Source organism: Cryptomeria japonica, chromosome 2, assembly GCF_030272615.1.
Source record: "Cryptomeria japonica chromosome 2, Sugi_1.0, whole genome shotgun sequence".
NCBI classification, from domain to species: domain Eukaryota; kingdom Viridiplantae; phylum Streptophyta; class Pinopsida; order Cupressales; family Cupressaceae; genus Cryptomeria; species Cryptomeria japonica.
Window position 1 is genome coordinate 206,837,745 of NC_081406.1, and position 60,948 is coordinate 206,898,692.

Here is a 60,948-nt window from a genome sequence, read left to right on the forward strand (position 1 = left end):
AAATTCCATAAAATTGGTTTGGATAGTGGTTTGGAGGTATTTTCTAACATATTTTCATGGTTTAGGCCTCTGTTAGTGCAAAATGAGGACTGTCCACTATTTGTGGCATAATTGTAGGGTTTTGGAGGGTTTTGAAAGTGTAACCACTGGGTTTGCATTCTTGTGCACCTCTTCAAGTTCCTAGGTCTTCATAAGACCTCTAACATTTCTTCAACAGATGTCCCCTACCTCTGCCATACAAGCATTGTGCCAAACACTTGGCAAGCAATTGAAAAAAATAGTAAAATTGTCATTGTCACTAACAAACGCTGCCCTTTTACCAGTCATCAATGATTAAACCTTTGGACCTGCATGATGTAGATTTTGATTTGGAAAATACACCTCAGTGAGGTCTGAAAGATACTAAAGAAGTTTCCTATTACATAGCCTTCTCAGCTACAAGGCTTGGATGATGCTTTGAAGCATTCCATGAGCATTTTGACAACACAATTCATAAAAACAGTGAACTCGTTGTTTTGTTTACAAAATGAGAATGATTAAATTGAACAAGATACTCTAACACTTCAAGATAATGTCAAACATCCTTGGCCACATGCCCAGACTTCTGTCTCATTTTTTTGTTCACTCCAAATTACTTTTGGGTGCAAATCTTGAGTTTTTGTTCATGCTACTAGCCAAATAACCAATACTTGCCTAGTATTAACTCAAGTCCTTCTTCCAACCACACTCTTGGAATAAAATAGAGCATATGTATAGTATATACATGAATTCCAACTTGACTAAATCCATTTTGTAGGATCCCAGACTTGGATTAGTCAAGTGGTGACATTTTAGAACTTCAAACCCTTAGCAGGGCAGTGAGCACACAGATTGAAAATAATTTTGTACAATCCAATTTCCAAAAGAAACCAATATAACAATAAACTAGAGAGAATTATATAACTGTTATGCACACTTCCCAAAGGTACAATACAAACTATGGAGCTACAGTACAGAGTATTTTACAAAGGAAGGAAAAACCAGTCATAAAGCCAAAATTTCATGATTTTATTAAAAAAATCTTGCTTATACAAAAAACCAACCCTTCCCAAGGAAAAGGGAGGCCTTTTATAGTTTCTCCAGTTGGTTATCAATCCTTAGTATGGACATGAGGCTTCCATGACTTCATTTTGCAAGAAAAACCCAAAAATGACAACTTTGACAACTTTTCAAACCGAATGACAACATTTCTTTCTCAATGAGCCATTTTTGACAATCTAACCTTGTCAACTTGTCTAAACAACTTTGATATGCCTAAAAACACTTATCAAACATGTTTCAATGCTTTGGAAAGCATTAGAAGACCTTTTGGCAATTTTGCACATTTTTGTCAAAAATTGTCAACTCAAAGCCTGAAAGGCAAAACTTGATCTCTTGAGCCCAAAATGAGATCAAAACCACACAACAAGATACATAACAACCTAAAACAACATTATCAACTTTAAACAGGACATTACAAACATGGAATCATAAAATACTCGAAAAGGAGAGTTTGACTCAACTAGGTGCTCTTGCACCACCAACCCTCCTGATGAGAACTAGATACATTAAGTTGCATCGATCTGGTGGAATTGAGAGCCTTACTCTTTTATCTAGATTGATGAGTTAGTGTTGCTCCTCTGTTGGAGTATTTTGTTGATTAGGTTGTGTATCCCAGTAGGAGAAAGATTCATGTTTTTGTGTTTTAGGGGGAGGGAGTTTGATTTTTTTTTTTGATGATCTTTGCTATTGCTATCAAAGGGGAGTGAGATCATGTGAAAAATTGCTTTATCTACCTTGATCTTAGGGGAGTTTGCTGGTGATATCTTCTTTCTTTGCATTGATAGTTTTTCACATTCATATGTTGTTATCAATGCCAAAGGGGGAGATTGTTGGATTATTTGGGAGATTGTTTAATTTGGTTGTTCATTGTTGCTTCTAGGATATGTTGTTGTCATTGATGTCAATATATTCCTGTGAGTTATTCCGGTGACTTTGGGAAGATTTTTTGATCCGGTTTCAAGTTCTTTGTTTATCAATTTCTGTCAGTATTCCCTCAGGTATATTTCGGTGTGATCAGATCTTGTGCTGAGATTTTGGATTATTGTTTGAGATAATCTTGTGTATCTTCATTTCAGATGGTTCATGATTCCGTGATCTGCAAGTTATCTTTCTTCGTGACAATTGTTGAATGGTTGTGTTCTTGAGCTTTGAGACGTTGATCGATGAAGAATTGAAAAGAGATGATTGTGCAACTATTTTGGATGATTCTAACATGATTGATGGTGTTTCCTAATCATGTCCTATTTGTTTTGGTGATCTGTATTTATCGTTTTGTGAGTTTTTGGTGATTTTTTTGAACCAGTAATAATTTGTGTTATGCAGTATTTATGGTGGTGTAGCTTGTTGCGATTGATCTTAGTGGGATTTTCAGTGGATGTAACCATTTGGGAATTTGAATTAGGTCCATGATATCTAATGTAAATCATAATATTGGTCAGGTGATCGATATTTGTATCGTGTAATGTAATTTTTGTAATTATGAGTTGAGGGTTGAGGATTTAGCTGACCTTTTTATCAAGGTTGATGATTTGTATATATAGGTGATATACTTATGTAATTTAGGTATTGGTACTATGTCTGCATTATCAGAGAGAGAAAAATGTGCGAACAATGATATATTATTCAGTGAAGTGTTGTGGTGAGTTTTGGTGTTGCAAGGCAGACAACTGTGCTTAATCAGAACTGTCATCAAGCATTTGTAGATGCTATTATTGTAGTCCATTCCTTCCAGATTGTAGTCTAAATCATTTTGTAAGTCAGTGAGACTTACCTGAGGGTTGTAGCCTTCCGAGCATATATATTTTGAGCAGTGAGCTCTAGGCAGTGTGCCTGAATGCATGGTCATTCTCCGTTGTAATATTTTGACATACTACTGCAGAGTATCATCTTATTGTGGGTAGATTCCCACCATGGTTTTTCCCTTAACCAATTTTTCCATGTCAAAATCCTTGTGTTGTGTGTTGTGCTGATTATTTTGCTTATCTATTATTGTTATGATTTATCAGTAAATGTTTTGGAAGTTTAATTTATTGTGTATCCAGTGAAGACTAATTCACACCCCCCCCCCCTCTCTCAGTCTTCCTTCTTGATTGCTTCTAACAGCAATTCTTCAATCTTTGACCTTCTGTAGCTAAATATATCCTTAGATAGCTTGAAGTTTTCTTGTGCCTATTGGATCTTGTCTTCAATGATATTCATCTCATTTTTTATGCTTTGAGTAGTATCCAGTCATTGCACACTAAAAGCAAACAATATATCACCATTCTCTAAATAAGACCGATCTTTAGAAATAAGTTGGGAAATATGATGATGGGTTGATTCACATTTGGACTTTATTTCTTGTAAGAGCTTTTCTCTATCATCAACTAAGTCCTTCTCATATTTATTTCAGATTGACTTAGACTAACTATCTAAGGAATTAATCAAAATTTTGCATTTTTCCATACTAGGAGAGTCTGGATCTAGTTGACACTCAAGAATAGCGGCATGAAGTGTTGTCAAAATATCTTCAACAATCTTATTACCTTCATGAAAATCTTGCTTGGCAAAGGAAATGAATGCTTCTTCAATCTCAATTTTTTGTATCGGATCAACATTAGAAAAATCAAAGGATTGCATAGAAGATGTAATTGGTGGGATAATCAAAGGAGCAGAAAATATCTTTTTCTAGACATCTTCGAAAGAACCATGACTAGTACCAATTATGGATACATGTATACTAGAATCCTTTGTTTTGATATTTGCCTTCACTTTTGATGGTACATTACATTCAGTGTTCTTATCGTCCTTGTCAGATGCTTGGTTAATAGTAGAACCTTCAATTTCCTTACCCTTATTGGACCCAGAGTTGACCAGAGGGACTTCAGAAGTTTCAAGAACATCTTTACTACTCATTAATAAATTTTCTACAAGACTTTCAATGGCAGACACATTATTGACTGAACTATTTGAGAGATCATCTTGGTCTTCAGGAACAGTAATATGCACATCCTCAGATATGTCGGTGGTGGTACCAAAATCAGAGGAGAAAAGACCACGGTTCTTTGCAATAGACATAACTGTATCCATAATTTATTTATGAACCTTCTCTTTAGCATTGGGTACACCAAGCATGAGATCATCTAAGTTCCTTTTGGTTCTTAACTCAGTTTTACATACTTCCAACAAGGTGGCCTTATTTTTTGGAGAGAGGGTGGAACCGACAACTTCAAATACATGATCTTTGATAGACTCTTCCTCTTCTCTAGAGATTTGCCTCTCTCATCAATTCCTCATACAATTATTTTGGAACAATGTTTCTATACTCATCAATTGCAGCTTTAAATTTTACACAATACATTATAAAGGCTTTAATTATGGTATTAGTTATAGTGTTGGGCATGTCGGATTCAGTATTGCTTTGTTGGTTCTTCGTTTTCTCAAGATCTACTTTGAGGAGTGTTACTTCTTGCTTCAACTTCTCCCATTCATTAGTTTTGCATTTCACCATTTGGTTCAGGTATTCTTTAGTCTTCTGATTATCTTCATCTTTGATCCTGAGATTTGAAATGGTGTTGTTTTCTTGTTTGATCTCTTCATTGACTTATTTATGTCTACTCTTAATTTTTTGGAGTTGCTCTCTTAGCTTCTTGATGCATTCATTTGCTAGTTGGACATTTTCCTTCAGGTCTTTGTTTTCAAGTTTTGTTGCCTCAAGTTCTTCAAGATATTTTCTCAAGTTGTTTAAATCCATAAATTCAACTTTCCATATCTCCTTTTAGTGGTTAGACTATTCTAAAGGATGTGGCTCTGATACCAATTGTTGAATAACCAAAATTCTGAGAGGGGAGGGGTGAATCAATATTCCCTTGAACTTATTTAAACTTCTAATTAACCAATCACATAACATAATTCAAATGTAGCAAACAAAAAAATGGAGGCATAACACATAACATTAAATTTGTACGTGGAAACCCCAATATGGGAAAAAGCATGGAGAGATGATACTCTCAAGAATAGTGTAATATGCATTCAATTACACAGTACAAAAGAGAGGTGGCTCACTGCTAGTTTGGCTCAGTGTCGGTTTGGACTTACTATCCAATATAAAAAAGAGGGTTTATAGCTAGATTACAGAGTATACAAAATTTAAACTATTATGCGTGCATCTAACATATGCATAGAATATAGTTCCCTTGAAGTACATAAATTGTCACATGAATTCGGTGTACCAAACTTTCTCACAAAACATAACCACAATTCTTTTGCATATAGTATATCAAAATAGTTATCTTTCAACAACCATGCCTCTAGCATATGATATCCTTGATGATATATATTTGCATAATTTTATTGTCAAGTCAGCTCAGCCAGAATGGATGAGACTAGACTTAACCACACACTACAATAATCTAGGTGTCTTCATCTTATGTCGGCTATTAGCTATAAACTGGAGGAATATGCATCTCAACATATCTAGATAGGACCAGATCTAAATACATCTTGAAACGTGTGCAACAATCATGCCTGGATAAGACCAGACCCAAAAGCAGCTTCCGATAACACAAAATATAATACCTCAAATTTGTGCATACATGATAAGATAATGAAGCAAAATTTTCGGACCAGACAACATTCATATATGCATGGAACATTAATAACATCAATGACAACAATGACAAATAGGCCAACACATCTAGATGTCCTCAGACTCTGCATACACATCTTTGATCCACCCAATTTTATTCCCAATATTTTGTAGTATAAGATTGAGTGAGTGAACCGCACAAAGTGTCCAAAAGATATGTTGATATTTCTCTTCAACAAATAAACCATCAGCTCTACAATTCTCTACATTGTTTGTTAATAATAATATTCCAAGAGATTAATTGACCATTAATAATAATATTATTAAAGCAAGAAATACCATTAAGTCTCCAACTCTTGGTAGAGCATCCTTGGATGAGGGCCAAAGACCTACCTCTATGGAAAAGGTTCCACAAGATGGACCTCTCACCGCTTAAAGTATTATTATCACTAAGGATTTTATTATGAGAAATCAAAAGTCTAATGTATTCCCATGCCTTCCATATCACCTTGAAAATAATAGAGCTATTCGAAAGACATAAACTACCGACAATGAGTTCACTAAAGGGGAGTAATTTCCAAGTCTTGGCCTACTTAGGGACAACAAGATTTGGATGCCCAGATATCCAACTTGTTTAGAGGGCCCCCCATTGATAGCTATACTTATTGATCCATGTGGGGGGGTACATCATCCCACCCAAGAAGAGTAGATTTGGCTTCAAATATCTTAGCCCTTGAAGCATCACAATATATTAAGTTTCATATCAAAGAATCCATGTTTGCCTCTTCAAGTTCTAAAAATAGGGTTGTGTCATCACCAAACTAGATACTGATAAGGTCCATCTTATTAGGTAAGGAGATTCCTTTAACCCTTTGATGCAGCCATTATTGGTAAAACCCTCAAAGAGAATCAATCGGCTTATGCAACAAGAGTAACACAATGAAAGCATCAAGAAAACATAACAAGATTGCATAAACGGATCATATTATTACTTTAGAGCTTTTGGCCACCATCCGGTTTTTATCATATAATTATCAAAGAACATTTGGTAGTTAATCGATTATATGCAGGTTATCGGCCAGATACAATCCAACTGAGACTCTAAGAATCAACTAGATCACTAAATGTGAATCTCAATCCTCAATATTAATTCTACTTCCTCTGCCCCTACAAATGATTACATAATATCATATTTATACCCACAAGATCATATCTGGGTTGGCCTCATAAGATTACATTTACCAATGCAGGAAAATGAAACGCGTAACTAGGTCAGCCCTAAGAATTGAAGAATTCTTTCTGGAAAATAATAACCAAGAGGTGTGGTTCAGCAGGAAGGTTGCCCACACGCCAAAGAACATCAGACAAGACCCAAAATAGATCCACATGCCAATAATCGCGTAGATAATGAAGGAAACCCAACCGTTAAGCACAAGAATTATCCCAGAACCTAGAAACAGTCAACCAGAAGCAATAAATGACCAGAAAAGAACCCAAATGAACTGAAAAATCTGGAATTAAGCACATGAACCAGCTTGGAAATAGAAAATAAGATCTGCCATGAAAAGCAAGCAACTACCGGTACCAACTGGTAAGAACACAAAAAACTGCATAAATAACTAAACAAGAACAAAACTGAAAGGAAATATTTTTGGTTGATGCAAGATTGCTCATCGACCGAGGATGCTCCTACATCAGACAACCCAGGTAGAAAATATGTTCCATGAGAGGCAACTCATGAACATCTAAAAGGATTTGGAATAAAAACCCCATGCTCATTTCTAATCCAAACATCCTCTTTATCCGCCAACCTCTACTTTAGCTCCTTCGGTGCCTCAACTAGCTTCTCTAACCCTTGACCCTCTTTGTTTCTCTTCCTTTGCTTTAGATTTGTACATTGTCTATGTTTATTACCTTCTTTCTTCTGGAACTCTATGATAATATGATGAAACTATAAAGATCCAGTCAACCACTGAGAGGGGGGGTGAATCAGCAGTTGGAAAATAAACTAAATTTTCACCAAACTTATTTTCAACTTAGAATCAACTCACAAAGTTTACTGGTTTATAAAGTGTGTTGAATGCTATCATGGAATACATTACTATGGAGGGTCAGTTTACCAAGGTCCACATATACAATTTCATGTTGTTAAATCATTTCAAGCATGATAAAAAGATTTCCTTGCCCTACTACCTCTTCAGGTCGTTGTCGAGGTCTCTTAATAAGCACAGTAAGAACCCTTCAACTCCAGTGCTTCCTTGTGGCCTCATTTTTCTCATTTATGAGCACTACAAAATTCTTGCTATCTAAGAAAATAAGAGATTGTTTGCGTCTCCAGGAAAGGGTAAGAGAAAGATGGAGGAAGGCGGGCCAAGCAAGGAAGAGTCAATTCAAAACAAAAAGAGAAAAAGTGCTACTAGGTTGAAAATTCAAGAGGACAAGGATACTCAAATGGAGATGGAGAACGTTTCAGAGGATATTGGAAAAGGCAATAGTGAGATGGAAATGGAGGAGTCTGGAGGGGAGGAAAGTTGGAAAGAAGGGGATGTGGGGGAAGAGGAAGGAGAAGCTGAGGATGTTTCCGACCAAGATAGTCCTACCCGCATTGTTAGTTTAGTCAATGTCGATAGCCAGCCAAGGGAGAAGGAGGATGATAAAATTAATGAGGAAAAAGATTTGGATTTTGAGCAAGAGAAGAATGAGCTCGAGCAGGAGAAGGACAAGGAGAACCCAAGCAAGGATAAGAAGTTTTCTGGAGAAGGGTTAATTCTGGATAATCTCAAAAATCTCTAGGATGCTAGATTGGGCTTTGACAGGTGGACTTATGAAGGTATCAAGAACCTTGAAAAAAGTGGGAAGCACTGGGAAGAGGAGAGGAAGAAAGATGAAAGGGATCAGAAGCAGAGGATGAAGGATTTGGAGGAAAAAGTTAAGAAGATGGAAGCTCAAATTGAGAAGCTAGAGAAAGGAAAAAATGCAATGAAAAACCTGTTGTTTATGATCCCGGATATCTTGACTGTTGTTACAAAGAACTTAGAGGAAATCTCTAAGGTCCCTGAGGGATCCAACACTCCTAAGCCAGTTGTGGACCTTGACATGGATGAAGATGCCATTGAGATTGGGACTGCGAAAAGTGCTCCTGGTGAAGATGCAAAGAGAACGAGGGCGAGCTTGAAGAAAGTTGTTGTGGCTTCTCCAAAGGAAATCCATAAACTTAGGGATAATATTAAAGAATTGTATGGGATTAGCGGAAATTTGGCTAATGCCCTGAAAAACATCTAGTTGCTCCTTTTCTGGATTTTGTCTATTTTTGTTGGTTGTTGCTAGTTCTGTGGGGTTTTTTGCTGGATTTTGAATGTTTCTCTGCTTTCTTTTTAGCTGTTTGTTCCTTCTTGTTGCTTAATGCTTTTATATCTTAAGGATCTTTTGTAAAGGGTTTTAGGGCCCCTTCAAAACCTATTTTTACCTTAATCAAAAACAAATCTACAGTTGTATTGTTAAACCTTATCAGTTGACCTAATACTTCAGTGATATAATGCAATGGATCTGAAACTTAAATATCCTTTTACCAAAACCTTAAACCACTTCACTAATACCAATAATAACATATTTCAGATCATTTCCAAGCACTTAAATACATCTATGCAAATTTACCAATCATTCATATCAACCATACCAAAAACACATCCACAAAATCATTCACCACTTGACACTGATTTTTCATGTGGAAACCTGAATGGGAAAAACCATGATGGGGATGAATGCTCACAAGTATTCTTTGAACTCTTTTGAAGTTCACCCTATTAGGAGCCAAGCCTGGTTAGAAGCTTATGCAAGAATGTTTTGTTAGGAACAAATCTGGTTAAGGACCACCTGGTTAAGGGATTGACTACAAATACCCTGTTAAAGGTAACTTCAGTGGAGGATTTCAAATCCAACCTAATGGATCACTTGGTTAGAGGATTTCAACAACAATCTTGTTAGAGCTTACCCTATGAGGGGATTTCAAACTGCTATAATGGTTAGAGAACAATAGGTTCTTTGACCGATCTTGAAATAGCACTTCCTTGCTAAATCAGATCCTTTACCACTGCTATATGCCTTCACATCATTCTGTAGACACACCTCCTTGTTCGGCAATAATCACTTTCACACAATCAAATTTTCCAACCACTCTTTCAATCAATCCATCGACCTTATAAACAAATACATTAGGTCGGTAACACAACACAAACCCTAAAATTATCATACAGATTATAAACACATCGGTTCAATCTTGACCGTTAGATTACATTGAAATCAACTTTACATTCTACTAGCCATCTACAACCGCTCCTGGATCATCGCATTTTGAATCTTGTAACACATCACACGTTTGTCACTTCATACTATGAATTTGATCATTCCCAAGATAAACAGTTATCTTTACACACCAAAACCTTCTAGAAAATCATCACGTGCAATATGATTTCATGGCATCTTCATCACCGATCATCATCTGATCATAAATCATCGCAACCGATCTCCAAGCCTCATCGGTTAGGGTTCTACATCTCAACTAGATAGGGTTACCGGTTGATCTTCACTACTTCATTACCGGTTGCTTTACTGCTTCATTACCAGTTGCTATTGACATCAATGACAACACTTCCTAATATACTTCTTCAATGCAATCGTCATGCAATGCCAATATTCTCCCCCTTTGGCATTGATGGCAATACAAATATCATACCAATTAATTATCACGATTGAGAGTAGAACATATACACAGGTATAGGAATCTTGGTTTAAATTTTTCAACATAAACTATCCTTCAACTACATCTTCATATCTTCAGCTAGTAGTTGGTCTGCAATTTGTCTTATCTCCTCAACATATGAGGCTATCAATCATATACTTTTCCTTTTTGTTCCTAAAAAATATGCTTTTCTCCCCCTTTGACAACAATGCCAAAGTGAAGGTAAACCATTATGTTTCTTATCCATGCTTCATCGATCCGCAATTAGTTGCTCCCCCTGTGGAGTAGCTCCATTCTTCACCAATCCTTCTTCAATATTTTCAATAGGCTCTAGGATTGATGTCTTCCATATCTTCTTAATTGACTTCATGAAGGGGTGCAACCCAAAAATTACCTCTAAGATATTCAAATGTATCCTTAGGTAGAGGCTTAGCAAAAATATCTGCTAGTTGTTCTTTAGTGGAAACATGCCCCAGTGATACATCTTTGCTTCAAACTTTCTCTCTTAGGAAATGATACTTCAGCTCTAAATTCTTAGTCCTAGCATGCAACATCAGGTTCTTAGAAATATTTATAGCACTTGTGTTATCATAGAAAATTCTTAGTGGTTTTGATATCTTCAACTTGAAACCTTACAATACGTGTTTCATCCAAATTGCTTGGGTACAATCCATGTAAGTTGCAATATACTCAACTTTTGTTGTTGATTGAGAGATAAAACTTTGTTTCTTGTTGCTCCAAGACACTAATATGCCTCCAAGAAAAAATGCTCCTCTGGTTGTACTTTTCCTCCCATCAACATTGTCTACCCAATCTGCATCAGTATAGATCTTTAAGTCAAATTTTCCTGCATATGGATACCATAATCCATAATCTATTGTGCCTTTTGAGTATCTGAAAATACTTTTGGTTGCAATCATGTGTGACTCCTTCGGATTTTTCTGAAATCAAGCAACCAATCCTACTACATGAGCAATGTTTGGTCTGTTGCGGACAACATAATGTAGCTTACCTATCATGGATCTATATTATCTTTCATCAACTAGTGTAGAATCATGTTCCTTTGACAATTTATAGCTTGCAACCATTGGTGTTCCAAGTGGTTTACAATCTCCCATTCCAAAAGTTCTCAACACTTCCTTCACATACTTGGATTGTGTGATAAAAATTCCTTCCTTCATCTATTGGATTTGCAAACCTATGAATTTTTTATCTCACCTACCAGTGACATCTCAAATTCATTCTTCATTTTATTAGCATAATCATGACACATGTCATCATTACCTCCAAAAATTATGTCATCAACAAATACCTCACTTTCCAGTATTTTATCTCCTCCTGTCTTGAGATATATGTTACTATCATCACTAGTTCTTTGAAAACCTATCTTTACTAAGTGAGAGTGCAATCTTTCATACCATGCTCTTGGTGCTTGTTTCAATCAATATAGTGCCTTATGTGGCTTGCACACCATATCCTTTTCTTCAATTAATGCATAACCATCTGGTTGTTCTATGTAGACTTCTTCTTCCAATATTCCATTTAAGAATGTTGATTTAACATCCATCTAATATACCTTAAATGCTTTGTATGCTGCAAATGCAAGTAGAGTCCTTACTCCTTCCAATCTTGCTACTGGTGCAAATGTCTTACCATAATCTTCACCTTCCTCTTGTGCATATCCTTTGCATACCAGTCTAGCTTTATTCCTGACCACTGCTCCATCTTCATTCAATTTGTTTATGAATACCCACTTTGTGCCTATTACATTCTTATTTTCTGGACTGGGTACCAATGACCATGTATTATTCTTCTCTATCTAATCAAGTTCTTCTTCCATTGCCTTGTTCTAGTCTTCATCTGCAAAGGCTTCTTTTGTTGTTCTAGGCTCAATGGTGGAGATCATACAAGAGTTTTCTCTTAGGCTTCTTCTAGTTAACACACCTGCATTCTTGTCTCCAATAATATGATCGTGGCTATGTGATTGAGTCTAACATACCTTGGAATAGAATGATCTTGGTTTTTAGGTTCTTCTTCTTCACTTTCTTCATCTTCTGCTGGACCTTCTTGTTCCGGTTGAACTGGGGCTTCTATGTTCAGTTCTCCAACTTCTGGCTTTATCGATTTCAGTACCAAAAACAATGTGTTTGGTTCTTCTTCTTCCTTTTTTTTGTTGGTTTCTTCAGTTTTTTCAGGAAATTCATCTACTCGGACATTGACACTTTCAATGATCTTCTTAGTCCAGTTGTTGTAGCACTTGTAAGCTTTTCTCTTGGTGGAGTAACCAAGAAATATGCCTTCATCACTTTTGACATCAAACTTTCTAATATAATCACTTCTTTTAATAAAACATCTGCTACCAAATTTTTTGAAATAACTGACATTCACTTAGGTTTTAATTAATCTTCCTCAACCAGTTTCTTCATACTGTAACTCGTATATCCTTTGAATTTCTCTTTCCCTCTATTCGGTTATCTTCTTCTCATCTTCTCCTCAACCTTCAAAGCATACTAGTAAGCTTCCTCAACTGTGGAAACCCTCAACATACTCATCTCATCTTGAATGTTAAATGCAAGTCCATTTATGTACCTCACCACCTTTTCTCTATCCATCTCTCTATGTCCAGATCTAATCACCACCTTGTAGAATTCCTCAGTATATTCCTTCATAGTCATGTTTCTTTGTTTCAGGTTCTACAACTTCTTGAACAATTCCAACTCATAGTCTACCGGTATGAACTTGGCCTCCAATCTTGCAACCATTTGTTTCCATTGAGTGATCTTCAATTCACCATTCTCTACTCTATCTTTCTGTAATTCTTTCTACCATAAGGCAGCATGTCCTTTCAACTTAGTTTGTGCCAATCAGACTCTGTGTGGGTCCTTGACATCCTCAAACTCAAAGTAATCCTCCAACTCTCTGATCCAATTGATCAAATCCTCTAGGTTCAGTGATCCAGAAAAGTTGGAAACTTTAACTTTATGAACTTTACTCGCTTGTGCCACTGCTCTCAAGAATCTCTTCTCTCTTTAATCTTCGGGTCCTTCAGCCTCTTCAAGCTCTTCACCGACTTCTTCATATTCATCCTCAGATTCAGGGTTTCTCCACAAACCAGCCAACGCGTTTCGGATTTTGTTCCTCACTTCATTCTTGAAGTCTTCCATCATCTTATCTACCCTCCGGGGGTTTTTCCTTCTAGGTGACATCTTCTCTTCCACTCCAATGAACTACCTCAACTCGGCGATCTGACTACTGGTTTCAATTGCCTCCCCTCGGTGATCTATTGAACACATGTGCAGCCTGCCTCCAATCGATGATCTGTCCACCCAAAGGAATGCCTCAATGTTCGCAAACAAATCTTCCACTAGCCAATCCATAACCAGATCTAATACCACTTGATGCAGCCATAACCGGTAAAACCCTCAAACAGAATCAACTGGCTTATGCAGCAAGAGTAACATGACAAAAGCAACAAGAAAACATAACAAGAACATCCAGTAGTTAACCGGTTACATGCAGGCTATCAACCAGATACAATCCAACTAGGACTCTAAGAATCAACCGGATCACTAAATGCGAATCTCAATCCTTAATCTCAATTCTACTTCCTTTGCCCCTACAAATGATTACATAATATCATATTTATACCAACCAGAACATATATGGGTCAGCCTCATAAGATTACATTTACCAATGTAGGAAAATGAAACGTGTAACTAGGTCGGCCCTAAGAATCAAAGAAATATTTTTGAAAACTAACAACCAAGAGGTGCGGCTCAGCGGGAAGGTCGGGCACACACCAAATAACATCGAACAAGACCCAAAATAGATCTGCATGCCAAGAATCATGTCGGTAATGAAGGAAAACCAACCGGTAAGCACAAGAACTATTCCGGAACCCAGAAACAACTGACCGGAAAAGAATCCAAATGAACTGAAAATATGGAATTAAGCACATGAACCAGCCTGGAAACCAAAAATAAGATCTACCACGAAAAACAAGCAACTACTGGTACCAACCAATAAGAACACGGAAAACTGCATAAAGAACTAAACAAGAACAAAACTTAAAGGAAATATTTTGGGTTGATGCAAGATTGCTCATCGACTAGGGATGCTCTTGCATCACCCTTTGGGAGTGGGTAGCTTCTCTAAGAAGATAGAAGATAGCATCAAATGCAATGACAAAAAGGACAATAGCAAGTGGACACCCTTGCCTAATGGACCTCTCTAGCTTAAGGGATTGAGTGTGGGAACCCTTGACCTCGACTTGTGCAAAGTCGTTATTGAGTAAGACATGAACCATTTGACATAATTCCTTCGGAAAACCAAATGCTGCCAACATCATGGTGAGGAAACTCCATTCAATCCTACCATATGCCTTCTTGAAGTCAATTAGGAACATAGCCACTTTTTGGTTTGTGCTTCATCCAATTCATAGCTTCCCAACTGGTGATGAGATTCTCAAGAATGTACCTTGCCTTGATGAAACCAATAAATTTAACAGAGTAATGGGCCTCTAGTTTTTTATGAGGGATTTATCCCCATCTTTGGGGACTAATTTAATCACCCCTTCATTGATTTCAGCACTCAATGAACCTATGTTTAAGGTCTCTGGATATATCTACAATAAATCCATACTTATCCATTCCTTAGCTTCTTTGTAGAACTCAATAGGAAACCCATCTAGGCTAGGGGCCTTGCCATTGTTAAGGGTATTGATGGCCTTGTGGGCTCCTCAATAGAAATAGGATTCTTGAGTGCCTCATCCTCCCCATTTGTAATATACTTCAAGATGAGGGTGTTGGCAAGAGACACTGTCGGTATGTTCAGATGTTGTCATTGATGGCAACTCATATCATTTTTTGTATCCGCACTTCATATTTTCATCATTCTGGTAGATTGAGTGAAGATAGTTTGAGTTCGGTGAGATTCGGTTACCAAAGCGAGATATCTGGTAACGAATAGTTTTGGTTAGTGAATTATTTTGGTTGTGTTTTTTTCTATGCACATTTCAGAGAAGGCTTGTGGTCATGTAAAATGCCTAATTCCTGGATTGTGGTCTCCGGTGATGAGTTTAGTGCAAGTTAGAAGATCCGGTAATCATGTTTTTGGTTAGAACAGTTGTTATCAGTGGTAACGCATGATAATTTAGTTTGCGGATCTTGCGGATTGATTTTGGTGATTGTTTGCATATTCGAGGTTGATAAGATGTCATGTGGGAAGTGTGTGGACATTTGGTTTTGGTCTGCATATTCTTTAAAGGTGGATTTGAGCTGACTCATTTACACGTTTCATCTTTTGTGACGTGTTATTGAAGCCGACATGAAATGGTTCTTAATTTGTGATGCAGATATATAAGATCGATTGTATTACGTATTTTTGTGTGTAGTGATAGTGTGTGAACTATGTATGAGCAATTGTGCGCAGTTCCACGTGCGCAGGTGTTAGAATTGTGCTCTGGATTAAAGCAGAATATTAGAATAGAGCAGTGTTGCAGAATTGAGTAAGAATATGTGTTTTTCTTAAACAAATTTATATCTAGGCATTTGTTGATGCTACTTCATAGTTCAAAACTTAATTGTAATCTCTTACAAGCATTTTGTAAGGCAGTGAGTCTTCCGGGTTGTATCCCTTATTTATAATCTGAGCAATGAGCTCTAGGTAGTGTGCCTGAATGCATGTGTGTTCCCTTTTGTAATATTTTTATACTTCTAACAAAGTATACTAATATTGTGGGTTTGAATCCCACCGTGGTTTCTCCCTTAACCGGGTTTCCACGTAAAACTCTTGGTGTTATGGTGCGGTTGTTCCTTTCTTTGTGTTTCTGCATTTTTTTTTTCTTAATCTACATTAAGTAGTTTATAGATCTGGATAACTAAGTTTAAATTGCAGAACACTGATTCAACCCCCCCCCCCTCTCAGTGTTCTTTGGATCCTTGATTACAATAGAGGGCTTTGCATATTTCTCTTGCAGAGTGGCTAGAAAGGGATTTACCTTTGGAGGAGAAGAGTGTTTGATAGTATTGGAGGAATGCATCCTTGATTTCATTATTCTCCACCAGCTCTCTACCTTCATCCCAAATTCTATCTATCCTTTCTTTGAACTCCTTCTGCCTCAACATATTAAAGAAGAACTTGGATCCCTTATCTCCCTATTGTAACTAGTTGATTTTGGCCCTAACTTTGATTCCTTGAATCTTCTTATGTTGAATGCCTCCTAGTGTATCTCTAGATTGGGACAATGATTGAGATAGATCTAAATTGGTACGATCAACTTGAGTTTGTGCCTTTAAGACCAAAAGGTTATCAACCAAGTCTCATTGAAGTTTTCTATCATCTTTGGCTTTTTCCTTCCCCACCATTTGAAGCAGTACCCTCCAACTATTGACATTTTTGTTCCATTTATCAATGGCACAGGGGATGTGTGTGTTCCATTTATTAATTTGTCTTCTCATGTAGATAGCACACCTAATATCTTGATCCTTCAGGAGTTTGGTGTTGAGGATAAAATTCCCATCCCTCTTAGGAGGAGGGCCTACATTGTTGTTTAATGCAATCCGAGCCTTGATAAGATCATCCTAAAGGGTGTATCGGCATAATCTAATTGTGGTACCATCATCTCCTTTCTTAAAGGAGAAAAAATGTTTATTAACATAGAATTAAAAAATGTTTATTAACATAGAATTTGTCGCGTCTATAGTAGATCATTTTCCTTCCTTGTTGGAAATTGCACCAAGTATACTAGATTGCCCATAATTATTCTTCATTCCTTCAAGAGGATCAAATAGTCTGGTTTTTTCCTTCATTCTAGACCAATAGAGTTTCTCACCATACCTCCAATCAAAATTCAGGCCACCTAGTTTGTCTTCCTGATGTTAAATCATGTTAAAATCTCCTCCAACTATCCAGGGGATATCTAGGAGGGTACATAACCACTTCCATAAGTCTATCATTTCTCTATAGTGATTGGATGCATATAGGGAACATACAAGAATTTTTGTATCTTGAAGGTTAATAATGGCCCATACATCCCCGTTGCATGGGGAGGAGCCATTATCCATTACCCCACTTACCTCCAATCAAAATGACAGCTCCCCCTTTACCTCTGTCATGTTTGGTAGAAAATTGGAGTGCATCTTTCCAAATGAAAACTAATATTCACATCTAGTATGAAATGAGTGTCTTTTACTTCCTTGAGAAGCATGATATCAGTGTGCTTATGTTGGTTCAAGAATCTCTTGGCCGCATATTTCCTGTCTTGGTATTCAAGTCCTCTAACGTTCTAAGAGATGCAGTTCAATTCCATTAGACACCTTAGGCAATGATGTCCTTAATAGCCTTGAAGCTCTCAAAACATTTAGGAAGATCTTTATTATTATCCTTTCTCTTAGGGAGAGGAGAGTGTTTTCCTTTAGGTCTCCTCCTCTTCCTCCTAGCCTTAGTGAATAGACAATTTCTAGTAGGGATCAAAAACAAATAATCTACTTTTTTTAGAATCCATCCTCTAATCCAGACCTAGACATTACTTCTCTTTAGTGACCATTTCGCTAGACATAGACCCGGTTCCTAGGTCTAACTCTAATGGGTGAGCATCAATGATGACAACACTAAAGCTCATTTTGGACTTATCATATGGAACTATGGCTAGGTCATGGTCCTCATTAGAGGCCTTTTTTCTGATAAGAGGATCCACAATGACAATCTCAAAGAATTGATTATCATTGTCATGTCTAGATTTGTGATTATCGTTGACAGGAGTCATGCTAACACAAATTTGGGTAGAGGGGTGTTAGCAGCAACAATGGAGGAAAACTGAGAGGGGGGAGTGAATCATTTTTTGTCGGATCTACAATCTTAACCACAAAAATAGATCTAATAAAATGCAACAATGACAGAGATAAGAAAATTGATAACACAACACCAAGATTTTGACATGGAAAACCCGATTAAGGGAAAAACCACAGTGGGAACCTACCCACAATAAGATGATACTCTACTGTAGTATGTGAAAATATTACAATGGGGAATGCACATGCATTTAGACACACTTCCTAGAGCTCACTGCTCAAAAGATAATGACTCAGAAGGATACAACCCTCAGGGAAGTCTCACTGACTTACAACTAGATTCGGACTACAATCTAGCAGGAATGAACTACAATAATAGCATCTCCAAATGCCTGATGATAGTTCTGGTTAAGCACAATTGTCTGCTCTGTAACACCAATCTCTTCTCAATGCACTACACCAAAAGATGAATCCTTGTTAGCACATACACCACTCTCTAATAATGCAGACACAACCTTGATACCCAAATTACATGACAATATCACCTATTTATACAATTCATCAACCTTGACAACAAGGTCGGCTAAACCCTCAACTCACAATTATAAAATTACATCACATGATACAAAGATCGACCAATGGACTAATATAATGATTTACATGACATAACATGGACCTAATTCAACTCTCCAAACATGCAACACCACTGGAAATTATGCCAAGATCAACCACAACACGCTACACCACCAAAAAACCTGCATAACACAAAGAACATCACCAGTTCAGCAAAATCACGAAAAACTCACACAATGATCAATTTTGATCATCCAAAAAAATATGACACAACTAGGAAACACCAACAAGCATGCTAGAATCATCAGCAGTAGTTGCACCAATACCACTTATCAAATCTTCATCTGTCAATGTCTGGAACTCAAGAACACTCAAACAACAACAACTATCACGAAGAAAGATAACTTGCAGGTCACCAAATCATGAACCATCTGAAATGAAGATACACAAGAGCATCCCAAACAATATCCCAAAATCTCAGATCAAGATTTGATCACACCGGAATATACCAGAGGAAATACTAAACTCTGCAAAGCACTGATCAAATAAACAAATTGTGAAACCGAATCATATGATATGATCAATTAAGCTTCTTGGATGACCAACGCCAGCACATAAGATTGTAATGATACTAAAGATACTCCATGTATCAAACCATAATCACAATGAACTAATTTTGCAATCACTGGAGCAGGAATATGTTGACATCAATGACAACAACATATCTTAGCATCAGCAATGTCCAACAATCTCCCCAATGTACAACAATCTCCCCATTTGATATTGATGGCAACATATAAATGTGAAAAACAATGAATGCAAAGAAAGAAACATCTCCACCAAACTCCCCCTAAGATCAAGTAAATAAAATAGTTTTTCACATGCATCTCTCCCCATTTGACAATAATGTCAAAGATCTTAAAACAGAAAACCAAACTCTCCTTCATAGATAAACAAATCATGAATCTCTCCCTCTTGAACACATAACCAAACTACTCCACTAGAGGAGCAGCACCAAATCATCAATCCAAACAAAGAGATATGACTGTGAAGTCCACCGAATTGATGCAACTCAATGCATCTAGTTCTCATCAGGAGGGGTGGATTCCCCTAACTTACCCCTAACTTGTCTCTCAAATAGACAAATGTATCTATAGTCAAAGGCAGTGAAAATATCAACAATCTGTTCTTTTGTAGACACATACTCCAACTTCACTTCTTATTCACTGACTTTCTCCCTCAAGTAATGATATTTGATTGACACACGTTTAGTCTTTGAATGTACCAGATTTTTTGACATGTTGATAGCACTGGAATTGTCACAGTATATGACAGTAGGCTCATCATAGATAACTCTGATATCCTTCAACATTTTCTTAATCCAAACCACCAGAGTGCAACTACCAGTAGCAACAATGTACTAAGTTTCAACAGTAGATAAAGACACTTAATCTTGTTTCTTACTAGCCCATGAAACCAATTTCTTACCCAAAAAGAAAGCACCATCGGATGTACTCTTCTAGTCATCAACATCACTAGCCCAATCAGCATCAGTGTGAGCACATAACATTATATCATCATTCCTCGGATACCACAAACCATAATCCATAGTCCCCTTCAAGAATCTGAATATTCTTTTAACAATAGTGACATGACTCTCTTTCAGATCAGCTTGACATCTAGCAGCCATGCACACAACATGCATAATGTTCGACCTAGTCTGAGTAAGATATAGCAGTCCACCAACCATAGGCCTGTACAAGCTCTTATTAGCTTTTGGAGATTCATCATTCTTAGATAATTTGCATCCATTCACCATAGGAGTTCCAACTTGTTTGGATTCATCTAACCCAAACTTCTTCAGCAATTCCTTCACATATTTGGTTTGAGATATAAAGATATTTTTTCTAGTCTATGAAATCTGCAAACCTAAGAAAAAATTCATCTCACCTATCATTGACATCTCAAATTCCTTTTGCATATCACCGACAAACTTCATGCTCAAGTCATCATCACCTCCAAAGATAATATCATCAATAGAAACTTCAACAATTAAGATGTTATCATTTTCAATCTTAAAGTACAAATTATTATCACCAGTCCCTTTATTAAATCCCAATTTCAACAAGTACTTATCTAATCTAACATACCAAGCTCTAGGGGATTGTTTCAATCCATAAAGAGCTTTCTTTAGTTTACATATCATGTTTTCATTATCTGATAATGAAAATCCATCAAGTTGCTCGATGTAGAATTCTTCCTCAAGATCACCGTTTAGAAAGGCAGAGTTGACATCCATCTGATATACCTTGAAATATTTATAGGAAGCATATGGAAGCAGCGATCTAATGGCTTCAAGTCTAGCCACTGGAGAAAAAGTCTCCTCATAATCAATTCCTTCTTTCTGTGAATATCCTTTGCATACCAGTCTTGCTTTATTTTTTACTTTACCGATTGCATTCAATTTATTCCTGAATACCCATTTAGTACCAATCACATTCTTATCTTTAGGTCTAGACACAAGCTCTCATGTGTTATTCTTCTCAATCTGATCTAATTCTTCTTTTGTAGCTCTCATCCAATTTTCATCTTTACAAGCTTCAGCAACATCTTTAGTTTCAACTTTAGAAATCAAACATACCTCTTCAGTAGTTAGCCTTCTTCTAGTCATCATTTTTATCTCTAATAATCTGATTTTCTGAATGATTCAGTCTTGCATACCTCAGAGTCTTTTGATTGTTCTGATTTTTAGGTTCTTGCACTTCTCCATCGGCAGCAACAACATATGAATTAATAGTCTCTACTAGATCAGTCTGCTTCAGTTCTTCAGTCTGAATAGTATTTAGAACAACATGTTGACCATCATCATATCCACATGCTTTGATATATTTTTCAAGGTTCTCGTCCACCTTCACATTTGCACTTTCTACTATCTTTCACAGTCTCTTATTGTAGCACTGGTAAGCTTTGCTCTTTGTTGAATATCCCAAGAAAATTCCTTCATCACTTCTTGCATCAAACTTTCCTATGTCGTCTTCTCTCTTGATATAACATTTGCTACCAAATACTCTGAAATATCTCACAGTAGGAACATGACCAAACCATAACTCATAAGGAGTATTACCGATATCACCTTTGATATGAACTCAATTGAATTTGTAAACAATAGTGCTAATAGCTTCTCTCTAATAGATCTTCAAAACGTTCCCTTCGATCAGCATAGTCCTTGCAACATCCAAAACAATCATGTTCTTCCTTTCAACAACTCCATTTTGTTGAGGGATTCTAGGAGCAAACAATTATCTTCTAATCCCATGCTTCTCACAAAATGAATCAAACTCACCGGAACAAAATTCTCCACCTCTGTCAGATTTAGATATTTTACCTTCAATCCTAACTCAATCTCAACCTTTGCTTTGAATATCTTGAATTTGTCTAATGCTTCAAATTTTTCCTTCAAAAAGACAACCCACATCATCCTGAAATAATCATCAATTAGCAACATAAAATATCTATCTCCCTGCACACTTCTAAGATTTGTAGGTCCTCCACGCAGGTCAGTATGCACAAGATCTAGCAATCCATTAGATGTATACTATTTGCTCTTGAAAGTAATTCTTGTTTGCTTACCCAATTGACATTCTTTACACACCGGATTAGTGGGCTTAACAATTTTAGGTAGATCTCTAACAACTTGAATATAACTGATCTTAATCATTGAATCAAAGTTAACATGACACATTCTCCTATGTCACAACCAACTTTCATCAATCTGAGCAATCAAACAGCTTTTCTGACCAGCATTCAAATGAAAAATATTACCTTTAGTATTAGTCTCAGATACAATCTCTATACCGAAGGCATTTAGGATCTTGCATTTACCATTTTTGAATTGTAAATCATGACCTTTGTCAACTATCTATTCAACACTCAAAAGATTATGCTTCAAACCTTCAACATATAGAACATCATCAATATTATGCTTACCATCAAAATATATAAAACCTCTACCATGGATCACAGAGGTTTTGTCATCTCCAAATCTCACTATTCCACCATCATACCTTTCCATACTCACAAATTTGCTTTTATCACCGGTCTTATGATGTGAACAACCACTGTCTATTACCCATTCATCTCTTTCCTCAACTTTAGCAGCTAAAGGTTTCTCCTCAATAGTGCAGCTAGTGGGATCAACAGGTACCGGTCCATCTTCCTTAATGGCAAGGAATACAACTTCATCTCCTTCTGATTCTTCATCTGTAACACCTTCATCAGCAACATAATAGCAGTTCTTCTGATTCATATACTTCCAATTAGACTTGTAAGGCTTATCATACTTCTAATGCTTCTCATATCTATTATTTTTGTCATGCTTATCAAATTTATCATGCCTATTATATTTAGCCATTCTCTCTGGGCACCTAGAAACAAAATGTCCTACCTTATTGCAAGAGAAACATTTCAAAGGCAATTTTCCATCATACTTACCATCTCCCTTTGGCAATATTTTGAATGCTTCAAGCTCATCCAATTCTCTTTCTTGCTCTTCCATCTCTCTCATTTCTCTTTCATATCTGAATATTCTGCATTCTTCGGGTTCATACTTCTGCTTACTGGATACATATGCTCTAAATATTGTTTCGGACTTTCCATGTGATTCTCCAAATTTGCTCAGCTCAAATGCAACAATCTTTCCAACCAACATATCTCTTGTCACAGTAGTCACACTTTGGATCTCATCAACAACAGCTACCTTATGTTTATAAGCAGGAGGCAAAGATCGCAGCACCTTAGCAACAATTTCATCTTCTTCAAGGGTTCCACCAGCACATCTGATACATAGGACAAGGTCATTCACCTTAGCCATAAAGGTATTTATGTTTTCATCTTCTCCCGTCTTCAACATCTCATATTTCCCTTTCAAACTCTACAACTTAGCAACTTTGACTTGTTTATCTCCTTCATACAGGGTCTCAAACTTCTCCCAAATCTCATGTGTGGTCTGAAGTCCCATTACATTTGTCATTTCTGAATCAATCAGGGCACTCAACAATGTTTCCTTTTCTCTAATGTTATGTTCAACTTCTTTGATCTCATCAGCAGTAACCAGTCCATTCAGAGGAGCAGAATAGGCATTCTTTGTAATCTTCCAGTAATCTTCTTCGAGACATCTCAAGTGCACTTCCATCCGGTTCTTCCATATAGCATAGTTACTACCATCAAATCTCAGACTCTCCTTAAAGATAACACCTTGAGATCCAGTTGTCATCTTGGATCTCCTCAAGCAAATAAGCTTCTTCCAAAGGATCTAGCTCTAATACCAATTGTTAGCAGCAACAAAGGAGGAAAACTAAGAGAGGGGGTGAATCAGTTTTCACCGGATCTACAATATTAACCACAAGAATAAATCTGATAAACTGCAGCAATGACAGAGATAAGAAAAGTGATAACACAACACACAACACCAAGATTTTGATGTGGAAAACCCGATTAAGGGAAAAACCATGGTAGGAACCTACCCACAATAAGATGATACTCTGTAGTAGTATGTGAAAATATTACAATGGGGAATGCACATGCATTTAGACACACTGCCTAGAACTCATTGCTCAAAAGATAATGACCTGAAAGGCTACAACCCTCAGGGAAGTCTCGTTGTCTTACAACAAGATTCAGACTACAATCTGGCAGGAATGAACTGTAATAATAACATCTCCAAATGCTTAATGATAGTTTCGGTTAAGCACAATTGTCTACTCTGCAACACCAATCTCTCCTCAATGCACTACACTGAAAGATGAATCCTTGTTCGCACATACACCACTCTCTCATAATGCAGACACAACCTAGATACCCAAATTACATGACAATATCACCTATTTATACAATTCATCAACCTTGACAACAAGGTCGACTAAACCCTCAACTCACAATTATAAAATTACATCACACAATACAAAGATCAACCACCAAACCAATACAATGATTTACATGACATAACATGAACCTTATTCAAGTCTCCAAACACAACACCACCTGAAATCACGCCAAGATCAACCGCAACACGCTACACCACTAGAAAAACCGCATAACACAAAGAACATCACCCGTTCAGCAAAATCACAAAAAACTCACACAACAATCAATGCAGATCATTGGGACAATACCAAAGGAAATACTAAACTCTGCAAAGCATTGATCGGATAAACAAACTGCAAAACCAGATCATATGATATGATCAATTAAGCTTCTTGGATCACCAACACCAACACAAAAGATTATAATGATACTAAAGATACTCCATATACCAAACCATAATCACAATGAACCAATTCTACAATCACCAGAGCAAAAATATGTTGACATCAATGACAACAACATATCCTAGTAGTGGCAATGTCCAACAATCTCCCCAATGTCCAACAAGGGGGTAGTTTGTTCATCACCAAGGAGAGGGGGACATCTACCAATCTCACTATCTTGGGGTATCTTCATCTAAAACTCCACAAGAACAATGAATTTTTTTGAGAGCTTCAAGGGGTTATCCCTCCCCTTGGGGGTAACCAGGTTATCCACAAGAACAATGAAATTTTTTGAGAGCTTCAAGGGGTTAGCCCTCTCCTTTCTTCGATACCCCAAACTATAGATTTAATGAGGGAGCAATTATTCTCCTCAATCACACTATCCACTAGTGGCAGAAGTTGAGAATCATCATCCATGGGAGAAAAGGTAGGGTCGACAAGAGAGGTAGGACCAATAGGAGATTGTGTCACCTACATCATGCAACCTCTGGCCTTTTTAAGCCTCTCTAGAGCAAGTTGTTGGGCATTTTTCTTCTTGGGCTTATGAGCCTTGGGATGAACAAATTGGTCAAACTTATTTTCCTTGGGCTCTCTAATATGAGATAATGAGATAGATGGTCGAATGGGGGAAAGGGAGCAAGAGGAGCGGTCCACATTAAAAAACCCAAATTTAGAAGACTCGTCAAGGGCGAGGAGGTCATCAGGCGAAGTGGTAACCGCATCCCTTACCGCTTCCTTAAGTGAAATTAGGCGCTCCATAATTGGCCCCTATGTATCATCAAATGCACAATTGGGAAAATTTTGAATTGGAATGGTGACTTTGTTGGCATTTTTGATGTTTATGTTGTGATTGTCATTGATGGACACAAACTTGCATTGAGATCCCCTTTATATGTATGAGCTAGAGCTCAACCGGTATCTGTTCCAACCGGTATGTTGTATTCTAGTCTTTAGACTATTGGTGATTTTGCAAAATGTGTTTCCCGGTCTGAAGCGGCATGTCGACCCCAAGCGGTTCATAGATCTCAAGCGGTACGAGGGAGCAAAGCGGCATAACACATTCTTACCAGTCTTCATTTTTGTCAAACCGGCAACCGGTATTTTGTATAAACCGGTAATACTCTGTGATGAGTTACCAACCGACATTTTGTGATGAGTTACCAATCCACCGATTGTCTGACGGTGCTTCTTGTGTCGTGTTACTGAGTATGTCTAGATTCATTGAACCTAGGAAATTGAAATATAATCCTATTGGACTGACATGAAATCAGATTCCTTTAAAAGGAGATCATGTCTAGGGTTTTAGGTTGTTGTTGAAAGTTTTTGTTTGTGCAAGGGTTTAAGGTGGTTGATGAGTTGTTGTAAGAGCGATCTTATCTGAGAAGATCAAGTTGTAACTGAGTGAGAGACATAGAAGACCGAAGTAATGCTGGAATGCATTAGCTGTGAGCTATATTGGATCTAATTGAGCAGTCTATGCTATTAGATAGATCAAACACTTGTTGATTACTCACATCTTTGACAAGTCTGTAGCCCTTAACCAGGTAGGCTCAAAAACCTTTTTGAAATCCTCTAACAAGGTGGTTCACCTCTGTGAATCTAAAATCCTCTAGCAAGGTAGTCCTTGATCGAACTTATCTCCTAACAGAGAATGAGATTCCTAACAGGATCTGTTTTGGTGAAGAACATTGTAAGACCTTAACCAGTCTGGTTTCTATTCTGCAGATAGTGACTTGTGAGTTCCATCTCATCGTGGTTTTTCCCATTTGGGTTTCCACGTCAAATATCTTGTATTATGGTTGTATTGCTTTTGTGGGTGAATGTTTTATTTGCATTTTGGTTTGCATGTGTGATAACCGGTTTGTCTGTTAACCTGTTTTACCGGTTTATCTTTAGACTGTTTAAGTGCAGTGTTTTTCGGTATACTAATTCACCCCCCACTCTTAGTATTCATCAATTGGTATCAGAGCCTACCTTTCTATAAGTTTAACCACTTGGAAAGAGATATGGAGGAATACACCTTGAGGGAACTTACTCAACGGCTCACTCAGTCTGAGCAAGCCTATGATGATCTTATGGTCAAATACAAGGCATCTCAAGCAAAAAGGAGAGAACATGCAGAAAAGCTGATGGAGCTATCTGAAAATAGTTCTGCAGATGAAGCAGATATGGAAGCCATGATAGCATAAGTAAATAAGTTGAATGAATCAAACTCCAACCTGAGAAAGGAGTTGGAAGGACTGTCTATCCGGATGTGTCAAGAGCTTGAGAACCAGAAAAAAACTAAAGACCTAGTGAAAGAAAGAGATTGTGAGATCTCCAAGTTGAAACAAGAGATGAGTGCCCTAAATGCTCAACTCCATGCAAGTAAGATGGAAAAGGAAGACATGCAAGGAGAACTGAACACTGCCATCTCTGAGAATGAAAACCTGTTGGAAACAAATGCTGCTATTTCCAAAGAACTCTCTGAGTCAAAGGAAATACTTGCTAAGTTCAGCAAAAGTAATGTCAAGCTAGAGCAAAAGTTTGAGTTGGCTAGACCGATAAAGAATACCAGTGGATTTGGTTTCTCTGGACATGAGGAAGGAGAATCCTCAGGAACAAATGCTGAAGCATCAAAGAAGCAACCGGCATTCAAAGGAAAAGGTAAGCAAAAATTCAAACCTGTTTGCTTTAACTGTCTTAAAGAAGGACACACTACCAATGTATGTAGGAGCAAAGCCTACAATAATTTTCCTTACTTTATTAACAATACACCTAGATCCAATAAGTTCAATGGTCATTGTTATGTATGCAACAAGTTTGGGCATAGAGCATATGAATGCAGGTCTGTCATGAACAACACCGGAAGATATCCTCAGAGGACCCAAGGAGCTAGTCCGGAATCTTTTGTGAACTGGAACCACAACCGGTTTAATGTCTTCAATCATCAGCCAAGAAGCAATGGCTATCAACCGGCAACCGGATGGAGAGAAAACTGTTGGGTTTGTCATGGTCATGGTCACACTACTGCTACATGCAGAAGGAAGAATGGAAACATGAACAATGGACCTTGGAGAGCACCTGGAATGATTTGCTATCATTGCAACAAACCGGGTCATGCGGCAAGATTTTGCAGAAGCAGAAAGAGTGTATCTGATGATATACTGGTCACTCCAGAAGGAGGAATTGATGTTGAAACAGTTCAAGCGGACATGAACAAAACCTAGAAGAAGAAGCCAGTAATGTTGGAAGAGGAACCAGTTTCTGCACCTAGTGTGGAAATATCGGAACCAGCAAACTAAGCTTCAAAAGGCTTAGGGGGAGCAAACGGTGAAATGTTTTCGAACCCCTGGTTTACACCAGTAAAAGACCTTAACTGGTATGTGATATCTGTCGCTTGGCAGAAGACCGGAAACGGTAAAAAGGCAAATTAGGGTTTACGCCCTAATAGAGGAGCATTAATGGCGGTAGGTGAAAGACATGTATAAAAGCATTTTTCAAATCATTTCTCACTATCTGTTTTCGAGCGAAGAAAAAGCGATTTGAGCTGAGATTTCAAGAAATTGACAAATCACGAAGGAGATTAAAATTCAAATTGCAAATGGTCAAGTGGAGAACACAAAGCGGTGTTTCAGCAACTGACGAAGTGTGGAGTGAAGAAGAATCAGAAAGCCCTAAATTTGCGTTTCAAAGGTATTTCTCGAGTTCTTAAAATATTCTACAATGGCTTCCGTATCTCAAACCAGTTCTAGTGCATCCATTGAGTCTGAAAGTTTCATTCAAAGGAAGTCAAAGTATAATGCCTTATCACAAGTTTCGGCTGGAGTGATAGTAGAGGAGGGAATTTCTGACTATATTAATTGCAAGATTGAAGACCTAGGGTCTCTAGCCATCCACTCCCAACTAGGTATGTTTTGTGGAAAGGATAAAAAAATCAAACCGGAATATAGTATCTTAGAGAAGAAGAAACTCCATAATGTTGTATACTTTCTGGAAGACTTTACAGAGGATCATATTAGGATCATTTTGAGCAGAGTCCATGGTGACAAGATGTACCTGGAGAGGACGCATGATATCACGCCACAGGCAATTCATGCAGTCACCAGTTTCTGCAACACAGGGGAAGTGTCAGCCCTAAGGACAATAAGCAAAACGGAAATGTCAAGGCTCACATGGTGATAGGTGACTCCATCAAGGATGATCTAATTAAGTATGCCTGCATAGTGATAGGTTACCGAACATTCTCTGCCAGCAGAATTAACTCTATATCTGCTGCAGCGGTAAATGTCGCTTACCGGATGATTAAAGAGGATGCATCATTTGACCTGTTCACTGGTATGCAGAGGCAACTCCTGTCTAATCTAAAGTCGATCAAACAGGATAATGCACTGAGATTCAAGTTCGGACAACTATTGGTTGGGTTGTTCTTCTATTTCCAAGGCTACTTTCCTGGAGTAGGAGATGTCTAGTGGTCTCCTGACCAACCGGTAACCATTCAAGCAATCGGAACCGGTTACCCTGATGTGCTGAACAAGTATTTTGATGAGTTCAGACAGAAAATGAGTCAAAGGATGAGGATCTTAGGTGACATCGTCAAGAAATATGAAGATGACATCTGTTTCACCATCTAGGTGGACAAATGCTTAATGGAGGTTGTTGAGCCTAGAATGGAAGAAGTGGAGCCAATGGGCTATGAGGTGATGTACGATATGCTGGAAGGGTATGCCTCAACCCTTATTGCCTCACCTCTTGATCCTAACCTATCTTGATCAAGGAACCCTATCTGGAAAGAATTGCACCGGTCGAGGAACCCTCTGTTAAGAAAGGAAAAAAACCGGCAGCAAAGAAGGCAAAGGCAGTGCATGTAGCATCGGCACCGGCTACTACTACAACTCCAAGAGTGACCAAGTGGTCACCTACAAAGAAGAAACCAGAAGTGACACCAGCAAAAGTCTTTGAAAGAAAAAGGAAGACTAAGTCAAATGAACCAGACTCTGAAGAGACTGAGTCTGAGGAGATGCCAAAGAAGGCCAGACAGATGAAGAAGATGAAGAAGAATGAACCAACAGCATCTGCATCGGTAAATATTGATATCTCCTCATATAAACCTTTGACACATTGTCAAAGAACAATAAAGAATATTAGGAGAAAATTACTTCATGACTTAGTAGATTATTATGATGATTTTAGTAATGAGGAGAAAGAAGAAGTACTACAGGAGATTATTATTTATTTGTGTAAGAATGACCGATTGCCATCAGAGATTAAATCTCAGACACCGGATTCCTTATATAAGGCATTAGATAATAAATGGCGCATTGCCATAGAAAAAGAACAGGAGATTAGGGAGAAAGTCTTTGCATAGTACTTTTCCGACCTCTCAAACTTAGAATTATTTGATGTTTTGGACCAAAATAAAGGACTCTTCTTCACAAGGAGAAGAAGACTCTGGCTATTAGAGGGAAGAGTTGATGATGTTGAAAAAGACACTCATCAGTATATGGATCATGCTATCCATGCTCACAAAGCACGTATGGCCAACCTACAAGCGGAAAAAGAATCGGTCATATCCAAACCGGATGAAGTTTTTGATGAAGAAGGAAACCTAGTTGAAGAACCAATTGACACTATAGATGTCGATGCCCTGGACGTAGAAGATGTCACTCATGACATACCTTCTAAGGGAACAGGATAGGTGCAACAGGCCGAACAAGGCAGTGAGCAAGCCAAGGACAGATAAGAAGCGACTAAGGAATAGGCAGAGAAGAAGAAAAGGGATGAAGATGAGAAAAAGCGAAAAGAGGAAGAGGAAAGAAAAGAGGAAGAGGAGAAAAGAAAAGACGAAGAGAAAAAGAAGCAAGAAGATGAGAGGAAAAAGAAAGAAGAAGAGGATAAGGAAGAAAAGAAGAAGAAGGAAGAGGAAGATAAAGAAAAGGAAAAGCGGAAGGAAGAAGAAAAGAGGAAGAAGGAAGAGGAAGAGAAAGAAGAGGAGAAGAGGAAGGAAGCTGAGAGGAAAAAGAAAGAAGAGGAAGACAAGGAACAAGAAAAGAAGAAGGAAGCAGAGAAAAAGGAGGAAGAAAAAGACAAGGCAACGAAGAAAAGAAAAGCGGAAGAGGACAAGGCAACGGAAGCAGTGAAGATCACACAGATGGAGACTCCAAAGGCAACCAGGAGTCGAGCCAAACCGGCTGATATCACCAGTCCTATCGATCTCCAGTCTGTAAGTGAATCGAAGCTAATGCAGAGCATCAAGATTGCTCAAGAGCGCCTTGAAATCATTCAAAGGAAAAAGGAGCAAGATATAATTCAAGTGGCTGTAGACACCCTTACCGGTTTGATCCCCGATACCAATCTTCCCAACACTGAATCATCACTAGCAAAGCTTAAGCTACTATGTACAGTAGTTGATGATCAGGTGCAGAGCCTGGAAGAAGCAGCTGAGGCAAATGTCAAGAAAGAGCATCAAAAGGCTCTTAACATTGCTCTGGTGAAGAAGTTGAATGAACTCTGGTCTGAACTACTGAAAGACGAAAAGGATATAAGGGGCGCTTTGGATGAGGGAAATCTGCTGCTAAGCAAAATCTATCAACCCCATCTATTCTACGATGATGTGCTAGCTCAGAAGCAAAAACTTCAAACGGACTTACAGTCTTACTTGAGCACATTTAAGCCACCTTATGATTCCTTTGTAACTTATGGACAAACCGTTCACCGGTTTCAGATCCAGTCAGCCAAAATGGAGCAAGAGATCAGTACACGATCTAGAAATTTGCAGGAGCTACAACTGGTTTTACTTCCACGTCTGCAAATTCTTCAGAAGTGTTATCTGAATTTGGATGCCTTGACAGTTACACAGGAAATGAGCACAGTTGATGCCATGGAAGAACAGGTCTCCCAGATGCACACAGAGAAAGAAGTGGCCACCTCCCTACTTGAATCCTGGTCTCTATCAATGAAACAATTTTTGCAAGACTATAAATCGGTTTTTGACAAGTATTATTCCTTGTTGTCATAAACTTTTATTATTTTAATATCAAACAGAAACAAGGTTGTTCAATGGTACTTTCTCATTGTTGGCAAAGGGGGAGAAATACTCTATCTATTTTGGAGAAGTATCGGGCTTTAAAATTTTGCTATATGCTTTGATATATGATATATGCTCTGATATCTCGATGTTTATGCTCTGTATGCAAATTTGCTATACATTGTATTGATTAAGGGATAGTGTATATGCTTAGGGGGAGCGATTTTGTTAATGGCATGTTTTTTGTTGTAAAACACTTAGATGTCAAAATTTTATTTTCCTAAGTGTTGCCATCAATGCCAAAGGGGGAGATTGTTGGTATTTTTTATGTTTATGTTGTGATTGTCATTGATGGACACAAACTTGCATTTAGATCCCCTTTATATGTATGAGCTAGAGCTCAACCAGTATCTGTTCCAACCGGTATGTTGTATTCTAGTCTTTAGACTATTGGTGATTTTGCAGAATGTGTTTCCCGGTCTGAAGCGGCATGTCGACCCCAAGCGGTTCATAGATCTCAAGCAGTACGAGGGAGCAAAGCGGCATAACACATTCTTACCAGTCTTCATTTTTGTCAAACCGGCAACCGGTATTTTGTATAAACCGATAATACTCTGTGATGAGTTACCAACCGGCATTTTGTGATGAGTTACCAATCCACCGATTGTCTGACGGTGCCGACACACTAACAATGCTTCTTGTGTCGTGTTACTGAGTATGTCTAGATTCATTGAACCTAGGAAATTGAAATGTAATCCTATTGGACCGACATGAAATCAGATTCCTTTAAAAGGACATCATGTCTAGGGTTTTAGGTGGTTAAAAGTTTTTGTTTGTGCTAAGGTTTAAGGTGGTTGATGAGTTGTTGTAAGAGCAATCTTATCTGAGAAGATCAAGTTGTAACTGAGTGAGAGACAGAGAAGACTGAAGCAATGCTGGAATGCATTAGCTGTGAGCTATACTGGATCTAATCGAGCAGTCTGTGCTATTAGATAGATCAAACACTTGTTGATTACTCACATCTTTGACAAGTTTACAGCCCTTAACCGGGTAGGCCCAAAAGCCTTTGCGAAATCCTCTAACAAGGTGGTTCACCTCTGTGATTCTAAAATCCTCTAGCAAGGTAGTCCTTGATCGGACTTATCTCCTAACAGAGATTGAGATTCCTAACAAGATTTGTTCTGGTGAAAAACGTTGTAAGACCTTAACCAGTCTGGTTTCTATTCTGCAGATAGTGACTTGGAGTTCCATCTCACTGTGGTTTTTCCCATTTGGGTTTCCATGTCAAATATCTTGTGTTATGGTTGTATTTCTTTTGTGGGTGAATGCTTTATTTGCATTTTGGTTTACATGTGTGATAACCAGTCTGTCTGTTAAATTGTTTTACCGGTTTATCTTTAGATTGTTTAAGTGTTTAAGTGTAGTGTTTTTCGGTATACTAATTCACCCCCCCCTCTTAGTATTTATCAATTGGTATCAGATCTTACATTTCTATAAGTTTAACCACTTGGAAAGAGATATGGGGGAATACACCTTGAGAGAACTTACTTTTATAAAATTAATTACTATAATGGAATCCATTTTGTTTTATTTTTGTTTTTTGTTTTTAAAAAACATTGTCTTCATAAAATGTAATAAATTTTTAGAAAAATGTTTTAGTTTTGCTTTTTGTTTTTATTGATGGAGGATTTTTCATTCATCTTGACTATAATACGCCTGTTGGCATTAATTAAAAATGGTATCACAAAGTTAATAAGAGTGAAACTGAGGTCGATTTTAATGTATGAAATTATGCTTGGGTATTGGTTTGGGTTCTTTGATGCTTGGGTTCTTGTGGGTCCTTCACAAAACCCAAGCACCCAAGATCAGATAGAAAAATATAGAAAACATCCAAAGGTGCATCATGTCCTCCATAAGATGACAAGTACAGTTCACCAGTTGAAAAATCAGAAGTGATTCACAGTATCTCCTAAATTTCAAATAAAGTTGCAACTTTATTTTAAAAAAGGCACTTACATTGAAGTTAAGTTTGAAATGTAAAGAACTCGATGAAAATCTTTTAGCAACTTATTCAGAAGAGGAGATTTGTGAGTAACGAAAAGAAACTAAGTTTCAATAGCCTTTAAATAATTAGATATAGACATTGCAAAAGTAAACAACATTTAAAGAAATAAATATATTAAATTAAATTTTAAAAAATCAAAACATATTCCAGCATTATAATATCGGATTCTAAATACACTTTCTACGTAAGTCATTTAACAACATTATGACTTAACAACATTTAGTTAACGTGCTCTTCCTCCAATCCCCTAAAACATATCAGAATTATGAGCAAGCTTTTAGAATCAGAATTTGTTATTAAAAGTTTGTATGCAAAGCAAGCATGTTGAATGCAAAGTGAACATGTTGAATGCAATGTAAGCATGATGAGAATTAAGCAAAATGGCAATGACGTTGTTACTAATTGCAAGTGAATAGCATGTCCTCTCAAAAGGAACAAGCTTCAAGTCAGACATTGCTTTAGTACCCTCAACAACTATCTGGAAACTACCTGTGCCCTAACATAATTCATGCAAAACAAACACCGAAAAGTATATCAAACATCCAACAAATGGGAAGAATTCTAAATTGGCATTTCAAGAAAAGAAATAAGGAGAGTTTATCTTAATGCTTGAAACAGAGGAACCACACATATAAACAGGAAGGGATGGAAAACAAATGTAAAACTGGATTCTAGAAAAGGAAAACTAACAAGACTGATGACCAATCAAATATACAAGAAAGGATGCTCGAGAGTAGCATAAAATGTCATATCCTAAATAAAGAATCACATAGGAAGAAAGAGCATGACAAATACAAGAAAAAACCAAAGGCGAACAGACTTTATTAATAATGTTGAATGGCGGAACATTATCAGCACAGAAAATCTTCTTAAACATATGCGACACCAAAAGACGTTTGACAATATTAAAGAGAATTTTCAGTGCAAAGCCTCGTGAATAAAAGAGCAGGTCAGCTCTTCGCAATCTGCATGTACCTTTTTATTTAATCTTATATATGTATTTCTAAACGGACACCAAACTTTTAGTTCAGCTCCATTATTCGTTGTCTTCAAATGAGTTGTTTTAGAATACTGTTATAAATGTGTTTTCTTCACAAAACAAGAAATCCAAACCTGTATTCTAATTAATGCAATTGAATCCATATGTTGAAGCATATACGTTTCAACATACAGAAACTTCCTAGGTATTATCATTGGGCATTTCCTTCATTAAAACTATACTATCACTTAAAGAACTGAGTTTTAAATGTGTCTAAAAACAAACAAGAGGGCAATCTCCTGTGATCATTTTAAAAAACCAAATGATTAAAATATCTTTTACAAAAACAACCCTAATAGTTGTATAGGAAAAAAATCTAGACAAACATACAAAGCATAGTAAAAAATAGCAGCCAAAGTCTGGCAGAACTAGAGATATTATCTACTGCATGAAGTCTAAATATTGACAACAAAAGCGGAATAATTTTTCTTACAAAAGAACAGAAATGAATGAGTTCACTTCCATATAACATGCATTATTAATATTACCAGGTAGTATTGCTGCAAAACATTTGAATCAATGCAAATGTCCTACTCCAAAGCACACTGATGGAATGAAAGTAACAGACCACTGTATTTATTTGCACTTTGGGCAATGATAGAAGGCGGTGGCAGGGAATGTATGAGTGTCGAACAGCAACACAAGCATTAATTGAAACATCTTCTCAAAGGATGGAATTACAGCAACGCAACCATTAATTGAAACATCTTCCCAAATCCACAGCAGATGGCAGACAAAAATGCTGGTGAGCTGGCTCGACTGGAAACATGGTAGGCTTGGCAATTGTCAGCTCATCTATTCATACAAAAACTAAATAAAACTAGAAATGCATGACATTAACAGCACCCATAATTTGATTTTGTTGTTTCTCCAAACTCCAAAACTAACTACTACACCATAAATCGACTCATCAAATTAGTTGAATTCTTCCTGTAGTCTTGTAGTCCCAAGGGCATGGTAAAGGAAAGGCTTGAATTAGGAAAAGTAATGAAGAGATTATGTAAAGAATCAAAGTGTTTTGCAGTACAGTAGGCTTGGCAATTGTCAGCTCATCTATTCATACAAAAACTAAATAAAACTAGAAATGCATGACATTAACAGCACCCATAATTTGATTTTGTTGTTTCTCCAAACTCCAAAACTAACTACTACACCATAAATCGACTCATCAAATTAGTTGAATTCTTCCTGTAGTCTTGTAGTCCCAAGGGCATGGTAAAGGAAAGGCTTGAATTAGGAAAAGTAATGAAGAGATTATGTAAAGAATCAGAGTGTTTTGCAGTACGGTCCATTAATAACTATACTAATTTAACATTGTTAAATGCAAATTTACAGGAAAAAAAAGTGTCTATATAAATTTAGTTGTGGAAAGCATGGAAATTATATGTACTTCTAATACACTTTTGACTAATTATGTACTGAAAATTCATCTATTTGTTCAAAATTGCTTTAAAATAGAGCCCATTCACTTATATCAGTATTTAAGAGCAAATTGTTGATTGTAACTAGGGTATAGGGGTTCGGATTGCCTTAAGGCAACATCCGAACTCCTTTAGGACCGGGTCCTACCCTAACGTGGCCCTATCCTAAATCCACGCTAAAACACATCTATTAAATATTAGCACCAAATAACATTAGCGCCTAAAATATAAGGAGGCCGACTTCAAGAAAGGGCCGACCTTAATAAAGTAAAGAGGCATATAAATAAAGATCATTTTGCAAGTCAACATCAAAAAAAGTTCAATTAACTCAGAATGCAAATTAGCTCTGCTGTGCGAACCTAAGGAAGAGGGCGAATTATTCAGTTTGGTGTAATATTGTCCAAGGGGACATAGCATATCTTGAGGCAAGTCATTAAAGCATACAAGGACAGATCTGATGTGTCAAGATCAGATTCGAGCTAAGTATTGTACTATTATTTAGAGGAGAATATATAATCTGACCTGTGGGTCTTTCATGCTGGGTTTTTCCTCCTTGGAGGTTTTCCCAAGGTATGCTTGTTTGTCTTCTATCATATTTCTGATTTATGTTGTCTTACTAAGTTCTGCAAATCTGATTACAATCTAAGGCACAATTTAATGCATGTTGGTTCACTAAACTACTGCAAATCTAATACAAACCAGGGCATAATTGAATAAGATAAATCTGATTATCATACCTAGGGTTTAAATTAACATGGTATCAAAGCTCTAGGTGTTACTAACTTCTGATTTTAGCAGATCAATTGTTGCATATAGCTGTTGTTGTGTTCAGATTAAAGATGTCAGGTTTAAAGGCTGAAGATAGGCTTGAGGGAGCCATTGACTTTGCTGCTTGGAATGTTTGTATTCTGTTGATCCTTGAAGAAAATGACCTACTGAAATTTGTAGAAGAAGAAAGGCTGTCTCCTCCAGAAGATGCTGAAGAGCTGAAATTGTTCAAGAAAGATTCCCTCAAGGCTAGAAGGATCATAATTGAGTCCGTCAAGAATCATCTTGTCACTGACATATCAAAGTTTACATCTGCCAGAGAAATGATCAAACACTTGGAAGGGATCTATGAAGTCAACAATCTCAGCAGGGCTCTTGCCCTAAGACAACAACTTCTACACATAAAAATGAAAGAAGAAGATTCAATCATAGCCTACTTCATGAAGATCAATGAACTAAAGGACAAGCTAAGCACTCTTGATTGCCAAATCTCAAATAAAGACCTTGTTATGATTGCATTAAATGGTCTACCAGATGAATGGGAACCATTCATTCGTAGCATTGGTGGAAGCGCTGATCGTCCCAACTTTGAGTGTCTTCAATCTGATTGCATCAAAGAGGAATCTCGAATTGAGGTAAGAGGAAAACTCAAAAACTCTCTCAAAGATAATCATGTTCTCTTATCTAAATCTAGGAAAGGTGGTCATTGGAAGAAAGAAAAGAGAAGCAAAGATTTTAGATCCTCCTCCTATGATCCAAGGAAAAAGTCAAGAGATTCCTCTCACATTTGTTGCTTCAGATGTGATAAGTATGGTCACTATGCCAGAGATTGTCAAAATGACCCAAAGGAAAGGGAAGCTAACTTAAATGAGGTTGCTGAACAAAGTGAAGACTACCTTCTTATCTTTGCTCTTTCCAGCAAAGTTCCTACGGATAGCAATTCGTGGATACTTGACAGTGGTGCCTCCAGACACATCTCAAGATTTCATGAGCATCTCTCAGATCTGATTGAAAAAGACACCAATCTTCATGTTGTAATCGGTGATGATGCTCGATACTCAGTAAAAGGTTCTGGTACTACCTCTCTAAAACTAGATTCTGGTATTTCCTTACAACTCTGTGATATTCTATTTGTACCTGGTATTAAAAGAAATCTTATTTCTATTTCGGCTTTAGAAGATAAGGGTTTGCAAATAGCATTTTCTGAAGGGAAAGTACTTGCTTGGTCTAAGAAATCTAACTTCAAATCTGCTCGTATTATTGGACATAGATGTGATAGTTTATATAAGCTTGCAGCCAATCCAATTCAAGCTCTCATTCATGAGACCCCTAAATCATGCGAGCTATGGCATAGAAGATTGGGTCATCTTCACTTTGAAGCTCTTCCCACTCTCGGTAAAATGGTCAAAGGTATGCCTAATCTCAGTTTATCTCATGATGATGCTTGTAAAGGTTGTGCAATGGGTAAGAATGTAAAGAATCCCTTTCATAAAAGCGATAGTAGGGCTAAAGAAAGGTTAGAGCTTATTCATTCAAATTTATGTGGTCCCATGTCAGTAGCATCTCCTAGCAGGTTCTTATATTATGTTATCTTCATAGATGATTTCTCTAGGAAAACATGGATCTATTTTCTTAAATCTAAAGAGTCTGAAGAAGTCCTAAACAGATTTAAAGAATTCAAAGCCTTTGTTTGAAAATACTACAGGAAATCGAATTAAATGTTTGAGGTCTAACAATGGAGGTGAATACACCTCAGGTAGCTTCTATGACTTTTGTGTTAAAGCAGGAATTAAGAGGGAGTTTTGTGTTCCCTACAACCCTCAGCAAAATGGAGTTGCTGAAAGAAAGAATAGGACCATTGTTGAAGCTGCAAGAGCCATGATTCATGATCAAGACTTGCAACCTTTTCTATGGGCAGAAGCATCCAAAACCGCAGTTTATATTCAGAATAGATGTCCTCATCAAGTCCTAAAGAATGTAACACCTGAAGAAGCATTTTCAGGAATCAAACCTGATATCAGTCACCTAAGGATATTTGGAAGCCCTGTGTATGTTCACGTGCCTAAAGAAAAACGAACCAAGCTGGATCCATCTGGAAAGAAAGGCATCCTAGTAGGATACAACAAATCTTCCAAAGCTTTCAGGATCTACATTTCAGGTCAAAGGTATGTTGAGGTAAGAAGAGATGTAACCTTTGAAGAAGATATTGCTTTCAAAAGATCTAAAGGTTCATTAATCAACAATGATGATATGATGATGGAAAAACAAGATTCAATTGTTGATGCTAACCCTGAGTTACAGGAGGAGTCTACTGATCTCCCAAATCAGGGAGTTCAGAATGACTCATCAGAACCCATGCAATCTATCGATATACCTCAGGATATTGTGGTCTGCAAGAAGAGACCACTCTGGGTTAGAAATACAATTCAAGATGCTGAAGGGTTTGCTGCTCCCAAAGGAACCTTCAGAAACAGCAAGAGTGTCCAAAATCACGCCAACTACATTTCTGTGATGTGCAATATAATTGAGTCTGAACCCCACAATATCGGTGAAGCTATGTCCCATCATGCTTGGAAATTAGCCATGGATGAAGAGTATGGGTCTATCATCAAGAATGATGTCTAGGACATTGTACCCAGACCCAAAGGTAAGTCTGTCGTTTCCTCTAAATGATTGTTTAAAATTAAACATAATGCTGATGGTAGTATTGAAAAATATAAAGTTAGGTTTGTAGCTCGTGGTTTTTCTCAAAAGGAAGGAATAGATTATGAAGAAACCTTTGCCCCTGTTGCTAGATATACCTCTATTAGGTCTATAATAGCTATTGCTGGAGCCAAAGGTTGGGAGCTGCATCAAATGGACGTCAAGACAGCTTTCCTCAATGGAGTCATTGAGGAGGAAGTCTATATTGAGCAACCAGAAGGTTATGTAATCCATAAAAGAGATTCTCATGTTTGCAGGTTGAAGAAAGCCTTATACGGGCTCAAACAGGCTCCTCGCGCTTGGTATGAAAGAATTGATAAGTACTTACTAAGTTTAGGGTTTTCCAAGAATGATGTTGATGCTAACATTTACTTGAAAATTTATAATAATGAGATGCTTATTTTAGTTTAGTATGTAGATGATTTATTTCTCACGGGTGAAAATAAATTAATCATAAGATGTAAAAAGGAATTAGCCTCAGAATTTGAAATGAAAGATTTAGGTCTAATGCACTACTTCCTAGGGTTAGAAGTATGGCAAAGAGCTAATGAAATCTTTCTAAGTCAAGGAAAATACACTATTGATATTTTGAAAAGATTTAGAATGATAGATTGTAAACCTATGCGTACTCCTATGGAATCTAACTTAAAGAAGTTAAGTGTTTCTGCAGCTAACTCAGATTTTGCAGATCCTTCTGAGTACAGACAGTTGATTGGCTCCCTGATGTACCTAGTCAATACTAGGCCAGATATCTGTTATGCTGTGAATGCCCTCAGTCAGTTCATGAGCTCACCGAAACATGTTCACCTGGTTGCTGCCAAGCACATTCTAAGATATCTACATGGCACAATTGGTTATGGGCTGAAGTATACACTTAATACCCCAATCCTCCTGAAAGGCTACTCAGATTCAGATTGGGCAGGAAGTGTCAAGGACAGGAAAAGCACTTCAAGCATCTGCTTCAACTTGGGCTCCACAGTAATCTCTTGGGCATGCAAGAAGCAATCTTCAGTAGCATTAAGCACTGCAGAAGCTGAGTACATTGCCGCATCTGTTGCATCCAGAGAAGCAGTGTGGCTCCGTAAGCTTCTTGTTGGATTATTCGGTCAAGTCAATGATCCTACCACCATTCATTGTGATAATCAAAGTTGTATAAAGATGTCAGTAAATCCTGTATTTCATGATCGGTCCAAACGTGTGGAAAGATACTATCATTACATTCGGGATATGGTGCAGAGAGGCGCCATTCACCTAAAGTACATTAGCACAGATGAACAGATTGCTGACATCCTCACCAAACCCTTATCCAGAGTGAAGTTCGAGTACTTCAGAGATAGACTCGGTGTCATGGAAAACGGAACCTTGATTGAGAGGGAGCTTCAATCTCAGTGACTATTGGTAGCACTTTGAATCATTCTTTGCTTGTGTGCAAGAATGAATTTCATCCAATCTATGCTTGTGTGCTAGATGGATGGTTGTAATAATGTAAAGACCCACTGATGTATTACACTTTCTATGCTTGTGTGCTAGAACCATCCTATGCTTGTGTGCTAGGTGGAAGATGTAATTCTATGCTTGTGTGCTAGATCCATTCTATGCTTGTGTGCTAGATGGAACGTAAAAGGTTCAGATTATGTATTCTCCTCCTCCCTAGTTAAGAGGGAGTGTTGATTGTAACTAGGGTATAGGGGTTCGGATTGCCTTAAGGCAACATCCGAACTCCTTTAGGACCGGGTCCTACCCTAACGTGGCCCTATCCTAAGTCCACGCTAAAACACATCTATTAAATATTAGCACCAAATAACATTAGCGCCTAAAATATAAGGAGGCCGACTTCAAGAAAGGGCTGACCTTAATAAAGTAAAGAGGCATATAAATAAAGATCATTTTGCAAGTCAACATCAAAAAAAGTTCAATTAACTCAGAATGCAAATTAGCTCTACTGTGCGAACCTAAGGAAGAGGGTGAATTATTCAGTTTGGTGTAATATTGTCCAAGGGGACATTGCATATCTTGAGGCAAGTCATTGAAGCATACAAGGACAGATCTGATGTGTTGAGATCAGATTCGAGCTAAGTATTGTACTGTTATTTAGAGGAGAATATATAATCTGACCTGTGGGTCTTTCATGCTGGGTTTTTCCTCCTTGGAGGTTTTCCCAGGGTATGCTTGTTTGTCTTCTATCATATTTCTGATTTATGTTGTCTTACTAAGTTCTGCAAATCTGATTACAATCTAGGGCACAATTTAATGCATGTTGGTTCACTAAACTACTGCAAATCTAATACAAACCAGGGCATAATTGAATAAGATAAATCTGATTATCATGCCTAGGGTTTAAATTAACACAAATAACAACATTAAGAGCAAATATCGAGAGTTCTGCTACAACAGCAACCTGCAGCAATTTTTTTGAAATTAAAGAGTTCATTAATATGTCTATTGATTTTAGACATCTACTTACCAGTCATGAAGTATATCTGTGTAAATACTCAAAAACTAGAATCAAAATATTACCTCATCTCTATAAGCCGCACATGCAATAATTCTTCTTCATTTTGAAGAACTAAGTTGATAATGTAATTTTAGGAACAGATTGAAATGATACAGAAGCAACAAAAAACTATGATTGCTACAGTTCCTAAACTAGAACTGATTACAACCCATTTTTCTACAAATTAGGGAAAATATTTTATTAAAAATTACATTATATTTTGCTACTATTATAGGAAAGTAAATGAGTGTATGAAGAACATCTGACATTAATGTTATGCTCCAGAAATCTCATATTTTCCTAAAAGTGATACCCTCAGAATGATCTATTGCTTTAAACAAAAAATAATATGCCACGGAGTTTGCTAACAAGAATTATTCCGCCATTACTTTGAGGATGATATGCTAACTACCCTCCTCCATACCAGAGCAGATTAATTGTTTTAAAAACATAGTTAACAATGTAGGAATACTAAATAATCATTTTCAAGAAATCTTCAGTTGACCAACATTATGAATCTGTATATGGAAGAAAGCTACAACAGAACCCACATAAAAACCTAGCTAACAATGTAGGAAGACTAGATAATAATTTTCGAGAAATCCTCAGTTGACACATTATGAATCTGTACATGGAAGAAAGCTACAACAGAACCCGTATTTCATCTTTCAAGAAATCTTCACTTGACCCACATTATAAATTTGTATAAACAAGAAACCTGTCAGTGCTACAGTTCCTAATCCAACATTGATTACAGACCAATTCTGCATTATCACGCAAACTAGTGCAATGAAACTCAAAGTGTGGAATCCCACTGATGTCCTCAAGGCAAGGATTTTTGTACGGTTGGACCCTCCAAACACAGTGATTGCAAGTACTACTGTCACAGTAGAGTATGCGACAGGAAATACAACATCGAAAGGAAACTCATCGAAGCAGGCAGAGCCTAGGGTTTTGGTGATAAACACTATAAAAGAGAGCAAACCAGCATAGTAAGGTATGAGAATCATCGCAAGAAATATGAAACTGTTTGTGTCTGCATGCTTTCCAATGGTATCCATCGCATTGATAGTAAGCTTGCTCAAGCTGCCTAAATATTTTCCTCCTTGCTGTGTGTTATCCTTTCCCTTCAAAAAAGAATAAAATAACCAGGATGCAATTCTTTTAGGGTTTGTTAAAGAAACCAACAACAAACAGATATAGGTAGTATTTGTTACAGAAATCAATAAAAAAAATATAGGTATTATTGTTACAGAAAACAAAATTAGGTGTAATTACAAAAATCAAGAAACAGATATAGATATAAAAATTACAGAAATCGAGAAACAGATATTGTAATTAACAGAAATCCTCTCTTGCTCATACCTCCTCCAACGGAGACACTCCAATAGAATCCATACCGCTGATAATAAGTTTTCTCAAGCTGTCTAAAACTCTTCCTCCTTGCCGTGTTATACTTTCCCTTCAAACAAATAAAGAAAATAACCAGGATGCAATTCTTTTAGGGTTTATTGTTACAAAAATCAAGAAGTATTGTTCCAGAAATCAAGAAATGGATATACATATTGATCTTTTCAAATTAAAAAATAAATTCAAATAATTTAACTATTCAGATTAAGATTAACTGTGATTATCTTAAGAAGATGAAATAAAGGATATGCCCATTAATTAATTTTAATGTTTAAACACTTCCTAATCCCCTTCAATGTATGGCTTAGAAGATGTTACCTATTTGTGCCATTTCTTAGAGGTGTGTCCCCTAATATGCCAATGCCATGTTTTAGTCACCCATGTATTAGTTGATTATTATGGGGTAGATATGAGAATTTATATTTATCCACACTTTTTATGTTGTGCAGTGGAATTTATATTGGCCATTAAATTCACAAGTGGTAGTAACCGCTTGATACCTTAAGTTATAAAAAGGAAAGAGTGTATGAACTAGGACTTGTACCAAAAGGGGTGCAAGGATCAAGTAGCGAGAAAAATATTTGTAAGTTAATATATTAAAAGTACAGCTCAAATTGTGAATAGAAGAAATTATTTTAGATAGAAAAGTTTGCACACGAATTGATATATAAAAGATTAAATATGCAAAACATGATTCTGCATTGTGATAGAGATTCCCTAGACAGATCTAAATGCACGACTCTTGCTTATACAAATTTTGAAAATCTTCGTCCCTAGGGTTATTAGATGTTACATAGAAAAACAACATATCAATATAACATGCAGCATAGATAATGCACTTCATTCAAGTAGCTAAAATTTACTTGTTGGGGTAAAAATAGTCTTGGATGTACATTTATCATTGTATGTTTTTCAGTCATGAAATAATAGCATATAAAGAGCTTCAAGTAAATATACAGAGATAGTGAAAATCTTTTCAGTATTACAAAAACTCATAAGCTTCAAGGAGACAGTTGGTCTTCTCTCTGCAAAGTCAATATATGAAAACAATATAAAATATATTTTTTTTCTAAAGGAAGGCATATTCTCCATTCAAAAGAAAACTTAACGAAGCTGGATAAGAAGAAAACAAGGATGAGGAAGGGTGAGCAGGACAACCACTCTGGGTTGTGTTGGTGCCTGCGCAAGGTGCCAAATTTTTGTTTCTGGTCTGTCAGTGGTCTCTGGTTTTGTCTGTGTAACTAACATAGGTTATAAAAAATAGTGTATGATGTAAATGAAGTATACTGCTATGGTGGGCCACAATTGTAGTTGGAGCACCCTATAGTTTGTTGTGTTGATGGTCTCTTGTTTGATAGCCGAATAGATGAATTGCAGTGAATGCTGGAAATCTCTGCCCAGTTAGGGGCTTTGAATGTACTGAGACTTTTTTTAATATATGAGTATAGCCCCGATAGCACTACATTTACTGATAAAAAAAAGTGATTTACTGGGGAGGAGCCTAAGGTCTGTATTTGATCAAGTACAATAGGGATAATATTCTTGACCAAGAGCAGTTGTAAATTGTACCTCAAATGGTATCTCATTGTTTTAATTTACCACCTAAAAATTTAGTTCCAAATTGTAGCATGGTTATTATCATTTTTTTCAGATCGGGTGAGCATTTGCCGAAATTTCAAAGCTCAGTAATTTAAAAAAGACAATAAAGAAGATTGCAGAGTTGCATCTCAACCTAAGTCACTGTGTTCGAATTCGAATTCGACTTCAGCAACAATAAAATTCGGATGTTCTTCAGCAAGGGTAAAAAATTAGAAAAAAAAATCGACATTAAATTCGCCTTATATAAAAAAAATTAAATATAAATAATATATAAATAAATTATCAAATTAGTTTAACTATTATTTTTGAAAGAGGAAAGATTTAAATTAAAATTTAATATAAATAATATAATATTTTAACTTTTCTAAGACATCTAAAGTCTATTTTTAAATTAAAAATACAAATATTGACAACATATTTAATAAATTTTAATAGAAAAAAAAGAATTTTGAAATTTGATGGAATATCAATACAAAAACGAAAAACAAAAACCTAAAAGAAAACTAAAACAGTGAAGATCCATATGCCTAAAGGTTGCGTAGGAGCTGCGGCCATTGCATCAAATTTGCTGGATCGCGTCAAATTTGCAGGGCGACACTTGTGAGAGTCTGCTCGCGTCGCCTCTGTTTGCGTCAGACTTGCCAAGCATCACCTCTAATCGCATCGAACTTACCGGGCATCACTTCTGTTCGTGTCAGAAAACCCGTAAAGGAAACTCAAGTTTTTCGAATGCATTTTTTATTGAGAAATCCCTAACCGATTTACCGTACGAATTTTAAGCCAAACTGAAACAAATTTTTTGGGTTTTTAAAAAAATCGTTGAATTTCGAATTCCATGTATAATATTCACCGAATGCGGTGACTAAGCTCTCAACCAATGAAGCAAAAGTGATTTGCAAAAATCTTACACTTTCAAGATCAAAAATAGTAAATCTTCCACTTCCAAAACCTTTAAAATCCTAGAGCAGTTGAAGGGTGATAAGTCATGACCCTAGATTCTATACCCTCTGATTGTAGAACAGTCTGTCCCGAGAGGCATCCGAGGACCTTTCTAGAGTTTTCATTAAGAATGATTTTGCACTTTGCCACTAGTATCATGTCTTAAAGATGTAATCATTAATCATTAATGCATTTTTTGATACATCAGACAAGTATTGACTGCATTAAGCCTCATGCTAGAAAAGAAACTGTAAACCCTTGTAGTTGCTGTTTTTTAATTAACTGTAAGATCTGCTTCAAAATAAGTTACGTTTGAGCAACATGTGAGGTAATAGCAAGGATTTTGCTCTTAAATAGTGAATTTAATAACCAAAAATTGTTTAATTTAGCCAGAGTTGATGAGTTCTAATTCTGGAATTAGTTTTTTTGATGATGATGATGATGATAAATTTTTGGTTAATTACATTCATGTGACTCACTTCAGCATTCAATGCCTGTAACACGTTTGTATAATAAATGTTTTTATCTGACACACATTTTGGATAACAAAATTTGTCTCTCCATAGCATGAAACCACTTGTGAATTCCCCAGATATATGTGTCATGTCCCATCAATAAATGGAATTGCAACCATATTAATACGGTTGCAGCCATAAAACCCAGATAGCAGGGCCAACCTAGTACGATAAGAAAATAAAAATAAATAATAAAATCACATATAGGGCCGACCTGGATTGAGGAGTCAACCTAGGGTTTCGTGCAGTAATTAAGGAAAATAAAATATAAAAATAATAATAATAAGTTTATTGCCTTGGCCGACCTGTTGCGACCTTTGGTGATTTGAAAGGTATAAATAAGAGATTTGTGGATCATTAATGGCAAAAAACAATTTCTATTTAAAAGCAGATTTGCAGAAAGAAAGCAGAGCAGATGAACTAAAGGCAGAATTAGCAGATGAAATAAAATCAAACATTCCTATATATCTATAAAACCTGCATAAATCAAACAAAAATTTAAACACACATAATCTGCATAAATCAAAGGCAGAACATCGACCAGCAGCAAAAATAATAATATATGCAGCAAAATCGAATTCTGTAATAACTTCTCCGAGCAAAATCGAATTCTGTAATAACTTCTCCGATCATTGTGGACAAATTACAAGGTAATTCAGGAAAGGGAGCATTACAATTGGTATTAGAGCCTGATTCTTCCAGCATGAGGGATAAAATAGCAGATGCTTAGCCAAAGAACTTTGAAAGCCCTAGTGAGAAAATGGAACAAGAATCCAGGACCTTCATGGAGCAAACAGCCACAGCCCTACAAAATATAAATACTACCATAAATTCTCTTAGGTCACACCAAGGAAATGGGAGGGAAATTACCCCAAGCCAATATAAAAATAACAGCACATCAAGATCTACCCCTAGGATAACTTGACCTCCCTTATGTTGAGACCTTTTTACACATTGCCCCATTGCAAACGAGGACCCCCTCTTTCCTGCTTTTTGTGTCTTGTTAGTTTAGGGTTTTTGGCAATAGGTGGCAATTTTGAGCTTTCAGGAGTCCAAGTCTCAAGTTTTGATATGATCATGCCTAAATGCTATTAGGGTTTTAAAATTTTGAATAGGAACAAGTGCGTGTAAAAGGTTAAATATTTAGGTGATCCTAATTTTATCTAAGTCGGGAATTTGAGCATAGTTGAGTTTGAATGATTTTAAGTCGGTCATATTTTCGTGTCTAAGCATCAAGAGGTCCCTTAGGGGTTATTTTCTTGCTCCTAGGAGGTAATTCAAGTTAAAATTGCACTTTATCCCGATGGAATCTCTATTTTCTCACTCAAATTTTGATGAATTTGGCTAAGTCACGATGCATAATGATGAAATTTAACTTGTCTAGATGTTTTTGAGTGTGGAAATCATCAAATTCCCAATGGAAATTCATTAAATTGAAGTCTAAGAGTCAAAAATCCTAATGAGGGGCGTTTTTCCCCAAGTTTTTAAGCAAATTTCCAATGACCCATGATTTTCCCCACTCATAATCCTAATGGAGGGCATTTTTCCCCAGCTATCTTGACTTTTGTCTTGATGGACTACGTTTTTCTACCAAGGGGCCCAAATTTTGTCTAAGTGCTGGAAATTATCCTGATGACCCACATTTTTCCCCAGGAATGAAGTATGAACTTTAATGCGGATGAAACTGACTATCCTGATGAAGGTCGATTTTCCCCAAGTCAGTTGATGAGCAAATTTGATGGATTTTAGTGCGGATGATTGTCCTAATGTATGGCGAATTTCCCCCAAGTGTGTGTTATGATGATTTTTTATTCAGATAATCATCCAGATGGGGATTGATTTTCCCCAAGAGGCAATTGAGATGATTTGTGATGATTTTTCATGTGGATTTTTATCCAAACATGGGGCGATTTTCCCCAATTGGCCAAATTTGACGAAATTGAACGATTTTAAATGCAAATGTGGCTGGAATTTAATGGTTTTTGTCTTGTAAACAATTATCTAAGGATTAATAACAATTATTTAATGATTTGCAATGATCATTTAATGATTAAAATATTTTCCAGAGCCAAATCGATTTTCCCAGGCATGTTTAAAAGGCAAAGTTTTATCCCACATTGCATGTGTGGTGAAGTGTTGGGGTAAAAACAAGTTTAAAAGAGGCCAACCAGCAATATAATATTATTATATTTGCTGATGCGATTGATTGAAGACATTTTAGTGGCTGATTGGAGAGTTTCCAGCTAGGCGATTTTGCCTAACTGTCCATTGGACACCATTCTTGTGAGCTGGAGTTGCAGATTTGAGGATACTTGACAGTGGTGCCTCCAGACACATCTCAAGATTTCATGAGCATCTCTCAGATCTGATTGAAAAAGACACCAATCTTCATGTTGTAATCGGTGATGATGCTCGATACTCAGTAAAAGGTTCTGGTACTACCTCTCTAAAACTAGATTCTGGTATTTCCTTACAACTCTGTGATATTCTATTTGTACCTGGTATTAAAAGAAATCTTATTTCTATTTCGGCTTTAGAAGATAAGGGTTTGCAAATAGCATTTTCTGAAGGGAAAGTACTTGCTTGGTCTAAGAAATCTAACTTCAAATCTGCTCGTATTATTGGACATAGATGTGATAGTTTATATAAGCTTGCAGCCAATCCAATTCAAGCTCTCATTCATGAGACCCCTAAATCATGCGAGCTATGGCATAGAAGATTGGGTCATCTTCACTTTGAAGCTCTTCCCACTCTCGGTAAAATGGTCAAAGGTATGCCTAATCTCAGTTTATCTCATGATGATGCTTGTAAAGGTTGTGCAATGGGTAAGAATGTAAAGAATCCCTTTCATAAAAGCGATAGTAGGGCTAAAGAAAGGTTAGAGCTTATTCATTCAAATTTATGTGGTCCCATGTCAGTAGCATCTCCTAGCAGGTTCTTATATTATGTTATCTTCATAGATGATTTCTCTAGGAAAACATGGATCTATTTTCTTAAATCTAAAGAGTCTGAAGAAGTCCTAAACAGATTTAAAGAATTCAAAGCCTTTGTTTGAAAATACTACAGGAAATCGAATTAAATGTTTGAGGTCTAACAATGGAGGTGAATACACCTCAGGTAGCTTCTATGACTTTTGTGTTAAAGCAGGAATTAAGAGGGAGTTTTGTGTTCCCTACAACCCTCAGCAAAATGGAGTTGCTGAAAGAAAGAATAGGACCATTGTTGAAGCTGCAAGAGCCATGATTCATGATCAAGACTTGCAACCTTTTCTATGGGCAGAAGCATCCAAAACCGCAGTTTATATTCAGAATAGATGTCCTCATCAAGTCCTAAAGAATGTAACACCTGAAGAAGCATTTTCAGGAATCAAACCTGATATCAGTCACCTAAGGATATTTGGAAGCCCTGTGTATGTTCACGTGCCTAACGAAAAACGAACCAAGCTGGATCCATCTGGAAAGAAAGGCATCCTAGTAGGATACAACAAATCTTCCAAAGCTTTCAGGATCTACATTTCAGGTCAAAGGTATGTTGAGGTAAGAAGAGATGTAACCTTTGAAGAAGATATTGCTTTCAAAAGATCTAAAGGTTCATTAATCAACAATGATGATATGATGATGGAAAAACAAGATTCAATTGTTGATGCTAACCCTGAGTTACAGGAGGAGTCTACTGATCTCCCAAATCAGGGAGTTCAGAATGACTCATCAGAACCCATGCAATCTATCGATATACCTCAGGATATTGTGGTCTGCAAGAAGAGACCACTCTGGGTTAGAAATACAATTCAAGATGCTGAAGGGTTTGCTGCTCCCAAAGGAACCTTCAGAAACAGCAAGAGTGTCCAAAATCACGCCAACTACATTTCTGTGATGTGCAATATAATTGAGTCTGAACCCCACAATATCGGTGAAGCTATGTCCCATCATGCTTGGAAATTAGCCATGGATGAAGAGTATGGGTCTATCATCAAGAATGATGTCTAGGACATTGTACCCAGACCCAAAGGTAAGTCTGTCGTTTCCTCTAAATGATTGTTTAAAATTAAACATAATGCTGATGGTAGTATTGAAAAATATAAAGTTAGGTTTGTAGCTCGTGGTTTTTCTCAAAAGGAAGGAATAGATTATGAAGAAACCTTTGCCCCTGTTGCTAGATATACCTCTATTAGGTCTATAATAGCTATTGCTGGAGCCAAAGGTTGGGAGCTGCATCAAATGGACGTCAAGACAGCTTTCCTCAATGGAGTCATTGAGGAGGAAGTCTATATTGAGCAACCAGAAGGTTATGTAATCCATAAAAGAGATTCTCATGTTTGCAGGTTGAAGAAAGCCTTATACGGGCTCAAACAGGCTCCTCGCGCTTGGTATGAAAGAATTGATAAGTACTTACTAAGTTTAGGGTTTTCCAAGAATGATGTTGATGCTAACATTTACTTGAAAATTTATAATAATGAGATGCTTATTTTAGTTTAGTATGTAGATGATTTATTTCTCACGGGTGAAAATAAATTAATCATAAGATGTAAAAAGGAATTAGCCTCAGAATTTGAAATGAAAGATTTAGGTCTAATGCACTACTTCCTAGGGTTAGAAGTATGGCAAAGAGCTAATGAAATCTTTCTAAGTCAAGGAAAATACACTATTGATATTTTGAAAAGATTTAGAATGATAGATTGTAAACCTATGCGTACTCCTATGGAATCTAACTTAAAGAAGTTAAGTGTTTCTGCAGCTAACTCAGATTTTGCAGATCCTTCTGAGTACAGACAGTTGATTGGCTCCCTGATGTACCTAGTCAATACTAGGCCAGATATCTGTTATGCTGTGAATGCCCTCAGTCAGTTCATGAGCTCACCGAAACATGTTCACCTGGTTGCTGCCAAGCACATTCTAAGATATCTACATGGCACAATTGGTTATGGGCTGAAGTATACACTTAATACCCCAATCCTCCTGAAAGGCTACTCAGATTCAGATTGGGCAGGAAGTGTCAAGGACAGGAAAAGCACTTCAAGCATCTGCTTCAACTTGGGCTCCACAGTAATCTCTTGGGCATGCAAGAAGCAATCTTCAGTAGCATTAAGCACTGCAGAAGCTGAGTACATTGCCGCATCTGTTGCATCCAGAGAAGCAGTGTGGCTCCGTAAGCTTCTTGTTGGATTATTCGGTCAAGTCAATGATCCTACCACCATTCATTGTGATAATCAAAGTTGTATAAAGATGTCAGTAAATCCTGTATTTCATGATCGGTCCAAACGTGTGGAAAGATACTATCATTACATTCGGGATATGGTGCAGAGAGGCGCCATTCACCTAAAGTACATTAGCACAGATGAACAGATTGCTGACATCCTCACCAAACCCTTATCCAGAGTGAAGTTCGAGTACTTCAGAGATAGACTCGGTGTCATGGAAAACGGAACCTTGATTGAGAGGGAGCTTCAATCTCAGTGACTATTGGTAGCACTTTGAATCATTCTTTGCTTGTGTGCAAGAATGAATTTCATCCAATCTATGCTTGTGTGCTAGATGGATGGTTGTAATAATGTAAAGACCCACTGATGTATTACACTTTCTATGCTTGTGTGCTAGAACCATCCTATGCTTGTGTGCTAGGTGGAAGATGTAATTCTATGCTTGTGTGCTAGATCCATTCTATGCTTGTGTGCTAGATGGAACGTAAAAGGTTCAGATTATGTATTCTCCTCCTCCCTAGTTAAGAGGGAGTGTTGATTGTAACTAGGGTATAGGGGTTCGGATTGCCTTAAGGCAACATCCGAACTCCTTTAGGACCGGGTCCTACCCTAACGTGGCCCTATCCTAAGTCCACGCTAAAACACATCTATTAAATATTAGCACCAAATAACATTAGCGCCTAAAATATAAGGAGGCCGACTTCAAGAAAGGGCTGACCTTAATAAAGTAAAGAGGCATATAAATAAAGATCATTTTGCAAGTCAACATCAAAAAAAGTTCAATTAACTCAGAATGCAAATTAGCTCTACTGTGCGAACCTAAGGAAGAGGGTGAATTATTCAGTTTGGTGTAATATTGTCCAAGGGGACATTGCATATCTTGAGGCAAGTCATTGAAGCATACAAGGACAGATCTGATGTGTTGAGATCAGATTCGAGCTAAGTATTGTACTGTTATTTAGAGGAGAATATATAATCTGACCTGTGGGTCTTTCATGCTGGGTTTTTCCTCCTTGGAGGTTTTCCCAGGGTATGCTTGTTTGTCTTCTATCATATTTCTGATTTATGTTGTCTTACTAAGTTCTGCAAATCTGATTACAATCTAGGGCACAATTTAATGCATGTTGGTTCACTAAACTACTGCAAATCTAATACAAACCAGGGCATAATTGAATAAGATAAATCTGATTATCATGCCTAGGGTTTAAATTAACACAAATAACAACATTAAGAGCAAATATCGAGAGTTCTGCTACAACAGCAACCTGCAGCAATTTTTTTGAAATTAAAGAGTTCATTAATATGTCTATTGATTTTAGACATCTACTTACCAGTCATGAAGTATATCTGTGTAAATACTCAAAAACTAGAATCAAAATATTACCTCATCTCTATAAGCCGCACATGCAATAATTCTTCTTCATTTTGAAGAACTAAGTTGATAATGTAATTTTAGGAACAGATTGAAATGATACAGAAGCAACAAAAAACTATGATTGCTACAGTTCCTAAACTAGAACTGATTACAACCCATTTTTCTACAAATTAGGGAAAATATTTTATTAAAAATTACATTATATTTTGCTACTATTATAGGAAAGTAAATGAGTGTATGAAGAACATCTGACATTAATGTTATGCTCCAGAAATCTCATATTTTCCTAAAAGTGATACCCTCAGAATGATCTATTGCTTTAAACAAAAAATAATATGCCACGGAGTTTGCTAACAAGAATTATTCCACCATTACTTTGAGGATGATATGCTAACTACCCTCCTCCATACCAGAGCAGATTAATTGTTTTAAAAACATAGTTAACAATGTAGGAATACTAAATAATCATTTTCAAGAAATCTTCAGTTGACCAACATTATGAATCTGTATATGGAAGAAAGCTACAACAGAACCCACATAAAAACCTAGCTAACAATGTAGGAAGACTAGATAATAATTTTCGAGAAATCCTCAGTTGACACATTATGAATCTGTACATGGAAGAAAGCTACAACAGAACCCGTATTTCATCTTTCAAGAAATCTTCACTTGACCCACATTATAAATTTGTATAAACAAGAAACCTGTCAGTGCTACAGTTCCTAATCCAACATTGATTACAGACCAATTCTGCATTATCACGCAAACTAGTGCAATGAAACTCAAAGTGTGGAATCCCACTGATGTCCTCAAGGCAAGGATTTTTGTACGGTTGGACCCTCCAAACACAGTGATTGCAAGTACTACTGTCACAGTAGAGTATGCGACAGGAAATACAACATCGAAAGGAAACTCATCGAAGCAGGCAGAGCCTAGGGTTTTGGTGATAAACACTATAAAAGAGAGCAAACCAGCATAGTAAGGTATGAGAATCATCGCAAGAAATATGAAACTGTTTGTGTCTGCATGCTTTCCAATGGTATCCATCGCATTGATAGTAAGCTTGCTCAAGCTGCCTAAATATTTTCCTCCTTGCTGTGTGTTATCCTTTCCCTTCAAAAAAGAATAAAATAACCAGGATGCAATTCTTTTAGGGTTTGTTAAAGAAACCAACAACAAACAGATATAGGTAGTATTTGTTACAGAAATCAATAAAAAAAATATAGGTATTATTGTTACAGAAAACAAAATTAGGTGTAATTACAAAAATCAAGAAACAGATATAGATATAAAAATTACAGAAATCGAGAAACAGATATTGTAATTAACAGAAATCCTCTCTTGCTCATACCTCCTCCAACGGAGACACTCCAATAGAATCCATACCGCTGATAATAAGTTTTCTCAAGCTGTCTAAAACTCTTCCTCCTTGCCGTGTTATACTTTCCCTTCAAACAAATAAAGAAAATAACCAGGATGCAATTCTTTTAGGGTTTATTGTTACAAAAATCAAGAAGTATTGTTCCAGAAATCAAGAAATGGATATACATATTGATCTTTTCAAATTAAAAAATAAATTCAAATAATTTAACTATTCAGATTAAGATTAACTGTGATTATCTTAAGAAGATGAAATAAAGGATATGCCCATTAATTAATTTTAATGTTTAAACACTTCCTAATCCCCTTCAATGTATGGCTTAGAAGATGTTACCTATTTGTGCCATTTCTTAGAGGTGTGTCCCCTAATATGCCAATGCCATGTTTTAGTCACCCATGTATTAGTTGATTATTATGGGGTAGATATGAGAATTTATATTTATCCACACTTTTTATGTTGTGCAGTGGAATTTATATTGGCCATTAAATTCACAAGTGGTAGTAACCGCTTGATACCTTAAGTTATAAAAAGGAAAGAGTGTATGAACTAGGACTTGTACCAAAAGGGGTGCAAGGATCAAGTAGCGAGAAAAATATTTGTAAGTTAATATATTAAAAGTACAGCTCAAATTGTGAATAGAAGAAATTATTTTAGATAGAAAAGTTTGCACACGAATTGATATATAAAAGATTAAATATGCAAAACATGATTCTGCATTGTGATAGAGATTCCCTAGACAGATCTAAATGCACGACTCTTGCTTATACAAATTTTGAAAATCTTCGTCCCTAGGGTTATTAGATGTTACATAGAAAAACAACATATCAATATAACATGCAGCATAGATAATGCACTTCATTCAAGTAGCTAAAATTTACTTGTTGGGGTAAAAATAGTCTTGGATGTACATTTATCATTGTATGTTTTTCAGTCATGAAATAATAGCATATAAAGAGCTTCAAGTAAATATACAGAGATAGTGAAAATCTTTTCAGTATTACAAAAACTCATAAGCTTCAAGGAGACAGTTGGTCTTCTCTCTGCAAAGTCAATATATGAAAACAATATAAAATATATTTTTTTTCTAAAGGAAGGCATATTCTCCATTCAAAAGAAAACTTAACGAAGCTGGATAAGAAGAAAACAAGGATGAGGAAGGGTGAGCAGGACAACCACTCTGGGTTGTGTTGGTGCCTGCGCAAGGTGCCAAATTTTTGTTTCTGGTCTGTCAGTGGTCTCTGGTTTTGTCTGTGTAACTAACATAGGTTATAAAAAATAGTGTATGATGTAAATGAAGTATACTGCTATGGTGGGCCACAATTGTAGTTGGAGCACCCTATAGTTTGTTGTGTTGATGGTCTCTTGTTTGATAGCCGAATAGATGAATTGCAGTGAATGCTGGAAATCTCTGCCCAGTTAGGGGCTTTGAATGTACTGAGACTTTTTTTAATATATGAGTATAGCCCCGATAGCACTACATTTACTGATAAAAAAAAGTGATTTACTGGGGAGGAGCCTAAGGTCTGTATTTGATCAAGTACAATAGGGATAATATTCTTGACCAAGAGCAGTTGTAAATTGTACCTCAAATGGTATCTCATTGTTTTAATTTACCACCTAAAAATTTAGTTCCAAATTGTAGCATGGTTATTATCATTTTTTTCAGATCGGGTGAGCATTTGCCGAAATTTCAAAGCTCAGTAATTTAAAAAAGACAATAAAGAAGATTGCAGAGTTGCATCTCAACCTAAGTCACTGTGTTCGAATTCGAATTCGACTTCAGCAACAATAAAATTCGGATGTTCTTCAGCAAGGGTAAAAAATTAGAAAAAAAAATCGACATTAAATTCGCCTTATATAAAAAAAATTAAATATAAATAATATATAAATAAATTATCAAATTAGTTTAACTATTATTTTTGAAAGAGGAAAGATTTAAATTAAAATTTAATATAAATAATATAATATTTTAACTTTTCTAAGACATCTAAAGTCTATTTTTAAATTAAAAATACAAATATTGACAACATATTTAATAAATTTTAATAGAAAAAAAAGAATTTTGAAATTTGATGGAATATCAATACAAAAACGAAAAACAAAAACCTAAAAGAAAACTAAAACAGTGAAGATCCATATGCCTAAAGGTTGCGTAGGAGCTGCGGCCATTGCATCAAATTTGCTGGATCGCGTCAAATTTGCAGGGCGACACTTGTGAGAGTCTGCTCGCGTCGCCTCTGTTTGCGTCAGACTTGCCAAGCATCACCTCTAATCGCATCGAACTTACCGGGCATCACTTCTGTTCGTGTCAGAAAACCCGTAAAGGAAACTCAAGTTTTTCGAATGCATTTTTTATTGAGAAATCCCTAACCGATTTACCGTACGAATTTTAAGCCAAACTGAAACAAATTTTTTGGGTTTTTAAAAAAATCGTTGAATTTCGAATTCCATGTATAATATTCACCGAATGCGGTGACTAAGCTCTCAACCAATGAAGCAAAAGTGATTTGCAAAAATCTTACACTTTCAAGATCAAAAATAGTAAATCTTCCACTTCCAAAACCTTTAAAATCCTAGAGCAGTTGAAGGGTGATAAGTCATGACCCTAGATTCTATACCCTCTGATTGTAGAACAGTCTGTCCCGAGAGGCATCCGAGGACCTTTCTAGAGTTTTCATTAAGAATGATTTTGCACTTTGCCACTAGTATCATGTCTTAAAGATGTAATCATTAATCATTAATGCATTTTTTGATACATCAGACAAGTATTGACTGCATTAAGCCTCATGCTAGAAAAGAAACTGTAAACCCTTGTAGTTGCTGTTTTTTAATTAACTGTAAGATCTGCTTCAAAATAAGTTACGTTTGAGCAACATGTGAGGTAATAGCAAGGATTTTGCTCTTAAATAGTGAATTTAATAACCAAAAATTGTTTAATTTAGCCAGAGTTGATGAGTTCTAATTCTGGAATTAGTTTTTTTGATGATGATGATGATGATAAATTTTTGGTTAATTACATTCATGTGACTCACTTCAGCATTCAATGCCTGTAACACGTTTGTATAATAAATGTTTTTATCTGACACACATTTTGGATAACAAAATTTGTCTCTCCATAGCATGAAACCACTTGTGAATTCCCCAGATATATGTGTCATGTCCCATCAATAAATGGAATTGCAACCATATTAATACGGTTGCAGCCATAAAACCCAGATAGCAGGGCCAACCTAGTACGATAAGAAAATAAAAATAAATAATAAAATCACATATAGGGCCGACCTGGATTGAGGAGTCAACCTAGGGTTTCGTGCAGTAATTAAGGAAAATAAAATATAAAAATAATAATAATAAGTTTATTGCCTTGGCCGACCTGTTGCGACCTTTGGTGATTTGAAAGGTATAAATAAGAGATTTGTGGATCATTAATGGCAAAAAACAATTTCTATTTAAAAGCAGATTTGCAGAAAGAAAGCAGAGCAGATGAACTAAAGGCAGAATTAGCAGATGAAATAAAATCAAACATTCCTATATATCTATAAAACCTGCATAAATCAAACAAAAATTTAAACACACATAATCTGCATAAATCAAAGGCAGAACATCGACCAGCAGCAAAAATAATAATATATGCAGCAAAATCGAATTCTGTAATAACTTCTCCGAGCAAAATCGAATTCTGTAATAACTTCTCCGATCATTGTGGACAAATTACAAGGTAATTCAGGAAAGGGAGCATTACAATTGGTATTAGAGCCTGATTCTTCCAGCATGAGGGATAAAATAGCAGATGCTTAGCCAAAGAACTTTGAAAGCCCTAGTGAGAAAATGGAACAAGAATCCAGGACCTTCATGGAGCAAACAGCCACAGCCCTACAAAATATAAATACTACCATAAATTCTCTTAGGTCACACCAAGGAAATGGGAGGGAAATTACCCCAAGCCAATATAAAAATAACAGCACATCAAGATCTACCCCTAGGATAACTTGACCTCCCTTATGTTGAGACCTTTTTACACATTGCCCCATTGCAAACGAGGACCCCCTCTTTCCTGCTTTTTGTGTCTTGTTAGTTTAGGGTTTTTGGCAATAGGTGGCAATTTTGAGCTTTCAGGAGTCCAAGTCTCAAGTTTTGATATGATCATGCCTAAATGCTATTAGGGTTTTAAAATTTTGAATAGGAACAAGTGCGTGTAAAAGGTTAAATATTTAGGTGATCCTAATTTTATCTAAGTCGGGAATTTGAGCATAGTTGAGTTTGAATGATTTTAAGTCGGTCATATTTTCGTGTCTAAGCATCAAGAGGTCCCTTAGGGGTTATTTTCTTGCTCCTAGGAGGTAATTCAAGTTAAAATTGCACTTTATCCCGATGGAATCTCTATTTTCTCACTCAAATTTTGATGAATTTGGCTAAGTCACGATGCATAATGATGAAATTTAACTTGTCTAGATGTTTTTGAGTGTGGAAATCATCAAATTCCCAATGGAAATTCATTAAATTGAAGTCTAAGAGTCAAAAATCCTAATGAGGGGCGTTTTTCCCCAAGTTTTTAAGCAAATTTCCAATGACCCATGATTTTCCCCACTCATAATCCTAATGGAGGGCATTTTTCCCCAGCTATCTTGACTTTTGTCTTGATGGACTACGTTTTTCTACCAAGGGGCCCAAATTTTGTCTAAGTGCTGGAAATTATCCTGATGACCCACATTTTTCCCCAGGAATGAAGTATGAACTTTAATGCGGATGAAACTGACTATCCTGATGAAGGTCGATTTTCCCCAAGTCAGTTGATGAGCAAATTTGATGGATTTTAGTGCGGATGATTGTCCTAATGTATGGCGAATTTCCCCCAAGTGTGTGTTATGATGATTTTTTATTCAGATAATCATCCAGATGGGGATTGATTTTCCCCAAGAGGCAATTGAGATGATTTGTGATGATTTTTCATGTGGATTTTTATCCAAACATGGGGCGATTTTCCCCAATTGGCCAAATTTGACGAAATTGAACGATTTTAAATGCAAATGTGGCTGGAATTTAATGGTTTTTGTCTTGTAAACAATTATCTAAGGATTAATAACAATTATTTAATGATTTGCAATGATCATTTAATGATTAAAATATTTTCCAGAGCCAAATCGATTTTCCCAGGCATGTTTAAAAGGCAAAGTTTTATCCCACATTGCATGTGTGGTGAAGTGTTGGGGTAAAAACAAGTTTAAAAGAGGCCAACCAGCAATATAATATTATTATATTTGCTGATGCGATTGATTGAAGACATTTTAGTGGCTGATTGGAGAGTTTCCAGCTAGGCGATTTTGCCTAACTGTCCATTGGACACCATTCTTGTGAGCTGGAGTTGCAGATTTGAGGATACTTGACAGTGGTGCCTCCAGACACATCTCAAGATTTCATGAGCATCTCTCAGATCTGATTGAAAAAGACACCAATCTTCATGTTGTAATCGGTGATGATGCTCGATACTCAGTAAAAGGTTCTGGTACTACCTCTCTAAAACTAGATTCTGGTATTTCCTTACAACTCTGTGATATTCTATTTGTACCTGGTATTAAAAGAAATCTTATTTCTATTTCGGCTTTAGAAGATAAGGGTTTGCAAATAGCATTTTCTGAAGGGAAAGTACTTGCTTGGTCTAAGAAATCTAACTTCAAATCTGCTCGTATTATTGGACATAGATGTGATAGTTTATATAAGCTTGCAGCCAATCCAATTCAAGCTCTCATTCATGAGACCCCTAAATCATGCGAGCTATGGCATAGAAGATTGGGTCATCTTCACTTTGAAGCTCTTCCCACTCTCGGTAAAATGGTCAAAGGTATGCCTAATCTCAGTTTATCTCATGATGATGCTTGTAAAGGTTGTGCAATGGGTAAGAATGTAAAGAATCCCTTTCATAAAAGCGATAGTAGGGCTAAAGAAAGGTTAGAGCTTATTCATTCAAATTTATGTGGTCCCATGT

General features: G+C 36.6%; 2 protein-coding genes across 2 annotated transcripts; both read right to left on the bottom strand.

Annotated features, from left to right (window-relative positions):
* Positions 1 to 43,015: 43,015 nt before the first annotated feature.
* LOC131873615 (uncharacterized) lies at positions 43,016 to 47,816 on the bottom strand. The gene is made up of 3 exons (XM_059216522.1): positions 47,687 to 47,816; positions 43,915 to 44,011; positions 43,016 to 43,676 (listed from the first exon to the last, which is right to left on the bottom strand). The coding sequence occupies exons 2-3, from the start codon at positions 43,945 to 43,947 to the stop codon at positions 43,218 to 43,220; spliced, it is 492 nt and encodes a 163-aa protein (XP_059072505.1). The 5' UTR covers positions 43,948 to 44,011; positions 47,687 to 47,816; the 3' UTR covers positions 43,016 to 43,217.
* A 6,220-nt stretch (positions 47,817 to 54,036) lies between these two features.
* Positions 54,037 to 58,837, bottom strand: LOC131873616 (uncharacterized). Its single transcript, XM_059216523.1, has 3 exons — positions 58,708 to 58,837; positions 54,936 to 55,032; positions 54,037 to 54,697 (listed from the first exon to the last, which is right to left on the bottom strand). The coding sequence occupies exons 2-3, from the start codon at positions 54,966 to 54,968 to the stop codon at positions 54,239 to 54,241; spliced, it is 492 nt and encodes a 163-aa protein (XP_059072506.1). The 5' UTR covers positions 54,969 to 55,032; positions 58,708 to 58,837; the 3' UTR covers positions 54,037 to 54,238.
* Between the last annotated feature and the right edge of the window lie 2,111 nt (positions 58,838 to 60,948).

Excerpts from the sequence above, each read along its gene's own strand:
- LOC131873615 (XM_059216522.1), bottom strand. The coding sequence starts at position 43,947 with ATGGATTCTATTGGAGTGTCTCCGTTGGAGGAG. Across the intron at positions 43,677-43,914 it reads GAGTGTCTCCGTTGGAGGAG|GGAAAGGATAACACACAGCA; the intron begins GTATGAGCAAGA and ends TCTTTTTTGAAG.
- LOC131873616 (XM_059216523.1), bottom strand. The coding sequence starts at position 54,968 with ATGGATTCTATTGGAGTGTCTCCGTTGGAGGAG. Across the intron at positions 54,698-54,935 it reads GAGTGTCTCCGTTGGAGGAG|GGAAAGGATAACACACAGCA; the intron begins GTATGAGCAAGA and ends TCTTTTTTGAAG.